Source organism: Triticum urartu, chromosome 5A (genome assembly GCF_056163025.1).
Source record: "Triticum urartu cultivar PI428250 chromosome 5A, HENAU_Tu73, whole genome shotgun sequence".
In the NCBI taxonomy this organism is placed as follows: domain Eukaryota; kingdom Viridiplantae; phylum Streptophyta; class Magnoliopsida; order Poales; family Poaceae; genus Triticum; species Triticum urartu.
The window spans coordinates 253,910,609-253,982,697 of NC_141877.1; the positions used below are offsets into that span (position 1 = coordinate 253,910,609).

Here is a 72,089-nt window from a genome sequence, read left to right on the forward strand (position 1 = left end):
AACTAATGTGTTGGGATAACACATAAGAACGCAATCATGTTTTTCGATTACATAAATACGTGGGCAATACCATATTTCACTTAATATCATTTAACCAACAGTCAGAAATAAGAACTTTTACTCAATGCATATAGTTCAATAAAGCATAGATGGGGGCAAATAACCACATGGAGTACCGCACTCCAAATACAAATCGAACAGAGAGATGTGGATGGCACCTTGTCCATGGCTGCAGCACCAGGGCCAGAGTACCTTCTCTATGGCGTCCTCAACGGGAACCAGCATTGCCAGTGTGCGGATCCGAGTCTGCCTCGGATCCCGGCCTATTGCTCGATCTGGTGTGAGGGGGAGGGGAGGAGGTCACCATCTACCCTCTCCCCCTCACCCACGGGCCTCCCTACCGCCGCCCTCCTCTCCTCGCTCCATTCCCTCCACCTCTCCCTCATTGAGGATGCCTTCACGCTCCCCCGATGGCTCGACCCAGACACCGCCCCTACTGTGTCTTCATCTTCCGCGGCGAGCTCCACATCCTGCCGCCCTCCCTCTTCCCCGACACGCCCTTCCTCCATGACGACTCCGTCGACACCCAGGCCTCCGACGTTGTCTAGGCCGCCATACAACACCGTATCATCGGGATGCCAGAGTGGGCCGCTGAGAACCTCCACACGACGCGCGTCGCCGTGCAGGCGCCCGTGGCCAAGGTGCACAAGGAGGAGCCCTGCTTGATCACTTGTGCGGTTGAGGGGTTCTCGATCTGGATTGGGTATGGTAGGAGACGGGGACGACGACGGTCAGAGAGGAGAGGAGGTGGAAGGGAGGTGGGGGTGGAAGGGAGGCCGACGTTGGAGGGGATCTCGATCTAGATCTGGATGATCTGGAGTGGGACGGTTGGTGGGGCTGGATGTGGATCTGGGGGAGGGGGATTGTCTCACCTGTGTTATAGCTATCCACTTACTAGTAGTGCCAGTTTTACAACCCACACTACTACTACGGCCAGTCCGTGAGACACGATTGAGAATATTTACTAGTAGCATGTTTTTTTCCACGTGCTATAAATAACATTTACTAGTAGCGCGGGTTAATATAGCGCGCTACTAGTAAATAGGAGTAGCGCGACTCAATATAGCGCGCTACTAGTAAGCTATTGCCTATAAGCTTTTTCCTAGTAGTGCATGCAGCTTCTTCTTGTCACTCTCGTTGGAGGGCCTCTTTTTGTTCGCGCACATGGCGGTTGCATTCATTGACGGCTCGTGTTGCTTCGGGTAGGGCACATTGAGCTTCTTGGGCTTGTTCCTCACGGTGTTGTCGTTCTTGTTGTAGGGCGTCGCCGTCTTGGTGTACTTGGTGATCTTGACGGATTGGAGCTTGCTCTTGTTCCATGGGATCATTTCCTTGGTGCCAAGGGCGGTCATGTTCCCGGAGGCGGTCTTGTAAACCATTGCCATGAAATGGGTTTTGTGCAGCTTGACGATCTCCATGGTCTTGCCAACGATGTGGACGAGCTCGTGGATGATGGTCTCAAAATGTTGTAGTGATCGTTGTCTATGACGAATCCGTGGAGAAGATGAGTGGTGGTGGTGTCATTGTCGAACCATCCCTAAGTAGCCAAAACATGTTAGGAAACAGAAACTGCAACTCAAATTCTCAAAACAAACATGTCAAAATTGTCATAGGTGGTAGCGGATAAGCGGTGGGGGTTGCGGAAAGCAGTGGTGGTATGTGGAAGTAATGGTGGAAACTCCGGTAAAAAATGGCAAAATCGTGGAAAAATGGTGGTGATGGAGACGTTTGCCACTGCCAGGCGCCGGATGTCCGGGCATTAGGCCAGATGTCTGGGGTGCCAAATCCGTGGACAAACTCGAGGAACTATGTGGAAAAAGAAAAATCTGGGGCAAAATTCATGGAATATCATGGATGGAAATTGGGGAAAAGTGAGGGAAAGCTAGATCCACTAGTGACATAGCAAATCCATGGATCAAATCCAATAAAACATCATCACACCAACAAGTCGCAAAAAATTGTAGGGCTATTTTTGTGGGGATTTTCCAAATTGGGCAAAAACACACAAAATTGGGGCTAGAGAGTGGAGGGGGAGAACTCCAAGTTGTGAATCAACGTGGCTCTGATCCAAGATGATGTAGGGTGGAACCCTATGAGGTTATATGTTCATACTTGGAGGGAGGAGAGCAAATCAAAGAGAAACACAAGAAGAACTCTCAAATAGACTTGATCAAATCACACGTGTGCTAGATCCACATACACAGAGCGGATACAAAGATCCAAAGTTAATAAAGGGAGATACAAAAGGGGCACCAGTTCATCTCCATCCTAGGAGGAAGGAGGTCTTCAATCCATGAAGGATCTTCCCACGAGGGGGTCTTGAATCCACTTGGGGGATCTTCTCCTAGGAGGCCTTGGTCTCCAATGAAGTAGGTACAAGTGTATGAGCAAAGCTCTATCTCCAAAATGAGTTAACACAATGCTAACCCTAAAATGTTAGTAGAGGAAGAGTATATATAGTCTAGGGGGCGAAGGGGTACATGGGCCTTCGGCCCGTTCTCTGTGTGCAGACATGCTCCGGATGTCCGGGCTGGGGGCTGGATGTCTGGCGGCTCACGTCGGGCCAGATGTCCGGGCTGGAGGCCGGATGCCCGAGCTGGCAGGGGCCAATTTCTACGCTCTTTGTGTAGGAAGGGCTAGATTTTCGAGGTTGGGTCGGATGTTCGGGCTGGTCAGGACGGATGTCCGGTGCCTGTAGGTGGTCTTCAGCTGAGCTGCTGTTATGGTTGACATCTCCAGGGGCTGGGTGTCCGGGCCAGGGGCTGGATGTCCGGGGCCTATAGGCCTTCTCTGGTTCCTTCCATCGTGCTCCTTCGTCCATGTACTTGGGGACTTGTCCATCGTCACGAGAATCTCCGAGAGGGTGTTCTTCATACCTAATCACACATAGAATTTCGGCTTTAGGTAGTAGCCATGTTTCACGTGGGTAATACAGAATATCACTAAGGAGAGATGTCACCTCGGTCTCGAGAGCTCTTGCACATGCTCGTGTCATCATTCCACTTGGCACTTGGGGAGGTGTAGGTAGGTCCATGCGGATGACGATAGGATGCTCCGCATCATCTCCCCCCTTTGGAAAGATCTGACCTAGGATCGAAAACCTCATCACCATGGTAGGGAGAGAGATCCTTGACGTTGAAGATATCACTCATGTTGTACTTGTCGCGTGGTATGTCAATCTTGTATGCATTGTTGTTGTAGCATGCGATCACCTTGAAGGGTCCATCGGCTCAAGGTAGTAGCGTGGACTTGTGTTCGTTGCGGAAGTGGTCCTTGCGAAGGTGTAGCCACACAAGCTCTCCAATGTTGAATATCATGGGTTGCTTGTTGATGTTGAGCTTGGTCGCGAGGCAGATTACTTGGCGCTCAATTGCTTGTCTTGTATCTCCATGCACCTTCTTGAGATAGCTCGCTCGTGCACTCGCTTCTATGTTGATGCACTCTTGTAGAGGTAGAGGGAGAATGTCCAACGGGAACAACGAATTGAATCCATAGACGACCTCGAAGGGGGACTTGCCGGTAGTAGAGTGTCTTAATCGATTGTAGGCGTACTCGGCGATGGGCAAGCATTCCTCTCACTCCTTGATGTTCTTCTTGATCAACACATGAAGGAGAGTTGATAGCATCTGGTTTGTGACCTTCTTTTGGTCGTTAGTTTGCGGATGGTATGTGAATGAGAAGAGTAGCTTGATTCCGAGCTTGGCACATAGGGTCTTCCAAAAGTAGCTAAGGAATTTGATGTCACAGTCCGACACAATAGTCTTGGGCACTCCATGTAGACGCACGATTTCCCTACAAAAGAGATTTGTAACATGTGAAGCATCATCTATCTTGTTATATGGAATAAAGTGTGCCATTTTAGAAAAAAACGGTCCACAACAACAAATACCGAATATTTTCCATTTTGAGTTCTTGTCAAACCAAGCACAAAGTCCATACTAATATCTTTCCCATGTGTGATATGGAATAGGAAGTGGCATATAGAGACCATGGCTTTGAGCTTTGGACTTAGCTTTGCGACATGCAGAGCATCGGGTGGTGTAGCGTGAAACGTCGCGAAACATCTTGGGCCAAAAGTAGTTCTTGAAGAGAGCAGTGAATGTCTTGTCATGTCCAAAGGTCCCATAAGCCCTCCACCATGAGCCTCTTGCAAAAGCAACAAACGAAGAGAAGACTCGGGAATACAAAGCTTGTTAGCTCTCATTAGATAATCATCCTTGATATAATATTGCTCCCAAGTGTGATGCGTTAGAAATTTTGCGTAAGGAATGGCAATTGAAACATCATGCGCATACAGGTCTTTAATGTGCTAAAATCCTATGACATTCAATTCAAGTTGAGTTACAAGCATGCACTTGTGGGAAACATCACAAGATTTTTCTTGCCTTTGATGTACTTGGTAACATAAGGAAATGACTCAATGAACTCACTCCATTTGGCATGTCACTTATTCAATTTTGTTTGACCTTTAAGGTATTTAAGCATCTCATGATCCGTATGGATGACAATTTCACGAGGGTGAAGATAATGCTCCCACACACACAAGACTCACTAAAAGCATACAACTCTTTGTCATAAATGGGGTAGTTAAGCTGCGCTCCAAAAATTTTCTCGCTAAAGTATGCGATTGGGCGCTTCTGTTGCATCAACACACCTCCTATGCCATTACCACCAGCGTCGCAATACACTTCAAAAGTTTTATCAAAATTAGGCAATGCAAGCAATGGACCATGTGTAAGCAAATTCTTAAGATCATGAAATGCGTTATCTCGGGATGGTCCCCAAACAAATGATGCATTCTTTTTACTTAATGCATGCAATGGCGCTAAAATCCTTCACAAAGCGTTGATAAAATCCGGCTAAGCCATGGAAGCTACGCACTTGTTGCAAGTTGGTTGGTTGTGGACTAGATTTAATAGCATCAATTTTAGCTTCATCAACATGAACACCCTTAGAAGACACAACAAAGCCAAGAAAACAAGCTTGTCAACACCAAATGTGCATTTCTCCATATTAGCATAAAGTTGCTCGTTTCGAAGAGTTTGCAAAATGGTCCTAAGATGGGTGGCATGATCTTCTAGAATTCGCTAAACACAAGTATATCATCAAAGTAGACCACAACACATATGGCAATGTATTTGCGAAGAACGTAATGCATCACACGCATGAAAGTGTTAGGTGCTTCGGATAAGCCCATAGGCATGACTAACCACTCATATAAGCCAAACTTGGTTCTGAAAGTGATTTTCCATTCATCACCCTATTGAACGTGAATTTGTTAATAGACACTTTTAAGATCAATTTTTGAGAAGATGGTGGCTCCGCTAAGCTCATCTAGCATATCGTCAATGCGTGGAATGGGATGCACAACTCAATCCAACACACACGCAGCGAGCGATCAAAATTTTGACCAGTCGACCAGCATCTAGCGTTGCTCCTTATAAAATCTAAATAAACATGTTGAAGAGCAATAAAAGCGAGACTAGCAAGATAGAAAAAAGAAGATATGCCCTTTAAACGGAAGGGGGGAGAGTAATTATACTTAGAGCATCTCTAGCAGATCCTGTATATCCCGTCCTGCAAAAATTGGTTTAAAGAATACCGCAAAACATTGTTTTTGTGTTTTTACGGTATGACCTTTTTTTGAGCAGAACAGATCCCGTAAAATATTTCATTGTCCCGGTAAAATTGCACAAACCCCACTAAAAACATCCGTTAAATTACAATTGGATCCGCCTCGACCGCGCGTGTGCCTTGCCGGTGACAACGCCATCATGGAGCAAGACGAGGACCATAGCGACGGATGCGACGAGCAGGCAGCATCTAGCTCACGGCGACGGCGTCTAGCTTGCTCGCCATGCAGCCGGTTCTAGCTAGCTAGCTTGCTCACTCGAGACGCAGCGACAACTAGCTAGCCGACGGTGGTGACAACAAAAACATTAGCTAGCTAGCTAGCTCACGGGCCGTGATGGCGACGTGCAGCAACGGCGGTGAGATTTTGCGTGCTTGAAGCTCATACTAATCTTAGGCGCGACAATTGTTTTCTTGATGTCCATTGTTGTTGTTTGATATGTATTGTTGTTCCTCATCAGGTGTGGTGGATCCTGGTTCTATAGCTGCGCTTCGATTTTTCCTGTTTGAGTATGCACCGTGTCTCCCCGCCCGTGACCATGACGAAAGCCGGCATGGATGCACTGCTACCTCTTGAGCACTGCATTGGTTTTCCCTGAAGAGAAAGGGATGATGCAGCAAAGTAGCGTAAGTATTTCCCTCGGTTTTTGAGAACCAAGGTATCAGTCCAGTAGGAGGCTACGCGCGAGTCCCTCGTACCTACACAAAACAAATAAATCCTCGCAACCAACGCGAATAGGGGTTGTCAATCCCTACACGGCCACTTACGAGAATGAGATCTGATAGATATGATAAGATAATATTTTTGGTATTTTTGTGAAAAGATGCAAAGTAAAATAAAGGCAAAGTAAAAAAGCAAAGGAAATAACTAAGTAGTAGGAGATTAATATGATGAAGATAAACCCGGGGGCCATAGGTTTCACTAGTGGCTTCTCTCGAGAGCATAAGTATTCTACGGTGGGTGAACAAATTACTGTTGAGCAATTGACAGAATTGAGCATAGTTATGAGAATATCTAGGTATGATCATGTATATAGGCATCACGTCCGAGACAAGTAGACCGACTCCTGCCTGCATCTACTACTATTACTCCACTCATCGACCGCTATCCAGCATGCATCTAGAGTATTAAATTAAAAACAGAGTAACGCCCTAAGCAAGATGACATGATGTAGAGGGATAAACTCATGCAATATGATGAAAACTCCATCTTGTTATCCTCGATGGCAACAATACAATATGTGTCTTGCTGCCCCTATTGTCACTGGAAAAGGACACCGCAAGATTGAACCCAAAGCTAAGCACTTCTCCCATTGCAAGAAAGATCAATCTAGTAGGCCAAACCAAACTGATAATTCGAAGAGACTTGCAAAGATAACCAATCGTACATAAAAGAATTCAGAGAAGATTCAAATATTGTTCATAGATAGACTTGATCATAAACCCACAATTCATCGGTCTCAACAAACACACATCAAAAAGAAGATTACATCGAATAGTTCTCCACAAGAGAGGGGGAGAACATTGTATTGAGATCCAAAAAGAGAGAAGAAGCCATCTAGCTGATAACTATGGACCCGTAGGTTTGAAGTAAACTACTCACACTTCATCAGAGAGGCTTGGTGTTGATGTAGAAGCCCTCCATGATCGATGCCCCCTCCGGCGGAGCTCCGGAACAGGCCCCAAGATGGGATCTCGTGGATACAGAAAGTTGCAGCGGTGGAATTGGGTTTTTGGCTCTGTATCTGATCGTTTGGGGGTACGTAGGTATATATAGGAGGAAGGAGTACGTCGGTGGAGTAACAGGGGGCCCACGAGGGTGGAGGGCGCGCCTGGGGGGGGCTAGGCGCGCCCGCTACCTCGTGGCCTCCTCTTTTGTGTCTTGACGTAGGGTCCAAGTCTCCCGGGTCTTGCTTGTTGAGAAAATCACGTTCCCGAAGGTTTCATTCCGTTTGGACTCCATTTGATATTCCTTTTCTTCGAAACCCTAAAACAGGCAAAAAACAGCAATTCTGGGCTGGGCCTCCGGTTAATAGGTTAGTCCCAAAAATAATATAAAAATGGAAAATAAAGCCCAATAATGTCCAAAACAGTAGATAATATAGCATGGAGCAATCAAAAATTATAGATACGTTGGAGACATATCAAGCATCCCCAAGCTTAATTCCTGCTCGTCCTCGAGTAGGTAAATGATAAAAATAGAATTTTTGATGCGGAGTGCTACTTGGCATAATTTTAATGTAATTCTTTTTAATTGTGGTATGAATATTCAGATCCGAAAGATTCAAGACAAAAGTTTAATATTGACATAAAAATAATAATACGTGAAGCATACTAACAAAGCAATTATGTCTTCTCAAAATAGCATGTCCAAAGAAAGTTATCCCTACAAAATCATATAGTCTGGCTATGCTCCATCTTCACCACACAAAATATTTAAATCATGCACAACCCCGATGACAAGCCAAGCAATTGTTTCATACTTTTGACGTTCTCTAACTTTTTCAATCTTCACGCAGTACATGAGTGTGAGCCATGGACATAGCACTTATAGGTGGAATAAAATGGTGGTTGTGGAGAAGACAAAAAAGGGAGAAGATAGTCTCACATCAACTAGGCGTATCAGCGGGCTATGGAGATGCCCATCAATAGATATCAATGTGAGTGAGTAGGGATTTCCATGCAACGGATGCACTAGAGCTATAAGTATATGAAAGCTCAAAAAGAAACTAAGTGGGTGTGCATCCAACTTGCTTGCTCATGAAGACCTAGGGCATTTGAGGAAGCCCATCATTGGAATATACAAGCCAAGTTCTATAATGAAAAATTCCCACTAGTATATGAAAGTGATAACATAGGAGACTCTCTATCATGAATATCATGGTGCTACTTTGAAGCACAAGTGTGGTAAAAGGATAGTAACATTGTCCCTTCTCTCTTTTTCTCTCATTTTTTTATTTGGGCCTTTTCTCTTTTTTATGGCCTCTTTTTTCGTCCGGAGTCTCATCCCGACTTGTGGGGGAATCATAGTTTCCATCATCCTTTCCTCACTGGGACAGTGCTCTAATAATGATGATCATCACACTTTTATTTTTCTTACAACTCAACAATTACAACTCGATACTTAGAACAAAATATGACTCTATATGAATGCCTCCGGCGGTGTACTGGGATATGCAATGAATCAAGAGTGACACGTATGAAAGAATTATGAATGGTGGCTTTGCCACAAATACGATGTCAACTACATGATCATGCTAAGCAATATGACAATGATGGAGTGTGTCATAATAAACGGAACGGTGGAAAGTTGCATGGCAATATATCTCGGAATGGCTATGGAAATGCCATAATAGGTAGGTATGGTGGCTGTTTTGAGGAAGGTATATGGTGGGTGTATGATACCGGCGAAAGGTGCGCGGTATTAGAGAGGCTAGCAAAGGTGGAAGGGTGAGAGAAGTGTGTATAATCCATGGACTCAGCATTAGTCATAAAGAACTCATATACTTATTGCAAAAATCTACAAGTTATTAAAGCAAAGTATTACGCGCATGCTCCTAGGGGGATAGATTGGTAGGAAAAGATCATCGCTCGTCCCCGACCGCCACTCATAAGGAAGACAATCAAAAAATAAATCATGCTCCGACTTCATCACACAACGGTTCACCATACGTGCATGCTACGGGAATCATAAACTTTAACACAAGTATTTCTCAAATTCATGACTACTCAACTAGCACAACTTTAATATCACCATCTTCATATCTCAAAACAATTATCAAGCATCAAACTTCTCATAGTATTCAACACACTCATAAGAAAGTTTTATTATTAATATTGTACACCAAGCATATTAGGATTTTAAGCAAATTACCATGCTATTTAAGACTCTCAAAATAATCTAAGTGAAGCATGAGAGATCAATAGTTTCTATAAAACAAATCCACCACCGTGCTCTAAAAGATATAAGTGAAGTACTAGAGCAAAACTATATAACTCAAAAGATATAAGCGAAGCACATAGAGTATTCTAACAAATTCCAAATCATGTATGGCTCTCTCAAAAGGTGTGTACAGCAAGGATGATTGTGGTAAACTAAAAAGTAAAGAATCAAATCATACAAGACGCTCCAAGCAAAACACATATCATGTGGCGAATAAAAATATAGCTCCAAGTAAAGTTACCGATAGAAGTAGACGAAAGAGGGGATGCCTTCCGGGGCATCCTCAAGCTTTGTCTTTTAGGTGTACTTAGATTATCTTGGGGGTGCCATGGGCATCCCAAGCTTAGGCTCTTGCCACTCCTTGTTCCATAATCCATCAAATCTTTACCCAAAACTTGAAAACTTCACAACACAAAACTCAAAGTAGAAAATCTCGTGAGCTCCGTTAGCGAAAGAAAATAAAAGACCACTTCAAGGTACTGTAATGAACTCATTCTTTATTTATATTGGTGTTATACCTACTGTATTCCAACTTCTCTATGGTTTATAAACTATTTTACTAGCCATAGATTCATCAAAATAAGCAAACAACACACGAAAAACAGAATCTGTCAAAAACAGAACAATCTGTAGTAATCTGTAGCTAGCGCAAGATCTGGAACCCCAAAAATTCTAAAATAAATTGCTGGACGTGAGGAATTTATCTATTAATCATCTGCAAAAATAATTAACTAAATATAACTTTCCAACTAAAATGGCAGTAGTTCTCGTAAGCGCTAAAGTTTCTGTTTTTTACAGCAAGTGTAACAAGATTTTCCCCAAGTCTTCCCAACGGTTCTACTTGGTACAAACACTAATTAAAGACAAAAAAACGCAACCAAAACACAGGCTAGATAATTTATTAATATTAAACAGGAGCAAAAAGCAAGGAATAAAAGTAAAATTGGGTTGCCTCCCAACAAGCGTTATCGTTTAACGCCCCTAGCTAGGCATAACAAGCAAGGATAGATCTAGATATTGCCATCTTTGGTAGGCAAACCATAAGTGGCTCTTATATTTGATTCATAAGGTAATTTAATTTTATTTCTAGGAAAGTGTTCCATGCCTTTCCTTAATGGAAATTGGAATCTAATATTTCCTTCCTTCATATCAATAATTGCACCAATCATTCTAAAGAAAGGTCTACCAAGAATAATAGGACATGAAGGATTGCAATCTATGTCAAGAACAATAAAATCTACGGGCACATAATTCCTATTTGCAACAATAAGAACATCATTAATTCTTCCCATAGGTTTCTTAATAGTGGAATCCGCAAGGTGCAAGTTTAAAGAGCAATCATCAAAATCACGGAAACCTAACAAATCACACAAAGTCTTTGGAATCGTGGAAACACTAGCACCCAAATCACATAAAGCATAGCATTCATGATCTTTAATTTTGATTTTAATAGTTGGTTCCCACTCATCATAAAGTTTTCGAGGGATAGAAACTTCCAATTCAAGTTTTTCTTCATAAGATTGCATCAAGGCATCAACGATATGTTTAGTAAACGCTTTATTTTGATTATAAGCATGAGGGGAATTTAGCATGGATTGCAACAAGGAAATACAATCAATCAAAGAGCAATTTTCATAGTTAAATTCCTTGAAATCCATAATAGTGGGTTTAGCAACATCTATGGTTTTAATTTCTTCAATCCCACTTTTATCAATTTTAGCATCAAGATCAAAAAATTCTGAAATCTTGGAACGCCTTCTAGGTAAAGGTGGATCATATTCAGTCCCATCATTATCAAGATCATATTGCAAAACAAAGATTTAATAGGGGACACATCAATAACTTTTAGATCTTCATCATTATTTTCATTGGAACTAGAAGAACACGCTTTTATAAAGGCATCTTTCTTAGCACGCATCCTAGCGGTTCTTTCTTTGCACTCATCAATGGAAATTCTCATGGCTTTGAGAGACTCATTGATATCATGCTTAGATGGAATAGATCTAAGTTTCAAAGAATCAACATCAAGAGAAATTCTATCAACCTTCCTAGCCAACTCATCAATCTTAAGCAATTTTTCTTCAATCAAAGCATTAAAATTCTTTTGCGAAGTAATAAATTCTTTAATATTAGATTCAAAATCAGAGGGCATCTTATTATAATTTCCATAAGAATTGTTGTAGGAATTACCATAATTATTAGAGGGATTACTAGTATAAGGCCTAGGATTGAAATTTCCTCTATACGCGTTGTTACCAAAATTGTTCCTACCAACAAAATTCACATCCATAGATTCATTGTTATTCTCAATCAGAGTAGACAAGGGCATATCATTAGGATCAGAAGAAACACTCTTATTAGCAAATAATTTCATAAGTTCATCCATCTTTCCACTCAAAACATTAATTTCTTCTATCGCATGCACCTTTTTATTAGTAGATCTTTCAGTATGCCATTGAGAATAATTAACCATAATATTATCTAGGAGTTTAGTAGTTTCTCCTAAAGTGATTTCCATAAAAGTGCCTCCCGCGGCCGAATCTAAAATATTTCTAGAAGCAAAATTCAATCCGGCATAAAAGTTTTGCATAATCATCCACAAATTTAAACCATGAGTAGGGCAATTACGTATCATTAGTTTCATTCTCTCCCAAGCTTGTGAAATATATTCATGATCAAGTTGCTTAAAATTCATAATATCGTTTCTAAGAGAGATGATCTTAGCGGGAGGAAAATACTTAGAGATAAAAGCATCTTTGCACTTGTTCCATGAATCAATACTATTTTTAGGCAAAGATGAAAACCAAGCTTTAGCGTGATCTCTAAGCGAAAAAGGAAATAGCTTCAATTTAACAATATCATTATCCACATCTTTCTTCTTTTGCATATCACACAAATCAACGAAGCTATTTAGATGGATAGCGGCATCTTCACTAGGAAGGCCGGAAAACGGATCTTTCATGACAAGATTCAGCAAAGCAATATTAATTTCACAAGATTCAACATCGGTAAGAGGAGCAATCGGAGTGCTAATAAAATCACTGTTGTTGGTATTGGTGAAGTCACATAATTTAGTATTATCTTGAGCCATCGTGACAAGCAAGCAAACTAACACACAAGCAAACAAAAAACAAACGGACAAAAGGAGGCAAATAGAGAAAGAGAGGAAGGATAGAGAGAGAGAGGGCGAATAAAATGGCAAGGGTGAAGTGGGGGAGAGGAAAACGAGAGGAAAATGGCAAATAATGTAATGCGGGAGATAAGGTTATGTGATGGGTACTTGGTATGTTGACTTTTGCATAGACCTCCCCGACAACGGCGCCATAAATCCTTCTTGCTACCTCTTGAGCACTACGTTGGTTTTCCCCGAAGAGGAAGGGATGATGCAGCAAAGTAGCGTAATTATTTCCCTCAGTTTTTGAGAAACAAGGTATCAATCCAGTAGGAGGCTACGCGTGAGTCCCTCGTACCTACACAAAACAAATAAATCCTCGCAACCAATGCGAATAGGGGTTGTCAATCCCTACACGGGAACTTACGAGAGTGAGATCTGATAGATATGATAAGATAATATTTTTGGTATTTTTGTGATAAAGATGCAAAGTGAAATAAAGGCAAAGTAAAAAAGCAAAGGAAATAACTAAGTAGTAGGAGATTAATATGATGAAGATAAACCCGGGGGCCATAGGTTTCACTAGTGGCTTCTCTCGAGAGCATAAGTATTTCTACGGTGGGTGAACAAATTACTATCGAGCAATTGACAGAATTGAGCATAGTTATGAGAATATCTAGGTATGATCATGTATATAGGCATCACGTCCGAGACAAGTAGACCGACTCCTGCCTGCATCTACTACTATTACTCCACTCATCGACCACTATCCAGCATGCATCTAGAGTATTAAGTTAAAAACAGAATAACGCCTTAAGCAAGATGACATGATGTAGAGGGATAAACTCATGCAATATGATGAAAACCCCATCTTGTTATCCTCGATGGCAACAATACAATACGTGCCTTACTGCCCCTACTGTCACTGGGAAAGGACACCGCAAGATTGAACCCAAAGCTAAGCACTTCTCCCATTGTAAGAAAGACCAATCTAGTAGGCCAAACCAAACTGATAATTCGAAGAGACTTGCAAAGATAACCAATCATACATAAAAGAATTCAGAGAAGATTCAAATATTGTTCATAGATAGACTTGATCATAAACCCACAATTCATCGGTCTCAACAAACACACCGCAAAAAGAAGATTACATCGAATAGTTCTCCACAAGAGAGGGGGGGAACATTGTATTGAGATCCAAAAAGAGAGAAGAAGCCATCTAGCTAATAACTATGGACCCGTAGGTCTGAAGTAAACTACTCACACTTCATCGGAGAGGCTATGGTGTTGATGTAGAAGCCCTCCGTGATCGATGCCCCCTCCGGCGGAGCTCCGGAACAGGCCCCAAGATGGGATCTCGTAGATACAGAAAGTTGCGGCGGTGGAATTAGGTTTTTGGTTCCGTATCTGATCGTTTGGGTGTACGTAGGTATATATAGGAGGAAGGAGTACGTCGGTGGAGCAACAGGGGGCCCACGAGGGTGGAGGGCGCGCCTGGGGGGTAGGGGGGTAGGCGCGCCCCCTACCTCGTGGCCTCCTCTTTTGTGTCTTGACGTAGGGTCCAAGTCTCCGGGGTCTTGTTTGTTGGGAAAATCACGTTCCCGAAGGTTTCATTCCGTTTGGACTCCGTTTGATATTCCTTTTCTTCGAAACCCTAAAACTGGCAAAAAACAGTAATTCTGGGCTGGGCCTCCGGTTAATAGGTTAGTCCCAAAAATAATATAAAAGTGGAAAATAAAGCCCAATAATGTCCAAAACAGTAGATAATATAGCATGGAGCAATCAAAAATTATAGATACGTTGGAGACGTATCATGCACCGCTCCGAAAACGCCACATGTCAAGGAAGACAAGCTTACTGGCATGTTTTCATTCACTAGTGTCTCGTGCACACAACAATACACACATGTAGGCAATGAGGATGCACATCAGTCTAAAAGGAGTATATAGCACTATGCGTATGCAGATTCGGGAGTGGACGCCTAACCGGATTGGCGATGACGATCAGGCGCATGGTGCACGTAGCGGACACCAGCAGGCAGGATGCACATCTAGACACCATCAACAAGGGTGACTCGACGATGATTAGTAGCAACCATGTTAAGTGGCGAGTGACGATTTGATCCCATGGATTCAAGGGTGATTGGAGAACCACCGGCGTCGTCCTTGGCGCCCGCTAGCTGCCGTCGACCAAAGCAACGTTTGTGTTAGCTTCACTAATTGCTCACATGATGGGTGGATGTGTTGCTGGATCTGAGTGGCACTGCGATGGCATCCATAATCAGCACGACGTAGACATGGCCGCTCGGTTACCTGCAATCCCGCTTCAGGTAGCAAAAGCCGGGCTGCCGGAGATATCAAAGGCTGGAGCTGCCAGACCAAGGGGAGGATGTTGGGGTTGGATCGTCAGACACCGGGTGGGGCAAATTAGACTCACGGCGGCGGGACGCCATAGGCGACGGCGAGTTGACCTTCGTAGCCTTGACCACCATCCAGTAAGATAAACGGGGATCTTGATCGAGGAGAGTTTGTCTCTTGGACAGGCTCCACCTGATCTTCCTGGCAGCAGCCTAGCAACAATATGGTTACTCGGCGAGATTTTCATGGAAGAACAGGCGCACCGGAGAGAGATGGGAAGAGACACATTGTTGGACTGGAGTTATTTTTTGCTGGCAAACTTGATGAGATGGGACTCCACCGCTTGCCATTGGCTTGGTATTATTGACAGATGATGGGTAGCTCTTAAACTTTCTCATCGGTTACAAAAGATGGAAGAGAAAGCGGACCAAAAGAGGAGTTAAATCACAGGAATAAAAAGAGTATTTAAAATTTATGATGTGGCTAGCCTGCTGAGATGGAGTGAGGTGAATGGCTGCATGTTGGTTAGTAATGTGGATGGCTTGGATGCCAAAAAAATAGGTAAATGTTTGTGACCGGCACGTCGGCCGAAGTTTCAGCCGGCCGAGTGCGCGTCGTTGGATTTCTTTTTGATTTGATTAGCCATGTCATCACACCTAGGCACTAAACGCGTGGCTGTTGGGGGACCCAGGCACCGGTCGTGATTCTTGTCTTCCTCTTCTTATCCATTCGGTGCCCATCCGTATTCTTATCCAGCCAGCCGTCTCTTTTCCCCCATCCACCTGCACCCAGGAGGCGAGCTCGTCGCCATGGCCACCGGCAAATCGATGCGCCTCATCTGATTTGTATGTGGATCGCCGCGCGCAGGATGCACCCTTCTCCATGGCCGCTCGCAGCCACGGGCGCACTCGTCGCCTTGTCCGCCTTCGCCAGCAGCTGGATGCGCGCCCTCTCCATGGCCACCGCAGTCAGGGTGTGCCCGTCGCCATGGCCAAGCTGCAACCAGCCACGGTGGCGGCGAGTTCATGCTGGAACCAGGTATTTTTTTGCTGGATCCACCTTTTTGTTTTGCTACAACCCCTTTCGTTTTTTGCTACCATCCCCATTCGATTTTGATGAACATCTTCGTTGTTTGCTGGAACCGGTGCCCCGTTTTGCTGCAACCAGCTGGTGTATGTGCTACAAGGTCGATGCCTTGCCGGAGGAAGCTACATCCAGCAGTGAAGATTGCTGCATCCAACGCCGTTTGATGTCGGGAGCTACAACCATGCACGTTGGAGCTGCAACCGGCTACCGGGGGAGTTGCAAGAGGGGTGGCCATTTGTGCGAATGCGTTTTCTTTTTGCCGAACCAATTTTTTGTTTTTCTTGGAACAATGTATGTTTTTGCTGGAATCGAGATAATTTCGTGCTTCAAGGATTGTAGAGCTCTCAAATGCTCATGTCGTTTTCGCTGGAAGCGTTTTTTATTTTGCTTCAACCTACCACCAGACTTTGATCCATGGCGAAGATTTTTGCTGCTCCTGATTTTTGTTGCTAGGCACTCTGACCGGCGGCGAGCCGCTTCAATTTTTGCTTCCACTTTATTCTGTTTTTATTGGATCCAACTATATTTTTTGCTTCCACCATGACGAGGACCAGCAGCGACACAACGACCGGCGGCGGGCGGCAACGACGGTGACCGGCGACCGCCAGGGAGGGCAGCGCCAGGCGAGTGCGTCGAGCGGTGCTTCGAGGCCGGGCGCATAGCTCATCCATGGCGGCGCGCTGGAATTTTTTCTAAAAGTTGTCTGACGAAAGAAGAGATAATCGTACGGCTAAGAGTTATTTTATCGGACGATGCTGGTAGGACCGGCCCAAAGTTGGCCCGGCGCGCCGGCGCATAGTAGTGCCTGAAAAAATAAGTTAATGAAGATGAACTATTTATATACTCCCTTGAACTAAAAGCACGAGAAGTAATTTGAAACGGAGGGAGTATTAGATTAATAATATATGGTTACTTAAAAAAAAGAGTAGCAAGGATACCCTGATAAGGGTTTTTCTTTCTTCCCCTTCGTTGCTTCCCCCACCTGCTCTCGTCGCCGTCGCTATCTTTCTCTCTCTCCAAGGAGGCCAATGGCTGACGCCGACGCGAAGGCCCCTCCAAAATCGAACCTCGATGCAGACCTGATCGCCTCAATCTCCCCCTCCTCCAATTCCTCCGGTGCTCGGAATGCCGTGGCGATCGAGAGCCAGTTCGCAGACCTCGCAATCTCTGACGAGCTACCCAAGCCTTCGGGATGGGGCGATGATGCCGTCCTTGGTATTGCCGGAAGCGATGAGATAACCGGAGAGATCACTGGAGGAAAAGTGCAGCCGGTGGCGACAGCGGATTCGAGGCCTCGGTTTCCGCAGCGTCACGCGGAGCCGGATTGTACTTACTACTTGAAGTTCGGAACTTGCCGCTTCGGGATGAAGTGCAAGTTCAACCATCCGGCGCGAAAGAAGAAGAATAGGGTGGGTATTTTGCGGCTGGGGTCAGTATTAAGGTTCTCGTTATTATGCTCGTTTTTTTTTTTGCCTTTTGGGAGATTTTTGTGTGCTTTCGATCTGGTTTTTGTGATGTTGATGGGGGTTTGGTGGTTCGTGGATGGGTTAAAGGGAGGCATCCTTTTGTAGTTTTTCCTTATGTTGTTTTTGTGCGTGCATCCGTGTGGTTGTATGCAGGTGAAAGCGAGTGGGAGTAGCAGCAGCGGGAGCAACGACATCAGTAATAAAGCTTTTCCGCCGGACGATGATCAGGTGATTTGGCTCTTTAAGCTTCTTCTGCATGTGTATGGTTTTTTATGTACATGCATGTCTGTCTTAATTTGGCATCCTTCTAAGGTTGTAGAAGAGATTAGCTTTGAGACTGTCGAAGTGGTTGGCTGGAGCAAGGGATGCCTAATGGATTATATTTTAGAACTTATTTTGGTCGACATCAATATTGTCGACGATGTGGGTAATGCAGATCAGATTGAGAAATAATAGGAATTATTTATGTCTTCACACTTGTTTGTAACATATATTGAGCGATTTGGAAGCACATAGAATTTGTAAGCTGTGAAACTGTAGTTACTAGATGATACCCCACACGATGTTGCGGGAATTGTTTGCTATATATATTTTGAAATAAGTTGGAACATGAATATTTGATTATTTTATAGATGTATAAGATATTTGTGGAATATAAAGAGCGGAGCGGATCTTTTCCCATGCATGGTAGCATGTTGAGGTTGCCACTTTCTCATGCATTGTTGCATGTTGAGGTGACACAGATGCATGTTGAGATAAATAGAAGTAGTGGGGATCACTCTCGTAGGTATATAGGATATAGGATTGGAGATTACATGTTAATTTCCACACGTCGTGTCTGCAATTATATGGGTGTGTTTGGATGCTGCCCTAGCTAGCCCTGCCAACCGTGGGCGTGCCAAAAAGTTGGCGCAGAATTCTGCCGCCCGCAACTCGCCCGATAGTTGGTGGAAAACTGAACTGACGAAGCTAACGCGGCCAGGGCGAGCCAATTAATTGGCCCTCATCCAAACGCGTGCCCACGCCTGGTCAACGATCAACTTTTGGCTGGGCTGCTCTTGGCTCCAATCCAAACAGCCTCTATAAGCCTGTATCATATCGCTGCAGTTATAAACTAGATGCTCTCTAGATGTTTACCTATTAACTAAATGTTCATGTGGTTTAGTCGTATGCTTATTCCTTCAATGTTCATGGTGGATCTTACAGATATTTGCAATTAATTTACTCATCTGATCAGCGTCCATTACTTTGTATTGTTTCGTTTGCAAGCACCTAAATAGGATATATCTTGTCGTCATACGAAACTGCACCTAGATTGTTCATTGCAGCCATTGTGTTCTGGTATCATATTTCAGTGTATTTTCTAGTGTAAATTGGTCACATTCCAATTCGACTGTTTCTATAAGGTTGAAGTGAGTCTCTTCATAATTTGTTGCTTTTTTAGCAAATGCACAAACCAGACGTATTCAGCTGTTTGATGACCAGTCCTGTGAAAGTTGCAATTGCCCTATGGTTATATGATAGTTATAATTACATACGATATAAGATGGTATTTGGATGTAATTTTCTGATAGTTATAATTACATACGATATAAGATGGTATTTGGATGTAATTTTCACGATGCACTTGCAGTACACCTTAATTCTGCTCCCCCACACCCCATTGGGGATACTATATGTTATTGAGATTGTATCCTTCTTGGTTGATACATATAGTAAAAACTGCGTACAGTTTATAAGCACCAAAGCCACAAATCACTTGACAAAGTTCTTAGCCTGGATGAATGACTCTACTGGCTTATTATTTTTTCTTAATTAATGAAGGCTTTGGCCTTCAGTTCTTGCACATGATGCTTTTTGTTTCTAAATTAAATAGATAGGCACATCATATTATGAATTCATGATATTCCTATGAAAAAACTTGTGAAGTTCATTGTATTGTCTTGAATTGTTAGGAGAGCCCTCTGTAAAGATAGGCACATTGGAGTCATTATGATTATTGATTAATCAAGAGTGAGTTAGATGTCATGTCATCATCCATATGTTTTAAGGATTACAAACATTTTTGTGCTGGATTTCCCAAACTGACAGATATGGGCCAACGCATGTGACCACCAATTGATGCCTTCAACCAGCAAAAGATAACCAACACAACGAACTCACACAATGTTGTGCCTTGCTAAGCATGTATTGGGGAATTTGCAAAATCTTGACCACGAATCATAGTAATAGTCAAGAGACCCTGCCAACGCGGTATTAAAATAAAACGATTCTGCGGCCTACATCAATCCCACGTCAAGGACAAATAGTCTAGACGTGAGGGGGAGTGTTGAAATATATTGTCCGCCTCCCTCCATCAGTTCGGACTTTTGGATGAGTTGGCTAGAGCATGAATTCAATAGGAACAACACATGTTACATCTCACTATATATAAGGGGAAATTAAGGCTTTGTAACGTTACATGGTGTGCCCCAAACCAATGAGGGGTCGTTGCCATGCATCTGATATTCACCATACCATATAATGATATTATAACTACATAAAGCTTTTTTACTGTATGAACTATACAGTTTACAACTATATACAATTGTCGCAGTGGTAAAGCTGCTGCCTTGTGACCATGAGGTCACGAGTTCAAGTCCTGGAAACAGCCTCTTGCAGAAATCTAGGGAAAGGCTGCGTACAATAGACCCAAAGTGGTCGGACCCTTCCCCGGACCCTGCGCAAGCGGGAGCTACATGCACCGGGCTGCCCTTTATACAACTATAAACAATTGTCACTTAGCTTGGTATATTTTCCCTTTTTTCTCAGTACGGTTTGCTTAGGGACGGGCATTTTCCAACCAAAAACCGAGACTGAACTGAACCATTCTAACCGAACTGTGAGTTAAATTGTGTTTCGGTGTTTTGGTTTGGTTTAAAACCTGGCCACTGCTTGGTGTTCGGTTGTTTGTTGGTTTCCAGTGCAGAGAAACTGTAAACGCCGAATTACCTGTACTACATGTGACCGCTTCATCCCTCGGGGTTAGCAAGTCCCATACAACATACGCCCAGCCGTCAGTCATATGATTACTTCATACGAGGTGAATCATCCCAGTTGGCACATACACAATCTGGGTTGGCAGTTTCCACTTTCCACAAAACGTAGTAGCTACCAGACGGCGCTGTCTCCAGCCCTAGGAGGTGAGGCGATCAAACAGTCATCCTCCGGCCATCTGGCGCACACCGGTGAACTCTCGTTGGTCACCATTAGTTTCATGATGGTTAGAACTCCGACCAGCCGCCCGCACAATATTAAAAGAAGTACCCCTGCTGCTTGAAGCTTGCAAGTAGGTAACACAACAATGAGTCCATGACTAACTCTACCTAACACCGCAATGTAATCTAAGTCGATGGCTAGTGTACTCCAGAAAATACATCTTGATTCATGCAAGCACTAGACTACTAGTGCATAGAAATTGAAAGTAATTAACATATGGCTTACATTGCGCTTAATTAATTCAGTTCTATGTACAGTATAATGGTTATCAAATGAAAGCTTCTCAGTTTCGGTAGTATATCTTGATTTAGCGGCACCAGAATATTGATCAATAAGTATTCTCAATTTTTTTATCAGTATATAAATTTTATATTAAAGTTGGGAGCTATGTTACAGAGTAAATTACAATTGGCTATGAGGCTGTTCATGGCATGCTGCATCTATTGATGGTGCACATGGACTTCGGTTTCTCGGTTAACCGAACAAAGCGAACCGACAAATTTTGGATTATAAGATTTGGTTTCCATTTTTGTTAGGATTATTTTGGTTGTCATTTTACACAAACCGAAATTAAAAAAATCCGGATAAACTGAACTTAAGTAACCACATAAACTGAATGTCCACGTCAGCTTATTCACCTTTTCTGCTTTAATTGCTGATGATGCATGCAGATGATTTAATTAAATTACTCTAGAAAATATGGTAGGTCTTAGAAGCTTGAAATGATCACGTTGTAGGTTGAGTTTATAAGGTTTGAATGATTACGTATGATCGTTTCTATGGGTATTTCAAACAATTGATGTTGAAGCATGTTAGTGTGTTCAACTGTCAATTTCCATATGGACGTTTTTTCTTTTCCATTTATGATTCTTTGGGTACTCTTCGATTTGTGTTTCAGTTTTCTGTCGAACTTTGCTGTAGACTCCTAAAGAAGAATATGAAGATCTTGTTCCAAATATTTCAGCTGAAGTCGATTTGTTGGTGAGTCTTATTTACATTTTTTTCTGGAAGTCATTGTGAACTGTCTATTGTTTTGAAGGATTGAAGACTATTTGAAATGAAAAAATGATTGGTCAACTACAATTCCACACTATCGCTGTCCTATGTGGTTTACTTTTCTGACCAATCCTGTTGTATTCCAAAAGGAACATAATGAGTTTGACTAGCTTGAAGCTCTTAGAGTTATATATATTTAGCCATGTACCCCCTTGTATTTTCCCTGTTCTCTATGGGATTTTCTGCATATTGTATTGCACCTGTACATGTATATATACTGGCCTATGGCCACTTGGAAATACAAGTTGCATATTTCCTAACATGGTATCAGAGCCTTGTTTTTTTTTTCTCTCGCACACGCAACTTGTGCTCTCCGGATCCAATCTCATCTCGCGTCACTGCTGCCTTCTCTCGCCGGCCGTCCCTGTCTTCTCCACCCACGTGTCTCTTACTGAGCTGCTGCTCCTCCTTCCACCTCGTTGCTGGTCATCTCGTGACCCATGCAGGTGGCCCGCTGCATACCTGCTGCAGTCCGTGTGCTTCTGCTTCCATCCTGCTGCCACTGCTGAATATTCCACGCAGGTGGCCTGCTGCCCCACTGGCCCGCTGCTCCACCCATCAGCCGCCGGCTGGCAGCTCTGCCCCAACGCCGATCCAATCTCCCCACCCGCGCGCTGATCCATCCCTGCGAAGCAGCCTGCTGCTTGATCTGGCTGCTCGTTTGCATGTTGACCCGCACGCCCGTCCGCACATGGCCGTTCGCTCACTGCCTGATTAGGTCGGCTCGTGACAAGCTGCCCGCCTCCTGGCCTTCCTTCGATCTCATTCAAGCGATGAGCAGCTGCCACTCCTGTGTTGGTCAGATGATTTGGCTGATTTGGTAAAAAAAAATGTCTAGGTTGTCGAGCACGATTTCTCTCCCTTGTGGCCAGCTCATTTTTGACGGTGTTCCTTACACTGATCCTGTCTCTCGCCCCTACGGCGTCTCTCGGTGCTTGGTGCTTGTCCGCATGTGATGCTGTTCCCTTTGAAGTCTTCCGCAGGCTGTGTTGGTCGCTCTTCAGCGACTCGTCTTGCGACCTTCGCACATGGGGATTGTCGCTCTACACCGACAACTCTCGCGACTTCCACCGGTGGTGTTGGTGCATACCGCTCCAGCGACTACGCTTTGCACCCGTGCCATCCCTTGACAGTTGGTGCTTGTATGGATGCAACCTCGTCTTCTCCACCGGCTTCTGCAAACGATACTAGTCATGTTACATTGCCTCATCTAGTGGCTTCCACAGGTCACCACGACCGCTCCTCTTTCGGTGTTGCCGCGTTGACTTCTTCATATGTGTCCTTCATTGAGCAGGAGATCGTGCGACTTCGTGACTTGCTGATTACCTATGACTCTCCATTGCCGGGTGCATCTACGTCGACCTCTTCAACTGAGCCCCTGACCGAGCAGGAGATTACGCGACTTCGATGCCTGCTTGCTGCATCTTCTGGTTCTTCATCGTCAGGTTTCGCTGGTTCTGCTACTGACCCTTCTGGCCTTCTACACAGGCAGGCACATCTCCGTGGATTCTTGATACTGGAGTATCTTTTCATATTACTCATGATTCATCCACTATGTCCTCTGTTGGATCTCTTGATTCTCCTGTTCATGTTCTTACTGCTGATGGTACCTCCCTCCGAGGCAGGCATTCTTAGCACTTTGTCTTTTCATGTTCCTGATGTTGCTCATATTCCTTGACTTGCCATGCAGCTTCTTTCTGGTGGTCAGATTGTTGACTCTGGTTGTCGGGTCATTCTCGACTTTGACTCATGTTCTATTCTGTACTGTCACACCGGTGCTCTCCTTGGTGCTGGCCCTCGGCATCCTTGACTGGCTTCACCATCCATCCACTGCCACCGCTGCCAGTCTCTCCTTGGTGCTGGTCACTTGTGTGGCTCTCGTCTCTCAGCCTTAGTTTGACATGGTCTTCTTGGATCAGTCTCCGGCTATGTGTCTTTAGACTGTCAGGGTTGCCGGCTTGGTAAACAGGTCCACGTGTTGTGGATGCGTCTACTGATGCGCCATCTAGTTTTGATGTGCCATCTTCCTCCTCTCAGCCTACTTCTGGCATGCGTCCTCGCTCGCTTCCGCCTGTCGACCACCTTGGTTTTTCAAGCGCTGGTGCGGCTGTTCTTGAGCCTACTTCTTATCTGATGCTGTTGTTCATCTCGAATGGAAGCTTGCGACGGCCGAGGAGCTTGCTGCTCTTGGGCGCACCGACACGTGGGATCTTGTTTCTCTTCCTCCCCGTGTGCTGTCCCATTACTTGTAAGTGGGTCTACAAGGTTAATATTTGCTCCGATGGTTCCCTTGAGTGTTACAAAGCTCATCTTATGGCTTGTGGCTTTCAGCAGGAGCATGGTCATGATTACCATGAGACTTTTGCTCCTGTGGCCCATATGACCATTGTTCGCACACTTCTTGCTGTGGCCTCTGTTCACACTGGTCTGTGTCTCAACTTGATGTTAAGAATGCCTTTCTTAATGGTGAGCTGCGTGAGGAGGTTTACATGCAGCCACCACCTTGGTATTCTGTTCCGGACGTCATGGTTTGCCGTCTTTGTTGCTCTCTCTATGGCCTTAAGCAAGCCCCTCGTGCCTGGTTTGATCGTTTTGCTTCTATAATAACTGCAGCTGGTTTTTCAGCGAGTGCTCATGATCCTGCATTGTTTGTCCACCTTTCTGCTCATGGTCGGACCCTTCTTCGATATGTTGATGACATGATCATCACTGGCGATGACCGTGAGTATATTTCCTAACAGAAGAAACTGCAAAGGTGTGCTTCCACAATATGTGGGCGTTGGAAAGGAAAGGATGCTACCATTCCTAATTGTGCCAATTTGAGAAAGAACTAATAATAATCCTTAACTTCTCAAGGAACCCTTCATGAGTGGTTGTGAATGATTGACTTGTTTGATCCTTTTAATCATTGTTCCCTAGGATCATGAATCGAACAGCTTGAATTATCAAGTTTGGGGTATTTATTTCATGAACAGTTCATAAGTTTTTTTTTCTTTTGCTCTATTTCACAGAGTTGTAGAATCCCAACATATATAATTTATGTAGGGCTTTGTTGACAAGGAGAATACATCTAACTTAATAAACCTTAATAGGACATCACATGAGGGCAGCAATCAGCATTCTATGTAGTGTATAAGATGTCTTATCTCTCTGTTGGGTAGATTTAGTAGGAACATCATTAGCACTGTACATGTAGTTGACAAGTGAATCAGCAAGCACAGTTATCTGAAGTATTTGGGGTTTGAAAGTATGTCTGCCTTTATTATTTCTTACTTCTGTTTTTCTTGTTACATGTAATTGATGCGAAGAAGGGAAGAATGGAGGCAATGCAACTTAAGGTTGATACGTGCATCTATCTTGGATATTATCATGCACACTAATGCTTGAGTTTGCTTAATAAATGTAACGGAAGAAATTGAAAACCCTCATCCATTTTCTTGGCAGATTGCTGATGAGACTGAAAAAGGATTCTATTTGAAGAAGTTTAAAGAGACAGAACAAAAGGTTTACAAGTTTTTGCATTTTAAGTTGGCGCCCTGCAGTACTGGCTTGATAGTCCCAGTTCAGAGGCCATAATCCTTTTTTAACATGCATCTTTAGTGTTGTATATTGCTGTCATTTATCTTAGACATTTCTCCATCTTATACATTTATCCGAGGTCTCGGTTTACCCATGTATGTTAGTTCATGAGTTCGTGCTACTGAACTAACACAGTTATCAAGAGTTTACACTAATAACCTGATAAAATAAATTCATGCTTGCACAAAATTTTCTCTCCGTTCATGATATAAAACTATATACTGATAACCTTTGATGATCTATCTAGTTTTGAAGCCTTTGGTTTATATTTTGATCATTTTGTCTTCCGTTTCTACCATTGAGATTCTGAAGGTTGCTAAAGAGAAAAGAAAGGAAACTGTTTCAGAAGGTAGTGCTCAGGAGGAATGTAAGGTTTGTTTCTGATCCTTCAGCCAGTTTGTTAATCATGAATATTTTCTCCGATGGTTAGGTTTAATCGAATTCGAATAATATCCACATTGAGTAGAGAAATCCAATCTGTTGGAATTGAATCACCCAACTCCTCCACTTCCTGAGATATGGTCCACAGAACCACTACTAGCAGTGAAGCTTAGCTGAATCACTCAGCCCCCGTCTCTGTTGGAGCTGAATCACCCAGCTCCTCTGTTGTTTTTCACATTATGCACAAGTACACAGGCTGTTTTGGTGACTTGCTGCTTCACAGAGCCAAAGCCCTCTTATTGATGCACTACAAGCTTTCCTTACAAAGATGGCATACCTATTTATAGGCTACATGAACCTACCTTAACCAATACAGCTCAGAAGTAGCTAGCATTTGTACAATCTGGATAGCAGTTGGACCTTTGCGCTTGTTAAAGAATAGCTGTGTTGATCTATCTGGAATTTGTAGGTAGGAGTGTGAGCACAGTGATTCCACTAACCCACATCTTGTTTGGGAGTTAGGCTACCCAAATACGAATATATTGTGCATATTTGTGGTTTGGATGAACCCCTCAGATCATTTTTTAAACTTAAATTAACGCAGTATTACTCAACGCCCGGAGGATGCAAATTTGGGGAATCTTGCAGATACCTACATTACGAAGGGAAAGAAAGGAAAACAGAAGTTGCAAAGGTTGAGCTGAATTTTCTAGGTCTTCCACTTCGTCCAGTAAGTTACATCCATTTCTTCAACTTGTATCCCTGGGTCCGTTTGACTCACATTATGTTGTTTTGGTGAGTTTTTTTTTAATGTTTTCATGCTCTAGAGATACTTTTGATCTTAGGGGATGTGCATATCAATGACTTAAAGCAGTTTAGTATACATCCATATCAAAACTGATATTCAAGTTCAACAAATGTTGGAAGGTACGGATATGACAGAAGTTTCCCTTTGGTAAATGGTGTACTAAGTGGACAAGGGACAAAAACATCCACATAGAACTTCTCTTTTTTGTTTCCCCTGTATCAGTTTGCCTTTTGGGGTTGAAACTTTAAAGAATACTGCAGGCAGAAGTTTCCCTTTGATAAATGGTGTACTAAATGGAAAAGGGACGAAAGCTAATCCACATAGAACTTCTCTTTTTTGTTTCACCCATATCACTTTGCTTTTGGGTTTGAAACTTTAAAGAATACTACAGGCAGAAGTTTCCCTTTGATAAATGGTGTACTAAATGAACAAGGGACAAAAGCTAATCCATATAGAACTTCTCTTTTTTTGTTTCACTTGTATCAATTTGCTTTCGGCGTTAAACCTATAAAGGATACGACAACACAATATGAACTCAATTCTTCCCCCAGAATTGCATGTTTACAAAAATAAAGAACTTTCATTAATTAAGCAAGAAAAGAAAGGTTGGGCTATCTCTGACATGCAGGTCGGATCGCAGCCCTGCAAAAACCCTGTACTCGACACTAAGCCCAAACCGAGCAAGCTCATGGGCAGCCCTATTACAAACCTTGTTCATCTTAGATCCTTTGTAGTCTGTAGGTTGTGGACGATAAGTATGATATCCTCGATCACCCCACCCGCCATCGATCTGTTTCTTTCCTTAACACAACAAGTACCATGAAAGCATCACTCTCAAGGTGGAAGGGCTTATCAAGGTATGCCATCACCATCCTCAAACCTTCCAGGCACACAATTGCCTCAGACGGCGCTGTGCTGTCACACATGACCAGGCTGAATAGATACTGGCTGCCTCTTCTCGGGCTACTGCCCCCTATGATGTAGGGCAAAACCCTAATCAGTGTAATTTGTCCTGATGTTCATGAATTGAAGGTGGATTCGAGGAAGAACGCGAAGAACACAAAGAACATGAGGGGAATCATGAAGGGAGACACAAATCAACACATATAGATGCAATAAAAGATACACAAAGATAGATCCATGATCCAAATCATCCAAAGAGTGATATGGAACAAGATAGTTCTTCCCCAAGTCCTAGAACAAGGAGGTCTGAATGATTCTATGATGGGAATCCTTCTCCACATGTGGAGGTCTTGAATCCACTAGGGGTCTTCTCCATAGGAGGCCTTGAGCTCCAATGGAGTCTTCTCTCTCTCTCTCTCTCTCTCTCTCTCTCCCTCTCCCTCTCCCTCTCTCTCTCTGAGTCCCAGGGGGGTGATACATGAGCTAAGCTCTAGTGTAGTTTTAATCTTAGCTAATCCTAGAAATGAGGATGTGGAGGTTTATTTATAGTACAAGCCACGAGTGGTTAGGTGGGAAGGAGATACATGGGCCTCAGGCCCGACCGTGCGCGCAGGCAGGTGCCGGATGTCCGGCCTCACATGAGGCGTCAGATGTCCGGTCATGCGGGCGTCAACCTTCGGGTGCCCTCTTGCCGGAAATCCGGCAGGGGGGCGGATGTTCGGCCTGTCAATGTAGCTCCGGATGTCTGGTCGCTGATGCAGTTCAGTTGCCTGTTGGCGCCGGATGTCCGGCCGCTGTAGCTTCAGCAACACCGTCTTTTTTCGTCTTCTCTTTCATGCTTCCCTCGCGGATGGTGTAGTCGTTCGTTGGCGCTTGCACTCCTCGTCACCTGTGAAGCTCATGCACACGAGAGGAGTGTCAAGTAGTATATGAAGTAGATGTTGCATGTGTCACTTGTCAAACGGCCTCTTGACATGGTGGTGTCCGTAGGATGCTCCGCATCACCCTAGGTGTCGGTGTACAAAGGTAGGGGCTCTCCTTTTGCACCCCTTTACTTGTGCACGGGCAGTCAGAGCCGCGCCCACGGCCGCACTGAGCAAGGCAGAGGAGGGATGCCGGAGCGCAAGACAGCCAAAGCAACGCCAAGACCAGAGGCGCAAAGAGAGCAAGAGGGCGAGGTGGATTCCCCCGGCAAGACTCTTGCCGGGGTGGCTTCTGCAGCCCCGGCAAGATCCTTGCCGGGGCAACTTGCCTGACGCCAGTAGAGCGCGCCACCCTTGAGCCCAAGGGTTTCCGACGAAGGTGAAGACGAGGAAGGCATCGGTGATGAAGGTGGAGATTCATGCGGCAAGGAAGAAGAAACTGTGGGAGAGGACGACGGCGGATCTGCGACAGTGGGAGGAGGGGTAGAAATATGGCGCACGGAGGGAGGTGTATCGGGAAATGTGAGAAAAGATATGTTCTCCACAGAAAAGGTCAAGGAGGATGGACGCGGGTAGAAAGGACAGGACTCATCAAAAGCCACATCTCGGGAAATACGCATCCAATGACCGATAGGATCCCAACACCGATAACCCTTATGCTCAGCGCTGTATCCTAGAAAGACACGCTCAACATACCGAGCGGTCAGTTTGGTGCGTTCATGTGGGGCAAGAACATAGCAAACACAACCAAACAAACGAAGTGCCGAATAATCAGGAGAATGGTTAGGAAGACGCTCGAAAGGAATACCACCCTGCAGAGTAGCAACTAGCTGAATTTTGACGAGATATGTGGAAGTGGAAATAGCCTCAGCCCAAAAGAGAGGCGGAAGAGAGGCAGTGATCATCATCGCACACGTCGTCTCAAGAAGGTGACAATGCTTGCTACTGCTGAAAAGAGCTAGCAGATGCAACAACAGGGGTCGCACGACTGTCGAGGTGGCATCAAAGGGAAGACGAAGCTAGTCAAGCTCCTAGAGACAATCATGGCGTCAGGGGCCAGCACCAAGCAGAGCGCCTGTGCGACGATCCTAAACAGAACATGAATTAGAGTCAAGATTGACCCTACAACTAGAGTCAACAATCAGACTACCTGAAAAGAGCAGTATGCCAAGTCGAGGAACATGAGCAACAAAGGGAATATGAAAGGAAGATGTGCTAAGAGTGCCTTGACTAGCGATAGGGAGGTGAGTATCATCAGCAGTAAGAACATGAACAGGAGATTCGACAGGTCGAGCGGAGGTCAAAGTGGAAGAATCATAAGTCATATGGAAAGATGCTTCAGTATCAAAAATCCATGGGGATGTATTTGAATGAGGAGAAGGTGGTCTCTCAGTGCCAGAAAAGTCAGTCACAGAACGTGCAGATCCTGTTGGAGCAGAATCCAAGCTTCAAGCAGGCAGCGGAGTTGTGCAATCTCATGCGTAGACAGTGACACAGCTCAAGAAGTTGAGGTAGAAACACTCGCCGGCGAAGAGCGGACACCACTACCCGTGGAAGCTGCGTGAAGAGTCGACGGAGAGCAGCAAGTCGACGTCGAGCGACATGTGAAAGCCACTGGGGGAGTCGATGTAGAGCGACCACCACCAGGTATGGCAGGAGTCAATATAGAACGACCATCATCACGTGTGGAAGCCATCAAACGAGTCGACATAGGGCGGCCATAACCACATGCAAAAGCCGCTAGAGGAGTCGACTAGAGTGGCCATAACCACGGGCGGAAGCCGCGAGAGGAGTCGACGAAGAATAGTCACAACCGCGGGCGTAAGCCGTGAGAGGAGTCGGCCTAGAGGCGCCGCCGAACGCGGAAGCCACGAGAGCATCGGCAGAAGTCGCCTCAGGGGACGACGACACAGACGGACGAGCACCAAGCACCGAGGAAAGGCACATGTGCAAGACTGGGTCAGTGTAGGGAACACCGAAAACACTGTAAAAAATCACTGGGGAGCGGGTGAGAGACACCATGGCAGATGCTTGTTTTTTAGGGCAATAGCACAACAATCAAGCTTGGGGTCAACAGCCGAACAGAAGCCAGAAGTTGACCAATCAGCCGAATAGCATGGCAGCCCACCAGAACCCCAATCAAGTATATAGATAGATTCATGCGGGCGCAGCAGCTACCAATCCACGCGGATACACACGTATACAGACGTGAGAATAGGTCAGCAGCCGACCGAGCTGAACAGGAGTTGAGCCAGAGTCACAGAAACTGAACTGAACCGAGCCGAGCTGAACCACAGGAGCTGAGCCGGTTCGAAGCAGATCAACTGCACGTATTCGATCTGATGAGGACAGGGCGCACACCGCTACAGCAGAGGACGCCCGCGTCGATGGGGCCGGCGGCGGATGTGCTTACAGATGGAACCGAGCCAAAGGCTTGGCGGCGGGCACCCTCCGGTGAGCAAGTCAGTAGCAGCCGGGGATGCACAGGTGGCGGCCGTCAGTCGTGGCCGGAGATGCACAGGCGGCCGGGAAGACGGAGATGAACCGGCAGCCGGCACGGCGAGCAGAAGACCGGCGACTGTCAGACGCGGGCGGAGAAGGCCGGAGATTTACATGCAGCCGGCGGTCGGACGCAGCCGGGAGATCAACGATGTACAGGCAGCCGGCGGAAGACGCCAAGGATCGATCTAGAAATCAAGAGAAGATCGAAAAAAATCGATCTGAATAGCACGAGTTGCAACTTGCGGTGGAGACTCTAAACCTGGACCTGATACCATGTTAGAAGAATAGCAACTTGGTATTGTCAGGAGGCAAAAGGCAATATATACTTGTACAGGCCAAAGGCCAGAATGCAAAAGGCCAAAGGCCACCATAAATATAAGTCTAACACCACCATGCAACTTCGATCTAGCAATTCTGTCCCAGGCCATCAAGTGGGTTCTCTCATCGACCTCATCACCTCACCGAAAATTCCGGATAATCTGTGTGAGCTCCTCGCATATCTCAGAATTTCATGTTGATCTGGTGCCAAAACCAAAACGCTTGCATGGTTGAACCTACTGTAGATAAGTTAAAGTTATACCAACGCTGCTGTTTCTTAAATTGGATATTTCATGCAAATGTGGTGTTTATGATCTTGCAGGGAGGAAAAGAGTGTCCGTACTATATGCGCATTGGGAGCTGCAAATTTGCCACCAACTGCAGATTTCACCATCCGGATCCTAGTAATGTGGTTTCAAGAGATCCAATGTTGGAGCATGAGAATGGCGATATTCCACAACAAAATGTTCAAGCATCTTCTCAGCTGAATGTTCCAGTATGGTCTGCTGACCAAAGGGCATTGAATGAGCACTGTGCTCCTTTTTTAGCTCCAGCATCCTCATACAGTGCGGGAATGATTCCACCTCGGGGAATGTATCCATCTCCAGAATGGAGTGGGTACCATCAGGTAAATATGCTTATATTCATTTGAAAAGGTTCCTTCCACTCAAGTGGTTACTATGTAGTCTCTTTTTTGAAAGGATAGTGGTAGGGGTGGCCCCTACATGTTGCCATGTAAATCTCAACAGGTGATATTGGCGACTGTTGCAGGTTGCTTTTCGCTTGAGTTTAGAAAACGTAACATTTAGCAGACTTAAGACCTTTGTATCGGACTATCGGTACTGTTTGTGACATTAAAAATCTTCTTTCACGCTGGCACCGTCGTACATCATGTTACTGTATTGTGAGAACTGATGAATTAAATTTTTTTTACCATGTCCAATTTGCCAATCTATATGTTTAATGTTGAGACCTTATCTTAATGTATCTAGTTAATGTTCAATTGTTTTTTTCAGGTTCCATTAGGTCCATATTACCCTCCTGGAATCGCTTTTCATCATTTTCCAACTCCTGTGAATCATCCTATGTACAGGGGAGCAGATGTACCGGGACATCAAGAACTGCCCTCCGATGAATACCCAGAGAGACCTGGCCAACTTGAATGTCAACATTTTGTTAAAAGTGGGTTTTGTAAATTCAAGGCCAAGTGCAAGTATCACCATCCAAGGTCACTTGTGCCTCCACCAACAGCCGGAGCTCTTAGTCCTCTCGGCTTGCCACTCAGATCTGTAAGTTGTTTGGTTTGTTCTTTTTGTTTTATTAAGTTGTGTTAGACAATACAATGCAAGGTGCTTGTAAAAATAAACCAGTTTTTGCTTAAGCACTAGACTAGTGCTTGTTCTATAGAGGTTAATTAAGCATCTGTGCTATACAAACAAAGACCGGTGCCTGAGAAAAACCTGGTTTGTTTTCACAAGCACTGTTCTAAACACCTTGCATGGTACATGGCCTTGTTATGTTTAGATAAAGATGAGAAATCTGTGATATTTCGATGTAGTTTCGGAAGGACAGAAAATATGATTTTGACATTTAGTGGAGCATGTTAATTCTGAATTTCATAGTTATAACTTATTTTTTCCTTTTTGGGCAACATTGTTATATTAATTTTGTAGGTTTGTATTTGTTTCGTCTGATCTGGCCTCTGGATTTGCAGGATCAGCCCGTGTGCACATACTATGAACGCTATGGAGTCTGCAAGTTTGGGCCAGCTTGCATGTACAATCACCCTTTTAATTTTGGTCATCCTGTATCCGCAGCAGGGCCACCTCTCTCTGCTCAATACCTCACTTCAGGAAACTACACGGTCTAGCAAGCAGGGCCGATTTTTTTTCTGTGGTCACCATGATGCTTGGAATAACACTTCCACTTGTAAAATAGCGCAGCTGAAAGTTGCAGGGTTTTCATGTTGACGATAGAGATCTGGTTTGCAAGTCAGCAACGAAGTTGCATGAAGTTGGGTGCATAGCAGCTGGGATTCGTAGAAACTAAACAGGTTTCGATACATACACTGCTGCCCCTTTATATTTTAGAGCACTTGACGGTTCGTACACAATTGTTGCGTCACTCAAGCCCACTTTTTCATCTCAACTGTTCTGCGTTTACAATTTTATATTACTAGTTAGCGTGCATCTATTCCTAATCATCCTAATCAATTTAAAAAGCAAATGTTTAAACAAAGTAAGCAAAAACTACTCTAGCGATGCACTAGTAATATTACAAAATCAACAGATGATAATAATGTACTAATAATAAACTAACGATTTTCATTTACACATGAGTGATGAATTTATTTGTTGTATTGAGTGGAGGAGATTCCTTGTGGGGAGGAGTCACTAACATATCGAAGCTTTTGTGAGACACTGCTGCATTTTATAGCTCTAGCATTTTTTACAAGGATGCTTCCGGTTCCAGTTAATGGAATTTGGCCACTGGGCGAGCCTAGAATTTCAAACAATTGGAAAAGCCTGTCAATCGTAAGTAAAAAAAATGTCTTTTTTGTCACAAGCATATGACTCATCATGAAAAAGATAAATGGGAACATCGTGTGCTAGATCTTTTCAAAGAACAGAATTTTTTAAATGTTTTGATAAAACTATTTTATTTCTACAGCTACATATATATGTTCTCTACATGTCTAAAAATTTCATTAGACAATACACAGATAGAAATTTGTGGTTCAAAGAAACAAAAAAATAACCCTTTTTTAAACCCCACCATATATTAAATAGTTAAACATTCATACAATTTTGCCACACTTGACGGAACATTATTAATAAGAATACCATCAAACCTATTAATAAAACTGAACTTTGCAATTTCATGCGCCACCATATTAGCCTTCCTATTAATCTTGGAGATTTTTTAAATTCATCATCATCTTGAAGATACCCAATGCTTCTTTCTTTAGATCAACCATGCTTGACCTGTAGAAAGAAAGCCACAAAAAGAACAGTTAGTTTCCAAAATTATGGCTTTGTGAAGAGTGAAACCGATATAAAGGCCAGAGAGCGCCGCTTTAAGTTCTGCTTCCTCAACGCTGAAGCAAGCACCAGTATGAGCCCAAGCAGAAATGATAACTTCTCCAGTATAATTTCTGACAACTACATCCACGCTCGCAGCGCTAAGGGCCTCCGCAAAACTTGCATCAACATTAATCTTAAAGAATTTTAAGATGGGAGCTGCAAGGAACACAATTCCTCTCATTATTAATGGGTTGTATCCCATCGACCAATTCCTTACCTTTTTCTACTGACCTCATCCACATGTTTGCATGACAAGACGAGAATGAAGCCCAATAATTTTGAACAAAACTCACTGAGACCGAGATAGATTCCTTTCCTTCATCAAAGATCAAGTCATTCCTCAAGTACCAAGCTCTTCAGAACATGAATGTAGTTCACTCGTGTACAGGCGAACTTAACTGATCCAATAAAATAAGAAACCAGTTTTGCCCCGAGTATTTTAAGATCTCTTCAGTCGGTAATTTTCAAACCTCCCTCAATGCCATGCGCAATGCATATACCTAGGAAAATAGACTCATCTTCAACACCACAGATCGAGCACGTACTTAGGATAGCTTAGTGGTGTTTTACTCTTTTAACTTGTACAACTAGATTGTTAGAGGCAGTCCGCCAAGCAAAAATTCTAATTTTCCGAGGAACATTAGCTTTCCAAATAATATTCCAGAGCCTCCTCTCTCCATTTACCTGGAGCATGTCTATTCAGCCGAAAAATCTCGGATAGCCCCTCTTGCCGATGCACCATTAAGTAACAACGAGTGGGCCTCGGCCACAAAGCGGAATATGTATGGCGATAATGGATCCCCTTGCCGCAAATCACGAGAAGGATGAGAAGAATCTAGCAGCTGGCCATTAAACGAAGAGAGAATTTCACTGAAGTAACACATGTCATAATCCACTTGATCCAGATTGGAGCAAAACCATACGCTTGAAGCATATTTTCCAGCAATTTCGGATCCACACGGTCATATGCTTTAGTGAGATCCAACTTATGTACACAATATTCACCCCGAGAATCTCTCAATGTATTCAATGAGTGCATACATTCAAAAGCGATAAGAGCATTATCAGAAATTAATATTCAAGGGCTAAAAGCACTTTGGGTAGGAGAATCATACCATCCAGCAGAGATCTTAGTCTATTAACAAGGCATTTGGAGATAATTTTGTATATGACATTACATAGGCTAATAAATAGGTCAAAAATACTTTATTGACCGAGGATACTTTACTTTAGAATAAGAACAATGGTTGTATCATTAATCCCCTCCAGCATATTTCCAAAAATAAAGAATTGCTGGACGACACAAACCCATCTAGCCCCGAGGCCTTTAACTACCCAATTTGGAAGAGAGCATCGCTAATTTCTTGTTTAGAGAAATGTTTGCAGAGATCTTCATTCATTTCTTCATTCACCAAAGGTTTCACAAGCGGAACAATACAACAGATTCACCAGAGTCGCAAGAGTAAAGATCCTTAAAAAATGAGTTTGTGATATCTTTAATTTCCTCCAAATCATTTGTAAGGGACCCATTGCTTCTTCTGATAGCAGATATTGTTCTTCTTAGCTCTCTAAGTGGCCTTTCTATGAAGAAAAATTGTATTCCTATCCTCCATTTCATTTTGTCCAAACATGATCTCTGCTTCCACATGATTTCTTCCTTAATCAAAAGCTCATCCATCTCTCTGAGGATTTTCTTCCTCTCCACAATTGAACTATGATCATTTCTTTTAAAAAGAATATATAATCTTTTATGAGTAGATTCAAGATTTCTAGGCAGATATCCAATATGAACCTTGCTTCACCCATGAAGAGACTTCATCAGCTTGTCCAAGTTGTTTCCACATCTCCCAGATCACTGACAGGAAAACTATCATTCCAACACGATTCAATCTGATCTTTCGGCACCACATCCTCTCTCTCCTAGTACGCTTCATGTTTCAAATGTTTAACAAATGTACCGGAATGAGGAGCACCCAACAATTCAATAAGAATAGGGCAATGATCTGACCTGAAACTGATAATATGTGAAACCTTGTAGTCAGGAAAAATAGAGGACCACTGAGGGCACGCCACCGCTCTATCAAGTCGCACCTTCACATTTTTATTGCCCTCCTGCTTATTATTATAAGTCCAAGGAACTCCATGGAAACCCAAATCGAATAAATTACATTCACACAAGATCTCAAGAAAATTAGTCATAAGTTTGCGAGAAAGCTTATTCCGAGAAAAATGCTCATTCTCACACATTGCCTCATTAAAATCTCCATCCATAAACCACAACTCAGATCCAAGCGGTTTAATTCGCCCAAGTAGATCCCACATAATGTACCTTTGGTTTGCCTTTGGTTCCCCATACACAAAAGTACTTCTCCACTTAGTGCAATCCCCATTTGATGAGGACATCAATACCATTGTTACACCCACAACCCCTGCTGCTATACATACTGGACCAATTATTAGAGCTCGCGCACGCCAATTGAATTATCAGGTACTTTCGTTTCTTGGTAACGATTCTAATGTTCATGAGAATATGATGCTGCCTAAATTGGATACATTTGTTTTGCTTACAAATGAAGGGCCTAGCTTGGACAAGAAAGATGAACTTTGGAGCAAGTTCAAGCATGAAGATGATGGCATGCGCAAGGGGAACAAGAACGAAGTTACAAGTGATGATTCCAGGACTTTGAAGCCACCATAATGGGTGCATCAAGCCTTGGACGAAATATACAAGATGCCACTTCATAAATTTCGTCCAGAGGATATTCTAGGTGCAGCGTCACCTTATTTTTGGGCCAGTGATGAGGACATCAATACCATTGTTACACCCATAGCCCCTGCTGTTATACATACTGGACCAATTACTAGAGCTCGCGCACGCCAATTGAATTATCAGGTACTTTCGTTTCTTGGTAATGATTCTGATGTTCATGAGAATATGATGCTGCCTAAATTGGATACATTTGTTTTGCTTACAAATGAAGGGCCTAGCTTGGACAAGAAAGATGAACCTTGGAGCAAGTTCAAGCATGGAGATGATGGCATGCGCAAGGGGAACAAGAACGAAGTTACAAGTGATGTTTTCACGACTTTGAAGCCACCATAAGGAGTGCATGAAGCCTTGGACGAAATATACAAGATTCCACTTCATAAATTTCGTCCAGAGACTATTCTAGGTGCTGCGTCACCTTATTATTGGGCCAGGCCCATGTATTTTCGAAATACTTAAGTATAGGCTGTTTCTAGAGTCCGTATGTGTGGGGAAACAAGAGTTAGGGTTGGTTTCGGACCTCTCCTCCAAGGGCCACGAAATTCACCCCTCTTCCTCCATATATACAACCCTTAGGGCGTCGTTTAGACTTTGGGTTTTGTTTAGATTAAAAGTTTCGCCATAGCTGCAACTTCGCGTACTTCGTTTGTGTCCAATGACCAGACCAAGACATCACAGAACCCCACCTTGATCAATAAAGCTTTCATCTTATATTCACAATATCCAGATTGCAATCTCAGTTTCTTGCTTATTCTTCGTTTGCTCGCAGGAAACAGGCCTTCATGGTCAGGTTGATCGTGCTCCGGCGTGGTCAATAACCCCTTGGAGTTGGTTTAGCGATTGCTAAGGCGCCACGTCCTCGCACGTTCGTAGTCGGATCGTCAAAGTCGACTTCCTCTAAAACGATAGCCACCATCTCATTGAAAGACGGGACACCTTTGCCTCTATCAAGTGGTATCAGATTTCTAGGTTGCTCGGTGAGATTTTACAGTTTTTCGTAGTTTAGGTCGAGTCTGTTCTTCATACCTATAGTCCACAAAAAAGCCAAAAAAAAATTAGGGTTAGGTCATCATATCCGAACCTATCTGAGCCTTTGCATAGTCTTTTTAGAGTTTTGCTTTGTTGAATTTGCGGTTGCATCGTCGTGTCGAGTTGCTGGTCTTAGCGTCTAGTCCCTTAGAGTTTCGAGTTCTGTTCACAGGTTGTCACGCCGCCGCCGCACCATCGTCATCATCATTACCATATACCACCACCCCACCATATACATCGTCGCTGCTATATACAACAACCAATCCGAGTCCACATATACCATTGCCATATACCACCACCAATCCGAGTCCAGATATACCATCGCCATATACAACCACCAGTCCGAGTTCCACCAGATTCATCTCCGCCCCCAGTCCTAGTCCGAGTCCAGTATTTGTTGCTTTGTTTTCGAGTTCCAGATCACGCGATACTTCGAGTCGTGACCAAGTCGGACTCCCCGACTTCCGTGCTATCCGTAGTAGAAAAATAGTTCCAAACTAAAAAAAAGACTAAGTCTAGAAAATTCTGGCTAGGCACTTTTTAGACCATTTGTAGACTTTTTCGAAAAAATTGTTGCAGAGCAAAAAAAAGAGGAAAAAAAGTGCAAAAAAAGTGAAAAAATGAAAAAAATTCAGAGAGTGCTCCTCCCTTGTTTACGTGCCGCGCCGTGATTTTGTTCGTGTTCTAGGCTCGCGTCTCTAGTACGGTCTCACCTAGGACCAGCACAGTACCGTCGTTGAGCGTTTATTCAACTTTGCATCTTTGAATTGATTATTGCTGACATTTTTGCTACCATATCATAAGCCTTCCCAGCTCCACATACATCTACATCGTGCGTTTGACACCACCTGGCAATCGCTCTATCCAATCTTTGAGAGTTTTGACTACGACGGTTGCCGATCACCACCTGCTGCTGGGTAAGAACTAGTAAGAATTTGAGATTCGCTTGCCAGATTTGTGATACACCACCACCACCACCACTTCCTAGTAGTCTGTAGGATCATATTCTTGTGTGTTTCTATTGCTGCTAACCATGGCAGGATCACAAGCCGATGAGACAGATTGGGAGAACATGACGAATAAAGAGCTACATGATAAATTTCAGCAAATGATGAGTGGACAGGTGAAAGATGTGCTAAACAGATTTGAAGAGGCCTTGGAGAAGATAGATGGCATGGAGAAGACATTCGAAACAAAGCTCGATAACAGGTTTGATGAATTGCTCGCGCATCTTCCACCACCACCACCGGCTGCACCTAACGCACCTCTACAACAACAACAACAACGACTACCTCCACGTCGCGAAACAGCCCTCCGTCGAGCGAGCCGTCTCCCTCTTGCACCTGGCCAAACTGTTGGTGCTGCTGTTGATACTTCTGTGGCTCCTGCTGCTGATGCGGAGGAGGATAATTTTGCGGGAGATAACGAGGATGAGGTTGATCAATATCAGAACTACGTGCAACCACCAGCACCGCAACCAGCAGGTCGTTCACATGCAAATAATGGCAATGGTAGGGCTCACCCTCAGGTACGAGATCATGACCATATCCCTAAACTGAAATTGAATATTCCACCATTTGAGGGTAGATATGTTCCTGATATATATCTTACTTGGGAGTTAGAAACTGAACAACGATTTACATGTTTACAATATCCCGAGGAGAGACGTGTTCCTGCTGCTGTTTGTGCTTTCACTAGTTTTGCATGTGTTTGGTGGTCTGAGCATTGTAGATTATATCCTATTCCAGCTACTTGGACTGCTTTGAAAACTGCTATGCGTACTCGTTGGGTTCCACCATATTATCAACGTGAATTACTTCACAATTTGCAGCGTTTAAGACAAGAAAAAAATTCTGTAGAAGAATATTATTAGGAATTACAAACTGGCATGATTAGATGTGGTATTGTTGAGGAGAATGAAGCTATGCTTGCACGTTTTATGGGTGGATTAAATAGAGAGATTCAGACCATTCTACATTCTAGAGTATAAGGAGTATACTAATATCACTCGTTTATTCCATCTTGCTTGTAAAGCTGAATGTGAAGTGCAGGATCGACAAGCATTGGCGCGAACTAACTTTTCTGCAGGTCGATGTTCATCATGGACACCACGTGCATCCTCTGCTTCCACTGCACCATCATCTCCATCAGGTGCCACCTCCAGCCGTGATACAAGAAAGCAGGCACAACCACCACTATCTGCCAAGAGCACACCTGCCGGGCCTGCGCAGAGCTCTTCTTCTTCCATGGCATCAACAGGGCACACAAGTGATATTATTTGTGGTCGTTGTAAGGGAAGAGGACATTTTGCGAGAGAATGCAAATCTCAGCGTGTGATGATTGCTACTGAGGATGGTGGGTATGAGTCCGCTAGTGACTATGATGAGGAGACTTTGGCTCTTATTACATGTGAAGAATACGGTGGAGATGATTCTGATTATGAGACGCAATACATGGCTCCTAAAGATGCTGACAGGTATGAATGTTTAGTTGCTCAACGTGTTTTGAGTGTGTAGGTCACACAAGCTGAGCAAAATATGAGGCATAATTTGTTCCATACTAAGGGAGTTGTGAAGGAACGTTTTGTTCGCGTCATCATAGATGGAGGGAGCTGCAAACAACTTGGCTAGCATGGAGATGGTGGAGAAGCTATCTCTCACCACAAGACCACATCCACATCCTTACTACATCCAATGGTTCAACACCAACGGCAAGGTTAAGGTAACACGTACTGTTCGTGTGCATTTTAGTATCTCTACATATGCTGATTATGTTGATTGTGATGTGGTACCTATGCAAGCATGTTCCTTATTACTTGGTAGACCATGGCAATTTGATAAAAATTCTGTACATCATGGTAGAAACAATCAGTATACTCTTGTTCATAAGGATAAAAATATTACTTTGCTTCCTATGACTCCTGATTCCATTTTGAAAGATGATATTAATAGAGCTAATAAAGCAAAATAGGAGAAAAATAAGAGTGAAAATCAGATTGTGGCAAAAGAATTTGAGCAACAAATGAAGCATAATAATAAACCATTTAGTGTTTCTTCTGAAATTAAATTGAAAAGTGCATGTTTACTTGCCACCAAATCTGATATTGATGATCTAGATTTTAGCAAATCTGTTTTCTATACTTTTGTGTGCAAAGAGGCATTATTTTCATTCGAGGACGTGCCTTCCTCTTTGCCTCCTGCTGTCACCAACATTTTGCAGGAGTTCGCTGACGTCTTTTCACAAGACGTGCCACCGGGATTACCACCTATCATGCCTTTTGGGTTAACTAATGCACCTAGTACTTTCATGAGGTTAATGAACAAAGTCTTACGTGCTTTCATTGGACGATTTGTGGTAGTCTATTTTGATGATATACTGATTTATAGTAAATCTTTGGAGGAACATTTGGAACATTTATGTGCTGTTCTTATTTCTCTACGTGATGCACGTTTGTTTGGTAACCTTGGAAAGTCCACCTTTTGCACCGACCGAGTATCTTTTCTTGGCTATATTGTTACTCCACAGGGAATTGAAGTTGATAAAGCCAAGATTGAAGCTATTGAGAGTTGACCGCAACCCAAAACGGCCACACAAGTGAGGAGTTTCCTTGGCCTTGCTGGTTTCTATAGGCGTTTTGTGAGAGATTTCAGCACCATTGCTGCACCTCTCAACGAGCTTACAAAGAAGGATGTGCCTTTTGTTTGGGGTACCGCACACGAAGAAGCCTTCACGGTATTGAAAGATAAGCGGACACATGCTCCTTTACTCCAACTTCCTGATTTTAATAAGACTTTTGAGCTTGAATGTGATGCTAGTGGAATTGGATTAGGATGTGTGTTATTACAAGATGGCAAACCTGTTGCATACTTTTTTGAAAAAATTGAGTGGGCCTAGTCTGAACTATTCTACTTATGATAAAGAATTATATGCTCTTGTTCGGACCTTAGAAACATGACAACATTACTTATGGCCCAAGGAATTTGTTATACATTCTGATCATGAATCTTTGAAACACATTAAAAGTCAAGCAAAACTGAACCGTACACATGCTAAATGGGTTGAATTCATTGAGACTTTCCCTTATGTCATTAAACACAAGAAGGGTAAAGAAAATGTTATTGCTGATGCTTTGTCTCGTCGTTATACTATGCTTTCACAACTTGACTTTAAAATATTTGGTTTGGAGACCATAAAAGATCAATATATGCATGATGGTGAATTTAAAGATGCATTACAGAATTGTAAGGAAGGGAGAACTTGGAACAAGTTCGTTCTTAATGATGGATTTGTGTTTCGTGCTAACAAGCTATGCATTCCAGCTAGCTCCGTTCGTCTTTTGTTGTTGCAGGAGGCGCATGGAGGAGGATTAATGGGACACTTTGGCGTCAAGAAGATGGAGGATATACTTGCTACACATTTCTTTTGGGCAAAGATGAGACGGGATGTTGAGCGTTTTGTTGCTCGCTGCACTACATGTCAAAAAGCTAAGTCACGACTCAATCCTCATGGTTTATATATGCCTTTGCCTGTACCTAGTGTTCCTTGGGAGGATATATCTATGGACTTTGTTTTAGGTTTACCTCGAACAAAGAAGGGGAGGGATAGCATATTTGTTGTCGTGGATAGATTCTCGAAAATGGCACACTTTATACCATGTCATAAAAGCGATGATGCTGTTAATAGTGATTTTTCGCAAAACAATAAAAGAGGAGTGCCAAAAAAACAGAGCGAAAAAAATAATTCCAGAGTGTGCTTTTCCCTTGTTTACGTGCAGCGCCGTGATTTTGTTAGTGTTCTAGGCTCGCGTCTCTAGCACGGTCTAGCCTAGGACCAGCACAGCACCGTCGTTGAGCGTTTATTCAACTTTGCATCTCTGAATTGATTATTGCTGACCCTTTTTGCTACCATATTATAAGCCTTCCCATCTCCACATACATCTACATCATGTGTTTGACTCTCCCTAGTAATCGCTCTATCCAGGCTTTGAGAGTTTTGACTACAACAGTTGCCGATCATCACCTGCTGCTGGGTAAGAACTGGTAAGAATTTGAGATTTGCTTGACGGATTTATGACACCCACCACCACCTCTTGTTAGTAGTCTGTAGAATCATATTCTTGTGTGTTTCTATTGCTGCTAACCATGGCAGGATCACAAGCCAACGAGACTGACTGGGAGAACATGACGAATAAGGAGTTGCATGATAAATTTCAGCAAATGATGAGTGGACAGGTGCACGATGTGCTAAACAGATTTGAAGAGGCCATGAGAAGATAGATGACATGGAGAAGACGTTCGAAACAAAGCTCGATAACAAGTTTAATGAATTGCTCGCGCGTCTTCCACCACCACCACTGGCTGCCCCTAACGCACCTCTACAACAACAACAACACCGTCGCTTTCCAAATCAAGTGGGACGAGCACAGTGCGTTCCCATTGACCCTGGGCAAAATTCTGGTGCCGCTGTTGATGCTTCTGTCGCTCCTGCTGCTACTGCAGAGGTGGAGGACCAATACGAGGATGAGGTTGATCAAAATCAGAACTACGTGCAACCACCACCACCACCACCACTACCAGGTCGTCCTCAGGTATATCATCGCAACGGTAGGGCTGCACCACCATATGAGGTACGAGATCATGACCCTCTTCCTAAACTGAAATTGAATATTCCACCATTTGAGGGTAGATATGTTCCTGATATATATCTTACTTGGGAGTTAGAAACTGAACAACGTTTTACATGTTTACAATATCCTGAGGAGAGACGTGTTCCTGCTGCTGTTTGTGCTTTCACTAGCTTCACATGTGTTTGGTGGTCTGAACATTGTAGATTATATCCTATTCCAACTACTTGGGCTGCTTTGAAAACTGCTATGCGTACTCGTTGGGTTCCACCATATTATCAATGTGAATTACTTCAAAAATTACAGTGTTTAAGACAAGGAAAAAATTATGTAGAAGAATATTATCAGGAATTACAAACTGGCATGATTAGATGTGGTATTGTTGAGGAGAATGAAGCTATGCTTGCACGTTTTATGGGTGGATTAAATAGAGAGATTCAAACCATTCTAGAGTATAAGGAGTATACTAATATCACTCGTTTATTCCATCTTGCTTGTAAAGCTGAACTTGAAGTGCAGGATCGACAGGCATTGGCGCAAACTAACTTTTCGGCAGGCCGACCTTCATCATGGACACCACGTGCATCCTCTACTTCCACTGCACCAGCACCTCCATCAGGTGCCTCCTCCAGCCGTGATACAAGAAAGCAGGCACAACCACCACTATCTGCCAAGAGCACACCTGTCGGGCTTGCGAAGAGCTCTTCTTCTTCCATGGAATCAACAGGGCACACAAGTGATATTATTTGTCGTCGTTGTAAGGGAAGAGGACATTTTGCGAGAGAATACAAATCTCAGCGTGTGATGATTGCTACTAAGGATGGTGGGTATGATTCCGCTAGTGACTATGATGAGGAGACTTTGACTCTTATTACACATGAAGAACACGGTGGAGATGATTCTGATCATGAGACGCAATACATGGCTGCTGAAGATGCTGACAGGTAGGAATGTTTAGTTGCTCAATGTGTTTTGAGTGTGCAGGTTACACAAGCTGAGCAAAATCAGAGGCATAATTTGTTCCATACAAAGGGAGTTGTGAAGGAACGTTCTGTTCGCGTCATCATAGATGGAGGGAGCTGCAACAACTTGGCTAGCATGGAGATGGTGGAGAAGCTATCTCTCACCACAAGACCACATCCACATCCTTACTACATCCAATGCTTCAACAACAGTGGCAAGGTTAAGGTAACACGTACTGTTCGTGTGCATTTTAGTATCTCTACATATGCTGATTATGTTGATTGTGATGTGGTACCCATGCAAGCATGTTCCTTATTACTTGGTAGACCATGGCAATTTGATAAAAATTCTGTACACCATGGTAGAAATAATCAGTATACTCTTGCTCATAAGGATAGCCATATTACTTTGCTTCCTATGACTCCTGAATCCATTTTGAAAGATGATATTAATAGAGCTAATAAAGCAAAACAGGAGAAAAATAAGAGTGAAAATCAAATTGTGGCAAAAGAATTTGAGCAACAAATGAAACCTAATAATAAACCATCTAGTGTTGCTTCTGAAATTAAATTGAAAAGTGCATGTTTACTTGCCACAAAATCTGATATTGATGAGCTAGATTTCTGCAAATCTGTTTGCTATGCTTTTGTGTGCAAAGAGACATTATTTTCATTCGAGGACGTGCCTTCCTCTTTGCCCCCTGCCGTCACTAACATTTTGCAGGAGTTCGCTGACGTCTTCCCACAAGACGTGCCACTGGGATTACCACCTATTCAAGGGATTGAGCATCAAATTGACTTAATTCCCGGTGTATCGCTACCCAACCCTGCACCATACCATACCAATCCAGAGGAGACGAAGGAGATTATGCATCAAGTACAGGAGCTGCTCGACAAAGGTTACATACGCGAATCTCTTAGTCCTTGTGCTGTTCCTATTATACTAGTGCCTAAAAAGGATGGTACGTCGCGTATGTGTGTTGATTGTAGAGGCATTAATAATATTACTATTCGTTATCGTCATCCTATTCCTAGGCTAGATGATATACTCGATGAATTGAGTGGCTCTACAATTTTCTCCAAAGTTGATTTGCGTAGTGGATACCATCAAATTCGTATGAAATTGGGAGATGAATGGAAACGACATTTAAAACTAAGTTTGGTTTATATGAGTGGTTAGTTATGCCTTTTGGGTTAACTAATGCACCTAGTACTTTCATGAGACTAATGAACGAAGTTTTACATGCTTTCATTGGACGATTTATGGTAGTCTATTTTGATGATATACTGATTTATAGCAGATCTTTGGAGGAACATTTGGAACATTTACGTGCTTTTTTTATTGCTCTACGTGATGCATGTTTGTTTGGTAACCTTGGGAAGTGCACCTTCTGCACCGACCGAGTATCTTTTCTTGGCTATGTTGTTACTCCACAGGGAATTGAAGTTGATAAAGCCAAGATTGAAGGTATTGAGAGTTGGCCGCAGCCCAAAAAGGTCACACAAGTGAGGAGTATTCTTGGCCTCGCTGGTTTCTATAGGCGTTTTGTGAGAGATTTCAGCACCATTGCTGCACCTCTCAACGAGCTTACAAAGAAGGATGTGCCTTTTGTTTGGGGTACCGCACAGGAAGAAGCCTTTACAGTATTGAAAGATAAGTTGACACATGCTCCTTTATTCCAACTTCTTGATTTTAATAAGACTTTTGAGTTTGAATGTGATGCTAGTGGAATTGGATTAGGAGGTGTGTTATTACAAGATGGCAAACCTGTTGCATACTTTTCTGAAAAATTGAGTGGGCCTAGTATGAACTATTCTACTTATGATAAAGAATTATATGCTCTTGTTCGGACCTTAGAAACATGGCAACATTATTTATGGCCCAAGGAATTTGTTATACATTCTGATCATGAATCTTTGAAACACATTAAAAGTCAAGCAAAACTGAACCGTACACATGCTAAATGGGTTGAATTCATTGAGACTTTCCCTTATGTCATTAAACACAAGAAGGGTAAAGAAAATGTTATTGCTGATGCTTTGTCTCGTCGTTATACTATGCTTTCACAACTTGACTTTAAAATATTTGGTTTGGAGACCATCAAAGATCAATATGTGCATGATGCTGAATTTAAAGATGTATTGCAAAATTGTAATGAAGGGAGAACTTGGAACAAGTTCGTCCTTAACGATGGATTTGTGTTTCGTGCTAACAAGCTATGCATTCCAGCTAGCTCCGTCCGTCTTTTGTTGTTGCAGGAGGCGCATGGAGGAGGATTAATGGGACACTTTGGTGTCAAGAAGACGGAGGATATATTTGCTACACATTTCTTTTGGCCAAAGATGAGACGGGATGTTGAGCGTTTTGTTGCTCGCTGCACTCCATGTCAAAAAGCTAAGTCACGACTCAATCCTCATGGTTTATATATGCCTTTGCCTATACCTAGTGTTCCTTGGGAGGATATATCTATGGACTTTGTTTTAGGTTTTCCTCGAACAAAGAAGGGGAGGGATAGCATATTTGTTGTCGTGGATAGATTTTCGAAAATGGCACACTTTATACCATGTCATAAAAGCGATGATGCTGTTAATGTTGCTGATTTGTTCTTTCGTGAAATTATTCGCTTGCATGGTGTGCCAAATACTATTGTTTCAAGTCGTGATACTAAATTTCTTAGCCACTTTTGGAGATTTTTATGGGCTAAGTTGGGGACTAAACTGCTTTTTAGTACTACTTGTCACCCCCAAACTGATAGACAAACTGAAGTAGTCAATAGAACATTGTCTACTATGCTTAGGGTTGTTTTGAAGAATAATAAGAAAATGTGGGAAGAATGCTTGCCTCATATTGAATTTGCTTATAATCGTTCATTACATTCTACTACTAAGATGTGCCCTTTTGAAATTGTGTATGGTTTCCTACCTCATGCACCTATTGATTTGTTGCCTCTTCCATCTTCGGAGAAGGTTAATTTTGATGCTAAAGAACGTGCTGAATTGATTTTAAAAATGCATGAGTTAACTAAGGAAAACATTGAGTGTATGAATGATAAATATAAACTTGCTGGAGATAAGGGTAGAAAACATGTTGTGTTTGCGCATGGAGATCTTGTTTGGTTACATTTGCGTAAGGATAGATTTCCTAATTTGCACAAATCAAAGCTAATGCCACGTGCTGATGGTCCTTTTAAGGTGTTAGAGAAAATAAATGATAATGCATAACTTGAGCTGCCTGCAGATTTTGGGGTTAGTCCCACTTTTAACTTTGCAGATTTGAAGCCTTATTTGGGTGAGGAAGATGAGCTTTCGTCGAGGACGACTTCATTTCAAGAAGGAAAGGATGATGAGGACATCAATACCATTGTTACACCCATAGCCCGTGCTGCTATACATACTGGACCAATTACTAGAGCTCGTGCACGCCAATTGAATTATCAGGTACTTTCATTTCTTGGTAACGATTCTAATGTTCATGAGAATATGATGCTGCCTAAATTGGATACATTTGTTTTGCTTACAAATGAAGGGCCTAGCTTGGACAAGAAAGATGAACCTTGGAGCAAGTTCAAGCATGAAGATGATGGCATGCGCAAGGGGAACAAGAACGAAGTTACAAGTGATGATTCCAGGACTTTGAAGCCACCATAATGAGTGCATGAAGCCTTGGACGAAATATACAAGATGCCACTTCATAAGTTTCGTCCAGAGGCTATTCTAGGTGCCGCGTCACCTTATTTTTGGGCCAGGCCCATGTATTTTCGAAATACTTGATTATAGGCAGTTTTTAGAGTCCGTATGTGTGGGGAAACAGGAGTTAGGGTTGGTTTCGGACCCCTCCTACAAGGGCCATGAAATTCCCCCCTCTCTTCTCCATATATACAACCCTTAGGGCATCGTTTAGACTTTGGGTTTTGTTTAGATTAAAGTTCGCCTTAGCTGCAACTTCGCGTACTTCGTTTGTGTTCAACAGCCAGACAAAGGCGTCACAGAACCCCACCTTGATCAATAAAGCTTTCCTTTTTTATTCGTAATATCCAGATTGCAATCTCAGTTTCTTGCTTGTTCTTCATTTGCTCGCAGGAAATAGACCCTCGTGGTCAGGTTGATCGTGCTCCGGCGTGGTCAATAACCCTCAGAAGTTGGTTTAGCGATTGCTAAGGCACGACGTCTTCGCATGTTCGTAGTCGGATCGTCAAAGTCGACTCCCACAGAAAACAATATCTATCTCATAGAAACATCGGACACCTTCGCCTCTATCACCATTGTAGATGTACATGTCAAAAAAATGATCTGCATATTTTTTCAACTCCAGAGTATAAAGGTCATCCAAAAAACCCGCTAAACCACGTCGTAGACACATTTTTCATACCCAAACGATAACACAAACTCTCAACATACTCTTCTATTTTTCCTTGTTTTAGAAAGAAAGATAATGTTGGGTCAATGTGTCTTTGAGAGGCACAAAATTTCATGGACTGTCTTCCTTTCTACATTCTACACATGCATTTACATATACAAAAATATTCAGAATTTTTTGGTATACAAAATTAACATTTTCAAAGTTCTTTAAAGGGCTGCCTCGAGCCACGGCTCCAAATCATGTTTTAGGGATATGCTCCTATAATTTATTATTGTTCAGTCAACCTTTAGTGAAGCTTGAGAAAGTAGGCTAGTAATCAAGCAGATTGTCCTTGTACATTCAACATGATAGCAAGGTTCATTGCTTTGTCCTGTGAACTAGTATTATCTGAACATTAAGTAGACGAAGGTGTCGTCTAATTCGTGATGTAGGAAAAAACCCTATGTGGCCCGATGTCCATGAACTGGAGGTGGATTCGAGAAGGAACACCAGGGGAAAACGCAGAGAAATCACATGGGAAAACACTATTGGACAAGATTCACTCCAAGTACTCAAAACACAAGCAATAAAAGAGGTGCACCAAGATCCAAAGACAACAAGGAAAATAAAGATACAAGGTAGTCCATCCAAATATCTAGGAGAGATGGGTCTGGATGATTCACTTGAGGAATCGTTCTCCCTTAGGAGGTCTCGATGATTCACTTGGGGAATCCTTCTCCACAAGTGGAGGTCTTGCACTCCAATGGAGTCTTCTCTCTCAAGAGGAATCCCACAAGGGGAGATACATGAGCTAATCTATAATGTCTTGATCTAATCTTAGCTATCCCTAAATGGAGGAGGAAGGAGGGTATATATAGGTCCAAGGCACGAGGGGGTAAGTAGGGGCGAAATGGTAATACTTGGGCAAAGCTCAATAACTGCATGCAGGCAACCCCGTGTGCATGTGGTAAATGGAGCCCGTGCACATGGGGTATCTAGAGAGCTGGCGGCTTAGCCCGTGCACATGAGCTTGTACCGTGGGACGGTCTAGAGGCCCATGCGCACAGGGTATCCAAAGGCCTCGCAACTTAGCACCTTCTCGTGGACACCGGTCGGTGCTCGTGGAACTTGGCCTTCTTCTTGACGGTTCCTTCTCCGCTTCCAACCTTCCTTCTTGGATGGTGTAGTCCTTCTCTTTCGCATGTACTCCTCCTCTCCACGTGTGAAGATTCACTCAAAACTAAGCATACACATGAGAGGAGTGTCAAGTAGTATACCATCCTCGAATGGCACAACGCATGTAAAGGAGAAGATTCACCTTTATATGTTTGAATTGGATGATGCGCGTGTCTCTTTGAAAATGGGCTCTTGACATGGTGATGTCCGTAGGATGCTCCGCATCATCCCTTCCCCCTTGGGAAAGATCCAACCTCGGATCAGAAACCAAATCACCATGAGAAAGAGATGGAGTCGCCATGTATAAGTGGATGATCTCCAAGTACTCATCATCTTCAATCTTGAAATGGGCACTCTCCAATATCGCATCGTCTTGTAATTCCTGCAAAAGGGACAAATACGACAAACACTTGGAAAACAAATGTGGTTAGCATCAGTGCAAAACCAAGCATTCAAGTGGCGATTCACCCAACAAGTGTCGTGATCATGCATAGCATAAGGTGTGACAAAGAAGTGTGGCGTGTCATGTAAGCATATCAATTGAGCACAATCAAAGGAAAGAAGCAATAGCAATCTATAGGGCCAAGCATGCAAATGTGAGGTAGTGTATCTAATGTGCATGGCAAAAGAACAAGCATCTACCTCAAGGTCACAACAAACATGCACAAAGTCCTCAACAAAAGGTCTATAGTAGGCATATGAATCATTCACAACAGAAAATATAATTAGACGTCTAACTACATGGGGCAATCCAAAGTGCAAGACAATCTAAGCATAATGTGCATAGGGTGTAGTGAAAACAGTGTGGCACTTAACACAATTGAAAGAACAAGTGTTCATCGTCTATGAGACAATCAAGACAAGCATGTAGCAATCAATAGGGCATGTCATATGTGAAGAAATGACATTGTTGTAACCAAACATATGATAGGAGCAAGTAAATCCACAAGTTGGATGCAACACACAAGGAAAATATATAATGAGTCATGGAAAGGCGGACATCAGAAGTGAATGCAATATCGCTAACATGTGTGTAAATAAGTGGTTGAAGATGACCGGTAAGTGTCATGGTGCAAGCAACACATGAAGTATAATACACAATATCCATGCTCAAGGTTTGGGAGTTCTCAAAAGAGAAGGATATCTCCTTGAAAGCGTGTCCTTGTGTGTCCTTCACAATGCCAAAGTGGTAGGAAATGCGGTCTAGAAGCATGTCCGTCGAAAGTGGCTCGCTCTCAAGAGCTTGAATGGTCAACTCACATGAAGTGGAAGTTGACACGAAGTCGAACGATCCTACACATCCACACAACAAAGCAAAGAATGTATGTGCATGGTAGATAAACACATCATCCATCATGATGGTTATCTTTTCTTGCACATATCAATTAGAAGCAAAAGTGCATGAATGATATGATGCAACAACGGCGATGTTCATGGCACTAGGTATATGGTGGAAAGAAGGAAGAAAAGCATGCTTCACATGAAAGACGGCAAATGCTCCAAACATATGGGAGAAAGCTATGAGGGAAATCTCATTAGCAAGACTAAAAGCATTTTTGCACTCAATACATGGCAATTCATCTAGCATGAGAGAAGTACCATATGGAGCAATTGGGCAATATTCAATGGAAATCATGTGCATAGTAAGGAAATGGATGCCATCAACCGCATGAAATGAGCAAGTATGAATCATTAGTGATGCAACATAGGCAAGCATATCTATCATGACATGCAAACTAGTATTGTGGAGATGCAAAATACTAGAGGAAATCATGGCAATCATGTCATGTGAGCAAATAATAGGCATTGGTAATGGGCATGACATATCGCAAGCATGAAAACATGACACATGGCCAAATCATGATCACAGGCATGGGGCACAAAGCAAACATGGCAATAGAAAACATCTCCACCAAGCATGAAAATACATATATAAGTACTAGAATCATGGGGCATGTATATTGCAATGCATGGGTAACCAAAGCATGCCATCCAAATTGAAATGAACATATCATGCAAAGTGAATATGGCAATATGGGCATAATATATGTCATGAATAATAACACATAACCATGTGAGGGACATGTAGAAGGAATGCGTGAAGGGGAATGGTGGAGAATAAGCACTCCATGGTGGTGCACGTCTTCATTGCTCTCTAGAGCTCTTTTCCTCAACTTGTGCGCTTGCGAGGTTGATGATGGTGCATTGGTACCTACACAACTAATAGGCAAATGAAACAAAGTGTGTGCGTGGTAAATGTACACATCATGCATCATGATATGTATGTGCATGTGAGATTAGCACAAGATAAGTGTAAGTGCATCTAGTGCCCCTTAGTGATTTTGGTGTATTGAGGACTTATAGGTTAAGGGACTAATGTGTTCGTGAGTGTACACAGATTCCATAAGTCTGTGAGGAGTTTGATATTTATGAAGAAAGCCGACCCCTAAAAATGAATGTCTTCATTTGAAGATTTTGGTTTTCTTGAAGACTTTGAAAATGAGGAAATTGATGTGACCTTGAAGACTTTGATATTGATGCAAGGATTATGAAGCGTGAAGACTTTTGTTTTCGTAGTTTCATTTTCTCTTTCTTGAGTCATAGGAAACACCGTACTGTTAAAGGGGGTCGAGGTAAAAGTAAGGAAAACTTTCCAAGTGATGCTCATCTCAAATCCTACACCTACAGTTCAGTCAATTTCTTTAGTGACAGAGACGAAGATCTTCTGGTCTCCGAGGAATTTGTTCTGACTGAGGATTTAGGAATTCGCCAGTGTGGATTGCGTAAGTGAAGAACATGATAGCCCTGAGGAATTTGAGAGCTCAAATTCTGGACTGTTGCTGTGCTACGCGCCAGCTGTTCCAAATATCTTATCCACCTAACGGTTATATCATTGAAGGGCATTTGTGTCTTATCATGTCAGGCTGCTCCCTGGCTATAAATAGCCGCCCCCTACAACCACTAGTTAGTAGGCTGCTCCGAGAGAAACCGACACTTGTCACTTAGAGCATCCCATCCTCCGAGAACTTTGAGAGAAAATCATCAGTGAGGAAAAACCCCAAACCCAAACACCTACAACCCAAAGTGATTGGGCATCACTGAAGAGATTATTCCTTTGTGGAACCGATGCTTGTTACCTTTGAAGACCGTGCATCTTCCAGACGGTCAGGCGTCATGGTCTAGAGCATCCAAGAGGAATTGTGGATCGCCGAGTGACCAAGTCTGTGAAGGTTTGGAAGTCACCTGTGAAGACTTACCACGAGTGATTGGGTGAGGTCTGTGTGACCTTGGCTCAAGGAGAATACAGTAAGGACTGTGTGTCCTGGGACTGTGTGTCCTTTGATTTAAATACCAAGCTGCTCCAACCAGACATACAACTGTCACAGCAGTTGGAACTGGTCTACCAAATCACTGTCTTCACCAAGCTATTGGTTCTATTTCCTTCCTCATGTGTTGATGAAATTGATCGTTACTATTTGAAGACTTTGAGCAAGACTTTCTCAATTTCCTCAATCCTATTTCTTGAGTCAACCTGTCTTCAACCTGCTTATCCTATTTATACACTACCTGAGTGTTCGCACACGAACACGTCACCGTGTACCTTCAACGCCGGGGGTGATGCACCGCAGCTCACGTCGAAGGAGACCCACCGGAAGCACGGTATGCAAGCAATCTGGCGGGCGCTTTTGTAGACCCGAAACCCCACGCGCCCGGGAGGGACCCCGTCTGGGCGCGCGGCGGCTATGGGCTGCCCTAGGTCGGCCTGACCGCCCCTAGAGCCTCGAGGTTCGCCGCCCTGCAATGAAGAAGAACAAACGAAGAACGAGGAAGAAAAAGAACAAGGGAGAAGGAAAAGTAAAGGTAAAAGGTGTAGATAGATTTGTTCGATTGTGTGTTGTTTCAATCGGCCGTCACCCCCAACATATATAAGAGGCGGCTGGACTTCCCGTACAAGCAAATGATTTATCTAGGCTTTCCTTACAAGAAAATTACATCAATTCACGTCCAAAACCCTAGTCAAATTCGGACTGGTTTTATCCGAACTTTCCAAAACTATTCGGTATAAACTGGCTGTAGTTTGAGGGTCCTTTTTGTGGTGACAAACGTCCTCGGATGGAAACGAGCCCAAAAGAAATCTTGACCGTTTCGACGAGACGAACAACTTTCATGTTGAACATTTTTTCATTAGAGGTCATCTCGAGGGTCAAATCGTTCGTGCAAGACAGCTACTTATTCACGCAACACATCAGACATACCCACATATGTGTCTGGTTCCGGGCGTCATATTTTTGCTCACTGGAGGGTCGCCTGTGCGGGCTCTAACTTTTGCATATGACCTCGGATTGAGATGATCTTTATATCAAAATCGATCGTTTCGACGAGACAAAGACAATTCATGTATATCAGTTTCCAATATGGGGCAGTCTTGGGGGTGTAATCAGCCGAATAGTGTTCTGAATACAAAATCTAAGTACTCCGAACACAACTTCGGCCTTAGAGATGAGACCGGATGACTATGGCCCAAATATCAAAGTTTTTCCTTTTGATGATACGGAACTTTCTCACTTTGAGCACTTCTCCATTTGAGGCCATCTTAATTAAGTTCTTCGCCGTGCCAAAATCTGGTGTCAACACATGCCCCCCTGTTTTTCGGCAAACTTGTGTGCCGAAAAATAACTTGCACGATGCTTTTCCTAAGTACGATGTCAACACTCCATCGGCCATTTTATGTGTTTAGGACGATAAGTATATATCGGCCATTTGGATTAGCAACAAAAGTAAAGCTAATCAAACATATGATTATTTGGTAATACCCTTTCATGATGTAAGAAATTATATTGCATCCATGGTTTAAAATAAGCCCATTGAGGGTAACCAATCATACCTGATGAGAAATTCCATGGCATAGGCAGCAACGATATTGCTGAAGAAAATGGATAATGTGTGGACCGAAGATGTTGAAACCTTCGGCTTGGTCCTTCATAGTTTTCACTCTTTTCCTTCTTCACATTTGCCGCACTCCTTGTAAAGGAAGCTTGCACATAATTCTTATTTTGAATACTTCCTTTGGGAACCCATGCCATATTCCTTTCTTCAAGTTCTTGTGCACTAAGTTTTTGTAATTTCTTCTTTTGCCAATATGATAAGCCGAGTGGGCACCCGGCTGTGATTTTTTTTGAAGCAATGACAATTCTTGTTTTACCATGTGCACTCTCAACTTCTTCTCTTCAAATTTGGTACTTGATTGACTTGCCTCATCGCCATTAGTAGCCAATGTCAATACTTTAATTGGCTCCTTCTCATTTGAGATCAAATCTGAAGTAGCACTCTTACGGCCATCTTTTTTAACACGATAAATTTGTTTGACCACCTCTTTCTTGTTCCTTGAGCTCCGGACCAATTCCTTATGATTGAAACGGTCTTTGACATGTGATTGTTCAAATGTTGATCTTTTTGGAGTTGCATAATGTTTGTGAGATGGTCTAAAATAAGAATAAGAATGCGCCCTTGTATCATACTTGTCCCACGATGGATATGGATTTACATGATCATAGGAAGGTATCCATGGCATTGGCATTGGCGGCACAAAATATGGATATGAATATACCGCATTAGAATTCTCATTTTGCTAATACCAATCCTCGGGTTTGCGCCTAGGGGGTGATCTTGATGCTTTTCGATTAGTTGGCCGATAAGCACTTTTCTCTTCACTCTTCTTTTGATATTTATCTAATAATTGTGCAAAAGTGACCTTGGATTTCTTGCACTTGTGCTTATTGCGGCCTTTATCTCCTTTGTCTTGACTTGCATCGATCTTTGGATTTTCTTGTTGCCCCCCAGTCCTTGGCGTCTTCATTGTATCTTCGATAGAACTCATGCCTTCAAGAATATTTTCATTGTGCTCTTGAACAACTTTTTTACTTGAAAGCTTGATCCCATCACCTGTAGTTTTTACCTTCTCATCTTTAAAGGAATCATCTTGAAGCAGCTGATTCAAAAACCTTTTTCCATTAGGACCAATCAGAATAGACTGGTCATCCCTTGGTGTTTCAACAAATTTTAATCGTCCTTTATCAATGGCCGATTTAACTATTTGACGAAACATGTTGCAATCCTCAAAATTATGCTTGGACGAATCATGCAACTTGCAATACATTCATCCTTGGATTGATGGCTTCACATGGTGATCAAGAACTTTAATGTAATTATTTTTTAGCAACAAATCAAATATTTGATCACACATGCTTGAATTGAAGGTATACTTCTTATTTTCTAGCCGATCTTGGTGTGCAAACGACTTTGGAGTTGAGCAAACGAATGGTTCAGATTTAGAATCTCCCCATTCGGCTATGCATGGTGTTTTACACCCTATCTCCGATGTATTTGGATAATATATTATATTAGCATCGGATTTTTCAAAAGAATTTGACCTTGGCTTTAAATTTCTGAAATGAAAATAGTTAGAATACACATGTCTCAATTGAGACCAAGTGCAAGCCAAGTAAGACACAAGCAAAGCTACCCAATTAGATATGAAATTTTGATAAAGCAATGGGGTAAACTTTGGCTGCAATAATAGGTCACTATCGGTCTTTATAAATGGCATAATAGACTGATCGATATGTTCTATAACAGTTTTATTGCTAACAAGTAAATTTCCCTTCGTCATTGATCTTTCAAAATTACTTATGAGAATTTCTCTTATAGAAGCATCAACAATAAAGCTGCGACCAAATCGGAAGATAGGTAAATCACTTGCTAGACATACCTTTTCAAACACGTTGGGAGAGCATGATGGTTGCGTTACTTGAACGATAGGTTGTTCCTCTTTCAAATAGCTCCCCAACACCTTGTCATCCTGTTTTTCTAGAATAGATTCGGCATACGTAATATTTGATTCGGTCTTTTCAATAGCCGAATTAACTTTATTATCCGAATCACCATCTTTTTTGATAATTCTATCCACACCCAATGCTTTCTCTTTTTGGCATAATCTAGCTTGGATTGCAGTAGAATTAATAGGCTTTCCCTCTTTTATTAATTCATGTAGAACAACATTGCATTCATCCCAAAAAGACGTAAGATTTTTCTTAATGACCCAATCTGAATAGAATTGCCCCCCGACAATTTTAGACTCTTTCGGTAACGATATGTCACCGAAATTCTGTAATTGTGTTGGGGGGACATGATATGCCACGGTAGTAGGTGAAGGCATTTGTGCTCCTGTAGAAGTTTCACTTATTCGCCCATGACCATGAAGGTGGGGAGCCGAATTATGGACATCAACAGTTGCGTATGGTGCCAAAAAATTAGTAGCATGAGGTGTAGCATATGATGTTTGAGGGTAATTGGCCGAATAACTAGTAGTAGCATGGCCAATTCCCCTATCCACCGACACGTTTGGATTAACAAACTGCAAGTTATTTGCCGATGAATAAAAAGTTGAAACACTTTGTTGCATCCTATTGGAAGTTCCTACATGGGGTATCTCAACTTGATTAACCGAACTCATCATGTTGTTCATCGGCATATAGATTTGTGGGGTTGCCGATGCATGGGAGTTGGGATACATATGTTGCATGTTGCTGAAATTATATGAAGTTGAAGCATGAAGATTATTCTGAATCGGCTGTTGCACATAATTAGATACATTATTGATAAAACTAGGGCTAGCCGATACATTATGCTCATTAGACGATCTAGCAACAACATATGCATTATTTGCATCTACATAAGTGAAGTGGGTATTCATATTACCTTTGTGGATGTCAAACCCTAGATGACGATCTCTTCGTAGTAAGAACGAGCCGGAGACCGTTCAATGCTTCGTCCCCAGCGGAGACGCCAAAAAGTGTGTTTGCACACGAACACGTAATCGTGTACCTCCAATGCCGGGGGTGATGCACCGCAGCTCACGTCGAAGGAGACCCGCCGGAAGCGCGGTACGCAAGCAATCCGGCGGGCGCTTTTGTAGACCCGAAACCCCACGCGCCCGGGAGGGACCCCGTCTGGGCGCGCGGCGGCTATGGGCTGCCCTAGGTCGGCTTGACCGCCCCTAGAGCCTTGAGGTTCGCCGCCCTGCAATGAAGAAGAACGAACGGAGAACGAGGAAGAAAAAGAACAAGGGAGAAGGAAAAGTAAAGGTAAAAAGTGTAGATAGATTTGTTCGCTTGTGTGTTGTTTCAATCGGCCGTCACCCCCAACATATATAAGAGGCGGCTGGGCTTCCCGTACAAGCAAAGGATTTATCTAGGCTTTCCTTACAAGAAAATTACATCAATTCACGTCCAAAACCCTAGTCAAATTCGGACTGGTTTTATCCGAACTTTCCAAAACTGTTCGGTTTAAATTGGCTGTACTGTGAGGGTCCTTTTTGTGGTGACAAACGACCTCGGATGGAACGAGCCCAAAAGCAATCTTGACCATTTCGACGAGACGAACAACTTTCATGTTGAACGTTTTTTCATCACAGGTCATCTCGAGGGTCAAATTGCTCGTGCAAGACAGCTAATTATTCACGCAGCACATCAGACATACCCACATATGTGTCTGGTTCCGGGCGTCATATTTTTGCTCACTGGAGGGTCGCGCTGTGCGGGTTCTAACTTTTGCATATGACCTCGGATTGAGACAGTCTTGATATCAAAATCGATCGTTTCGACGATACGAAGACAATTCATGTAGATCAGTTTTCAATATGGGGCAGTCTTGGGGGCGTAATCAGCCGAATAGTGTCCTGAATACAAAATCTAAGTACTTCGAACACAACTTCGGCCTTAGAGATGAGACCAGATGACTATGTCCCAAATATCAAAGTTTTTCCTTTTGACGATACGGAACTTTCTCACTTTGAGCACTTCTCCATTTGAGGCCATCTTAATTAAGTTCTTCGCCGTGCCAAAATCTGGTGTCAACACTGTGCTCTGTGTATGCTTCATTTCATCATAATGACGATGTTTCTGTCTTGTTATGCATGCACATGAGTACCTATTCTGCTCCTTGTAGTTCGTCACTTAGCAAATTCCTCAAGTAGTATTTCCTTAGTGATGAATTTGTAAAAATCACCTATTCACCCCTCTAGTCGATATAACACAGTTTCAATTGGTATCAGAGCGAGGTACTCCATTGTTCTGTGTGATTTTGGTTTAACCACCTGGAGTTTTATTTATGTCGACTGCAGGCATGATCAAGGTCTCGGTTGGGTGTCCTACCTTCGATGGGACGGACTACCCCTACTGAAAGAACAAGATGCACATGCATCTTGAGGCAATTGACAACGATCTCTAATACATTGTGGAAAATGGCGTTCCCTCCATCACTCCTTCCGTGAACGATGCTGATGTGAACAGATTCAAGCAACTCGACTCTCAAGCGAAGAATATCATATGTGGCCATCTGAGCAAAGGACAGTACAATAGAGTGAGTTCTTTGGTGTCTGCAAAGCTTATCTGGGATAGGCTGTCCAAGGTCAACAAAGGAATCTCAACCCAACGTGATTCTCGAGTTGATGTTCTTTGCAATCTCTTCAACCGCTTCAAAAGACTCGACAACAAAAATGTTCAGCAAACCTTCGATCGTCTCACTAACATCTCAGATGAGCTTCAAGCACTTGGTGCCACTGACATCACCGACCATGAGGTGGTGAAGAAATTGCTGAGATCACTCGATTCATCATCCGATACGCTGGCACAGATGATTCAAGAACATGGAGCCTACAAGTCACTAGATCCTTTTGATATCCTCGAGAGGTTGGATACTCATGAGTTCCAACAAGCTTAGAAAAGAGACCTCTACGGGCCAAGCTATGGAAGATCACGTGCACTAAAGGCAAATGAAGTTTCCTCATCTAAAGGGGAAGATTCTGATAGTAGCATTGGTGATCCTGAGGAACTGAGCCAGGAGCTAGCTATGCTCGTGAGGAAATTCCAGAAGTTCTCTAGACGTGGGCGATTTGGAAAATCTTCAAGAAATGATGACATGAGATCAAATTCTTCATCCCACGACTACAAGAAAAGGACTTGCCACAAATGCAAGAACCCTGGTCACTACATGGCTGATTGTACTCAAGGGTCGAAGGAATCAAAGAAGAAGAAATACAAGGATGAGAGTTCTGATGACTCGAAGAAAAAGAAGAAATCTTCAAAGTCCTCATCATCAAAGTCTTAAAAGTCTTCATCTCATAAGAAGAGCAGTTCCAGAAAGGCTCGGGCATTCATTGGCAAGGAAATGGACTCTGAAGCTAAATCTGAGGAAAATGAGGAAGAGGAGGAATTCGAGGAGTCAGACTTTGGTGTGGCGAGCCTAGCTCTCACTACTACTTTCGTCAGCAAGTCCATCTTCAACACTGAGGAACATGGCAACATCAACACCGCTAACGATGGCGACGATGACTACGGTCCCACCTATTGCTTCACGGCAAAAGGTGCCAAGGTACTCAAATATCCCTCCTCTGAGTCAAGTGAAGATGAATCTGATGAAAACCTCAAACCTAGCTATTCCAAGCTTGCTACTATTGCCATGAAACAACAAAAAGCTTTGGAAAGGATTCAAAATTTGCTAGACAAAAGCGATGACCTATTGGGTAAGGAATTGAATCGGACTCAAACCTTGACTGATAATCTTCAACGACTACAATCAAAGTTTGATAACCTTGAAGGTCATCATGTAACACTCTTAGCTGATCATGAGAAGCTTTCTTATGAATTTCTTCAGAAAAAGCAAGATCTTGAGAAGCTAAGGGTGAGTCATGATGATCTTGAAAAGGAACATGATTCTTTGTTTGCTCAATAGATCAGTTCTGCTCAGGAAGAATTCATTCCACCATGTTTGAAATGCATTGAACGAGAATATGATGATTCCTCACCTGAAAGTTCAAATGCTTCTACTGCTGCAAATTCTTCAACTATTTCTGTGGTCACAAATTCCTCATCTGAGGATACCACAAGTATCACTGACAATGCAGGGTTGAAGGAATTGTATGTGACAGACATGTACAAAAGCCTCAAAGGGCATCAGTCTCTTTGTGATGTGCTTAAGAAGCATATCCTTAACAGGAACCCTAGGAAAGAGGGTATTGCATTTAAGAGGAAACTCAATGTTGATGGGTCCTACTAGAAACCCGAGCAGTACCCCAAAACCACATGGGTTGCTGCAAAAGGACCTCCCATAGATCCATCCACTTTATCTGGGTTTACATGTGAATCTTCATATACATCTGATGAGTCTGTCGGATTGTGGGTTCCGGCAAACCCTTGAGGTTCGAACACTGGGGTGCGCATGAAGATCTCTCTCTCTCCCGCTCACTCTCGCAATGATCTCTAGGCCTAGCTCGCCGAACCCAAGGAACGAGTGACACGAGAGTTTGTACTGGTTCGGGCCACCGTTGTGGTGTAATACCCTACTCCAGTGTGGTGTGGTGGATTGCCTCGTGGGCTGATGATGAACTAGTATAGTGGACGAACAGCCTCCCGAGGAGAGGTGTTCTTGAGCTCGACGAGCTAGTGAGATGGCCTTGGTGGAGTGGATCCGATCCAAGATGAGCCCATCCTTGACTACGGTGGTGGCTAGCCCTATTTATAGAGGCCCTGGTCCTCTTCCCAAATGTTTAGGCGGGAAGGGATCCCACAACGGCCAATTTCGAAGGGAGACAACTAGTACAAGTTATCCTGACAAAAGGTGGTCTTCGCCTGCCAAAGGCTCTGGTGGTGACGCCGCCGTGGGCTCCGCGGTGACCTCCGTCCTGCTCATCTTGGTCTTGTTGCACCGATATGGAAACCCTTGCCTGATGCCTCGGGACTCCTCGCCTGCGCGTGCTTCCATAGCACCAAAGAGGAAATTGGCACCCTGCACCTGCCTGGCCTTGATCATCATGGCTCACGTCACGTGGACCTTGCAAGGTGCACCTTGTATAGATATCTCCGCTCCTCAAGAGCCAGCCTAGCGAGGCCGCCCCGGAGGAGGTCTTGGTGTCGTCTGCCTCGCGACGCTTGCCCCCTGCAAGGGTCTTGAGTGGCTGCTGGTGAAGATGGGCCGTACCAGGCTATTGATGGAGCCACGCCCTGGGCCGCAGGCAGGCAAGACTGGGTACCCCCGTTCCCAGGATGCCGACAGTAGTCCCCGGGCCCAAGGTGCGCTCGGACTTGGCTTCGAGGCGAAGCCAAAGGGCAAGTGCGGAGCGCCGTGGGCCCCAACCGCCTATGGCCTCGATTGACGCGTGGTGATTGATAGGTCATGGACGCCTCCGCTTCCCCGCACTGCCTCAGCAACTGTCCTTGGCTGACAACAGGCTGGCACGCGCCGCAGGGCTTTCATTGCCTTCCTTCTCCTTGCTCCAGATGCCCTTTCTCTTTCTTGCCCCGAGAGACTCCAGATCCACGCGAACCCCTCTCCGAGCTTGCAGCCAATGGCGTCCGACAAGGCGAAGGCCACGGGGTCGCCTTCCTGGTTCGAGCCGGCCTTGAGCGCGCCTAGCGTCTCGGAGAAGAACCTCGACGCCACGCGCCTGATGACGGCGGACAGCACCAACAAGGGGGGGAAAGACCATGCTTTGGGCTGGCTCTAACGAGGCGGAGCCTTCAGGCAGCACCTTCTACCCCTTCTTCATGAACAACGTCGTCGCAGGGCTGGTCCCTCCTTTCTCCGACTTCTTCTATGCCAGCCTCAGCCACTACAAGCTGCATGCCCTTCATCTCTATCCCAACTCCGTCCTCCTCCTGTCGATATCCGCCTTCTATTGCGAGGCATTCGTGGGGGTGATGCCGTCTGTGGCGTTGCTTCGCCACTTCTTCTACCTCCGGCTCAAGGAGGGCCATTGCTTAGGGTGCGCCAACTTCGTCGCGGCCAATGGGACCAACGCGATCTCGAAGGCCGGGAAGAAGGCCGAGGGCTTCAGGAGCAAGTGGGTCATGATGGACGCCAAGTGTGTCCGCCCGCGGTTGGTGCTGCCGATGGAGATGCCCTCTCCTCACGAAAGTTGGCTCCGTGCAAAGCTTACCGACCCTCGGGCGAAGCAGGTGCTGGAGAAGATGACCGCCGACATGAAGCTTGACGACCCAAGGGCGGAGAAGCTGATGGGGGCCATGCTCGTGAAGGAGTTCCTGGCACAACGCGTTGCTCCTCACCAGGCGCGCTTACGCCCCTTGTGGAAGCTTGGGGGCGAGGGGGACGATCTTCGTTTGCGCCAGGATGCCTTGTACGAAGAGGGGCTGGGGGCGGCCATCCGTCTCCTGGTTGGGGACGACCTGGGCTACCCGCCAGACTCCCATCTTCCTATGTACCATCGCCCAGACGGGGAGAAGGTAGCTGCCGCCATGCCTGTCTTTGATGGACGCAGGCTCGTGCCGCCAGCGCCTTCTGAGGCCACGGAGGAAGCGACCCCCATACTGGTGTCTTCTGATGATTCTGACGAGGAGGAGAGACCTGACTCGGGGGCGACCCTGGAGGGGGAAGGGGAGACTTCTCCCCTTGCGACGGATCTCCTCCAAGCCCTCCCCGACGGTGACGAGGACGGCGACCATCTGGTGAGGTAGTCCCAGACCCCCGTCGGAGTTACTACGAGGTCCAGGGGCACCCCCCGAAGAAGCCGTTGGCCGGGGTCCCGGCCAAGAGCAGGACGGCGCTGGTCTCCTGAGGTGGCGCTCCTATTCTGACATTGTCTGGTGCTGCCGTGGGGCTGGCTGCCGCGACCTCGTCCGCTCCAGGGGCTCGTGGGCCGGTGGCTCGGGCTGCAAGGCCTCCAGGCTTCGTGCTTCTGAAGAGGCCGAGGGACTACGTCGTCATGGACCAGTAAGCACCTTGCCTTGATTTCACTTCTGCTTCTGCCGCTGTTTCTTGACGCTCTCCTTTTGCGCCATCAGGCCGACGCTGTCAGCGAAGAAGAAGAGAGAGGGGGCAACCGCACCCCCTCTGGTGCGGAGAGGCAGCGATGGTGCCCGCGCCTCTCCGGCATGGTCATCCTCGCGAGGCGCAGAGGACTGTCCTCAGGAGAAAGCGGCCTCTCCCGCCCAGCCAACTCCGGAGGCGTCTGCCCCCAGCTCGCCGACCAAGGTGCCAAAGGCTTAGGAGCCCCCGGCCCCTTCTTCTGCTGCCATCGACGCACAGGCGGTGATTCTGCCTCCTCCTCCTCCCGTCGCCGCGCCGATCCTTGATCCAGCTGCTTCACCAGACGTTTTGGAGGAGGCTCTTGTCATGATGACCCAGCTTTGGGGTGACCTTCAATGCGCCGACCGTCGTTTGGCGTCAGGGCGCCTGGAGTTGATCTCGGGGTGGCTGCGGTTCGACGCGTTCGTGAGGGCGGCCTGGGATCAAGCCACGGCGGCTTCCGAGGAGGGCACGCGGGCCATCGACCAGGCTGCGGCCGCCCGCGAGGCGGCGTTGAAGGATGCCGAAGCCACCGAGGAGCGCTGCCGAGTGATGGAGGGCGAGTTGGAGACCATGCGCAATGAGCGCACAATGGAGGCTCGCGATCGCAAATCGAAGGAGAAGATGAAGGTCCAGGAGGATGCGGTCGCGGGTCGTGACGCTGAGCTGGAGCAGGTGGCTCAGGCGCAGGCCGCAGAACGTAGCCGCCTAGAGGAACTGGAGAACAAGGTGGAGGCGGAGAGGGTCCAGCTGGAAGTCAAGGCAAAGGTTCTTGCCGAGGATCGCGAGGCCTTCAAGTCTCTTGAGGAGAGGTCCCGCAAGGCACTGCAGGGGCTCTACGAGAAGGGTATGGAGAAGCCTTTGGTGACTGATGACGACAGCCCCGCCCAACTGCTTCCTTAGCTCGTTATGGCGCTCGAGGACGTTGTTGACGGGATCGGCCCCATTGTGGAGGGGGAAGCGTGCGCGCTTTCCTCATCGGCCCTGACGCGTGTTCTGAGCCACCTTCACCTTCACGACCCCAACGCCGACCTTGGTGTCCTGCTCTAGCCTATGGATGAGGGGCGCTGTGAAGCCGCTGCGAAGGTCGTGGAGGGCCAGGTGGAGGCCTTACTGAAGAAGTTCCTTGCCATCGACTCCGCGCCTCCAGCCGATGATGCCACCGATCCCTCGACCAAGACCGACGGCACGGGTGACCTCGATGCTGCCGACGAGCGGGCGCTTCTGGACGATGGCGTCCAAGGCTGAAGAGGAGGCTCGCTGGTGCTCCTTCCTGCTTTCTCTTTCCTGCAATCTTTCATGCGATATGCGGCGTGCCTCATGGAGGTGTTAAAACTCTTGTTTGATGTTTAAGGGACAATATGTTTTAGTAGTATCTCGTTAAGATTCTGCGACCTCCTTCTCGTTTGCTTGACATTCTACGTCGGTAGGGCCCGACCGTGCGCATACCTCAGCCGCCGTTGGACCGTTCGGATCACCAGGACAGGACCAAGGGGTGAGGGGCTACGTGGCCAGTTAGGCTCCTGAGTCGCGATGCTCAGGAGTCCCTCTTGACGCGCAAACAGCCCGCAAAGAGGAGATGGGAAAGTAGGACTTAGTGTTCTACGTCGGCAGAGCCCGACCCCGTGCATACCTCAGCCGCCGTTGGACTGTTCAGATCACCAGGACAGGACCAAGGGGTGAGGGGCTACGTGTCCAGTTAGGCTCCTGAGTCGCGATGCTCAGGAGTCCCCCTTGACGTGCAAACAGACCTTCATACCTGTCCTCGCCGAGGTCCCGCTTGGGAGGTGCGCGCGACGACCAGGTCTGAGGGACCTGGCAGGGCAGCATACGCTAGGCATGACCTGAGCGTAGCCCCCGTCCCTAGCCCCCTCGCGTGACTCCCCCAAGGGGAAAGCATTGCGGTGAGGCTGGACACTGAGCCGGACGGCTCCCTGAGGTTAATGCGGCCAAGGGGCCACCCTCAGTTGTTTATCACCAGCGCGGAGCATAGCGCTTCCGCACTTGCACGGGCATAGCCGCTCCTCGACCGTGTCGACTGCCAGCACAGAGCATGGTGCTTCCACACGTGGGTGAGGACTCCCTCTGAGTGGAGCCCCTGGGGCATGTACAGCCCCGCCCTGACATGTGGCTTGCACGACAGGGCTAGACGAGGTGTGCCTGGGCACTCTTGAGCCAGCGCGGGACTCACGGGGCCCTACCTCAAGGCGGGTTGCGCCTGGTCTTGATTCTTGATGGCTGTGGTGGCCCTGCGAGATGGATCTCCTGAGGCAATCACATGAGAAGGCCAAACACCAACGACCCCAGGAGGTGACGTGAACGACGCTGGCCTGCCAGACAGAGCTCAGTCATTGGGTTTATCAACGCTGCAGGGATGGACCCAAGCACAGACGCCGTGCCTAGTCTTCTCATGCAAAAATCCTAAAGAAAGATGGCCGACGTGCGGCTCCCGTGGTGGCGGGGCACCGGGTCGCGTGCCCTGGCTTGCCCGTCCGCGATTAGCCCATGCGAGAACAAGGCACCAAGGGCCATGGGAGGTGACGTACACGGGAGCGGGCCCGCGAGCCAGAGCTCAGCCTCTTGGGTTTGGCGACGGTGCAGGGACGAACCCGAGCATAGACGCCGTGCCAGTCCTTAATCATGGGGCGGTCGTGGGAGGGCTTGTAAGGGCGTGCAACATTCATGGTATCGAAGTACCGGACAGGCAGGTGATAGTCATAAGGCAATTCATGCAAGAGGCAAACTAGTTTAGATAGATGCATGAATGATACATGCCACTGGGACGGACCCGAGCGGCCTGGGGATGATGCGGCCCGTGAGGCGCTCCCAATAGAGTAAGCTAAAGATGCAAAAGGATACACGCCGCAGGGACAGGCCCATGCGACTTGGGGATAATGCTGCCCGAAGGGCGCCCCTCACTGAATGAACTGGAAAGAGTCACCTGATACCGTGCTGGAGTGGTGTCGGGGAAGCTGGGGACGCGCGCTGGAGAGGTTGCCCTTCACGAGCCGCCAGGGTCCTGAGCCTCAGGGGGCTCCGCTGGCCCAGGTGGCTCCTGAAAAACTGTCTCGACCTCCACCAGGACAACGTGATGCCTAGCCTCCTGAGCCGCCAGGATGCTCCGCAGGTGGTGCTGGAAGGTGACAGCCGCGTTCAGCAGGCTGAGAGGCATGCAAACGTAGCTGTGAGGGGGACCGTCACACCGCCCAACACACGAAGGCCAGAATCGTTGCTGAGATGCGGCCCTGTTGAGCCCTGGAATGTCGACGCAGACGCATAGCCCGCCGCCCTCGCCAGGGTGGAGAGCTGCGTTGGATGGTGGGCGAGGGCCGCCACGTATGGTCCTTGCCTCTTGAAGCTCCTAGATCACCTTGGTGATGAACTCCTGTATCCATCGTAAAGGCGATCTTTCGATGATGACCTTGACGGACCTTCCATTGATGCTGGGCTTGGTATGAAAGATATGGCATCTTTGGTCTTCTTCTTGTTGATGTTGAAGACTCAAGACCTTGGAGACAACAAGAGCGGGACTTGAATCTTCGTCACAAAAGACTTGTTCCTCGTCATCGTTCACTTGCCGGTGCATTGCCACTTGCTCAAGGGCTTCCACTTCTCCTTCGCTCATGGAGTCATATGTACCGTCGTCATTGAGGATCATGGTCCGCTTGTTGGTACACTCAAATGACTTGTGGCCTAGGCCTCCATATGTGAAGCATTCGAAGGAACTTGTCTTGACGGTCTCATCGATTGGTGTAGATGATGATGAAGCTCTCGGCTTGAAGTTGCTCGTTGTAGGAGGATGACTTGAGGTTTTCGAAGCTTTCTTGTAACTTGACTTGTCGACGTTGCTTGTAGAAGGCTTGGTTGATGTAGAAGGTGTTGCAGTCGTTGAAACTTGGGTGTTGGAGAAATCATATGACTTGGATGAGAACTTGGCATACTTGAAGTCATCTTGCACTTGACGTTCCGCTTTGGTAGCTTCATGGACTAGCTCGATGAGGTTCAAGTATGGTTGGAAGTCAGCGATCTTCTTGATAGGGTGATTGAGTCCATTCAAGAAACGTGCCATAGTTTGCTCATCATCTTCCATGACATTGGCTCATATCATTGCAATCCCCATTTCCTTGTAGTACTCTTCAACGCTCTTGGTTCCTTACTTGAGTAGTTGGAGTTTCTTGAAGAGGTCGCGGTTGTAGTAGGTCGGCACGAAGCGTGCTCTCATGACATCCTTCATTTGCGCCCAAGTAGTGATGGGTGCTTCACCTTTTGCCTCTCGGCGCTCAATGACTTGTTCCCACCAAATGAGGACATAGTCTTGGAACTCAAGGGATGCCATCGCGATCTTCTTCTCTTCTTCAGAGTTTTGCAAGTGGAATATTTTATCGACCTTCAATGCCCATGAAAGGCACTCTTCGGGATCATTGCTTCCATTGAACTTTGGCATGGTGAACTTTAGCTTGCCGTAGAGTTGCTCTTCATTGTGTTCGGGTCGGGGATGATGACATCATTGACGAGGAGGACCATCTCTCATGGCTTGCTCTTGTCGTGGAGGATTTCCAATGTCTTGTTGCTCTTGTTAAACTTGGTGTTCTTGGCGAGCTTGTGGAGGAACTTGTCGAGCTTGACGTTGCACGCGAGCTTGATATATTCGTTCATGAACTTCTTCGCGAAGCGCTTCTTCATGTCCACGAGCTTGTCGGCATCGGTTGGCTACGGCTCGACTTGATTCTCGTAGGGCACGTTGCGCCTCAAGTGCTTGAGCTTCTTGCAATTGTTGTTCTTGACGTTGTGTCTAGGCATCTTGTGCTTCTTGGTGTAGTCGCACTCGCTCTTCCTCTTCGTGTTGGCGTTGTCGTTGCCGTTCTCGTTCTTGCGCAAATGTAGCTTGGCTTTGACGATGTCGTTGTTCTTGAGAGTTGTTGTCGTGTAGAGGGTTGCAGTTGTCTTGCTGATCTTGGCACGCGGCACGACGAAGAGTATTCGATGTCGGTGTACTTGAGCCGGAGATGGTGTAGTCGGAGTGTCGACTTGAGTGGCTCCGTCTTGATGAGGACGAAGTGGAAGAAGGGCAGTTGAGCAACAAAGCACGAATCTTGTCCATCCTTGCGTCATTTTCTTGCTTGTGGTCATCGAGCTTGTGGTCAAAGTAGTCTCGTGTACGTTTCTCGGAGAGTCACAAGTCGGTGGCGAGGTTGTCGATGCGTTCACTCATTACTTGTTGCTCTTCATGCAAAGCACGTTGTGCACCAAAGAGGTGGCTCTTTGTGACATATGAGTTCATGTCGTCGTCTTGCCCGATGAAGAGTGGGTTGGTTGAAGTACTTGGCCTATCCATCATTTCCAAGGGAAATATGTGAGTGGGAGAAAGAGAAGTACGTATACCAAATGTACCTTGACCGATGTTGAAGATGGATCAAACATCACTCCAATGTGGAACAAGGAAATAGCACAATTGGTACCAATTCTTGTCGGTTTCTCACACCTACACGAGTAAAAGCTTATGGTGGAGCTTGGTTAGGATGGTGGCACAAAATTTGATGCAATTGTTAGTGAGCTTCAATAATATTGGAAAAGATTCGCAAGTTTGCAATGCAACAAGTAGACGAAGAAAAATATGGTACACGGAAACACACACGCAGAGAGATGAATGGGGTCGTGCAACCAAGGATGAGCCAAAATGTGGAGTCCACAAAAATGTTCTTGTTGCACAACACTAGAGAGACGCTAGCACGATTGCACAATAGGCGGATATAAATACTTGTGCACAACCTACTAAGCAAAAATGCAACGACTTCTATCCCAAGTATGTTCTATGTATGGTGTTCCGATGATATGATCCAAGATGATCTAGTATGACAATCTTAATGTTGTATGATGCTATGGTTCTTGCTTAAAAGCTCTTTGCTTATCTTTCCCTTTTTCTTAAAAGCTTATTTGGCTCTTTGTGTTTGAGCTCTTTTCTCATGCAATGTTTCGCGAACCAAGATAGCAATTGAGTATGCGATGACACTTTATGACACAAGAGATGATATGCACCAATGATATGTATGTATGCTAGGGGGAGTATGATCACTAGTGTGCACAAGTCACGTTGCCGGCAATACTCAAAGGCTAGTCTCGATGGGTAAGCAACGCGAAAGAGTAAGGCTATGATGTCTATCAATGTAATGGCAAGAATGATGTATCACGATACCAAGATGAGATTACCGTTCTTTGGTTCCTCGTCCATAAGAAAGAACGGATGATGGTGACCAAATGGAGAAGTGTTCATTGTTGATGACACGTCTGTGGCGAAGATGAGCGGCGGTGATGTTGATGTCGAACCGTACCTAAATAGCCGAAACACAATAGGACACGGAACTGCAACTCAAATTCTCAAAGCACAAAGTGGCAAAGGCGTATTGGAGTGCGAAATGAATAAGCAATGGTGGTTGCGGAAAGTGGTGGTAGTATGGGAACCTAGGCAAAAACGTTCACCAGTTTTGGGTGAAAACAGGGTGGGACGGTAGTACCACTAGGGTGGGCGGTAGTACCGCTTGTGGTACTTCAGCGGTAGTGCTGCTCGGCGGGGGCGGTAGTACCGCTGGTGTTGGGAAAATTCGCAATTCCGGATCGGGATGAGTATTTGAGGCGGAAAAGGATGATTTCGGGGGAAAAATTGCGGACATTTCGTGGATGGAAAGTGGGGAAACTTGCGGGGAAGCTAGATCCACTCAAGGCAAAGCAAATCCACGGATCAAATCCAACAAAATTTCATCACACCAACAAATCACAAAAAAAATTGGGGCTATTTTTGTGGGGAATTTTCGAATTAGGGACAAAATTAACAAAACAAGGCTAGAAACACAACGTGGAGGCTCCGAAATCGTGATCAACGTGGCTCATGACACCAAGATGATGTTGGGTGGAACCCTAGTTGGCCGATTTTTCACGAAAGGAGCGGATTCCGCGATGAACACGAAGAACACGAGGGGAAACACGAGGGGAAACACGAGAGAATCACTCAAACCAACAAGAACGATCACACATGTGCTAGATCCATGAACACAAAAGGAGATACAAGATCCAAAGTCAACAAGGGACGATACAAATGGTAACCGATCTTCTTCGTGAGGAGGTCTTGATGGGGCCACCCAAGAGGGGGTCTTGAATCCAAGGTGGATCTTCTCCGTAGAGGGGCCGCAGTCTCTCTCAAGGAGTAGATCCGATATGGATGAGCGAGGCTCTATCTCTCAAATGAGCTATCACAACGCTGACCCTAGCTAGGATGAGGTGGGAGAGTATATATAGTCGAAGTACACAAAGGGGTAAGTGAGAGAGGAATACATGGGCCCTTGGCCCGACCTCTGCGCGTAGGCAGGGCGGTAGTACCGGACCCTAGGGCGGTAGTACCGCTGTAGTGGTAGTGCCACTCGGGCTGGGCGGTAGTACTGGACTCAGGTCACTTGAACACAGGAGTTTATCGGGTTGAGCAGCAGTGGAGCGGATGTTGGACGGTAGTGCCGCTTGGGGGCCTTCAGCGGTAGTACCGTCATGTGTGGGCGGTAGTACCGCCCATTCTGGACTGGGCGGTTCCTCTTCATGCTCCCGATGTCCATCTTGCATCGTAACTTCTTCTAGGCTGGTTCCTTGGTACGTAAACACACAAAGCATATTCGTTGGATGTAGTAGCCATGTCTCAAGTGGGTCGAAGGGAAGTTCAACAAGGAGAGAGTTAACCTCGTCTTCGATAGCTCTTGTACGGGCTCTTGTCATTGGTCCAAGTGGTGTCGTGGGGGATGTAGGTAGGTCCATGGGGATGACCTTGGGATGCTTCGCATCACCTTGCTTGTCCTCAAGCGAAAAACCGAAATCGAAAAACATGTCC

The 72,089-nt window shown here is 44.8% G+C and overlaps 1 protein-coding gene across 8 annotated transcripts; it reads left to right on the forward strand.

The window, feature by feature from the left end:
• The first annotated feature begins 17,143 nt into the window (after positions 1–17,143).
• Positions 17,144–33,496, forward strand: LOC125508558 (zinc finger CCCH domain-containing protein 65). 8 transcript variants are annotated; one of them, XM_048673301.2, is made up of 10 exons: positions 17,144–17,598; positions 17,809–17,883; positions 21,835–21,894; positions 25,278–25,307; positions 25,414–25,473; positions 25,852–25,920; positions 26,534–26,659; positions 31,706–32,011; positions 32,400–32,672; positions 33,098–33,496. In XM_048673301.2, the coding sequence occupies exons 1-10, from the start codon at positions 17,218–17,220 to the stop codon at positions 33,251–33,253; spliced, it is 1,536 nt and encodes a 511-aa protein (XP_048529258.1). In that variant the 5' UTR covers positions 17,144–17,217; the 3' UTR covers positions 33,254–33,496. The 8 variants fall into 8 exon arrangements, with proteins under 8 accessions (XP_048529258.1, XP_048529259.1, XP_048529261.1 ...); XM_048673302.2 differs by having other exon boundaries at positions 25,281–25,307; XM_048673304.2 differs by having other exon boundaries at positions 25,281–25,307; positions 25,861–25,920.
• The last annotated feature ends 38,593 nt before the right edge of the window (positions 33,497–72,089 follow it).

What these genes read in the sequence shown, in the direction of transcription:
- LOC125508558 (XM_048673301.2), top strand. Translation starts at nt 17,218, where the DNA reads ATGGCTGACGCCGACGCGAAGGCCCCTCCAAAATCGAACCTCGATGCA. An exon ending in TTCCGCCGGACGATGATCAG is followed by an intron (nt 17,884 to 21,834) that starts GTGATTTGGCTC and finishes ACTTTGCTGTAG; the next exon opens with ACTCCTAAAGAAGAATATGA. An exon ending in GTGCTCAGGAGGAATGTAAG is followed by an intron (nt 25,921 to 26,533) that starts GTTTGTTTCTGA and finishes AAATTAACGCAG; the next exon opens with TATTACTCAACGCCCGGAGG.